General features: G+C 41.3%; 5 protein-coding genes across 7 annotated transcripts; 2 read left to right on the top strand and 3 right to left on the bottom strand.

The window, feature by feature from the left end:
• Positions 1 to 15,139: 15,139 nt before the first annotated feature.
• LOC114446868 (oligodendrocyte transcription factor 3-like) lies at positions 15,140 to 15,997 on the bottom strand. 2 transcript variants are annotated; one of them, XM_028422730.1, is made up of 2 exons: positions 15,466 to 15,997; positions 15,140 to 15,429 (listed from the first exon to the last, which is right to left on the bottom strand). In XM_028422730.1, exons 1-2 carry the CDS (start codon positions 15,995 to 15,997, stop codon positions 15,140 to 15,142), a joined length of 822 nt encoding a protein of 273 aa, XP_028278531.1. The 2 variants fall into 2 exon arrangements, with proteins under 2 accessions (XP_028278531.1, XP_028278530.1); XM_028422729.1 differs by having other exon boundaries at positions 15,140 to 15,997.
• A 10,900-nt stretch (positions 15,998 to 26,897) lies between these two features.
• LOC114446869 (uncharacterized) lies at positions 26,898 to 32,640 on the bottom strand. Its single transcript, XM_028422731.1, has 2 exons — positions 32,518 to 32,640; positions 26,898 to 29,531 (listed from the first exon to the last, which is right to left on the bottom strand). Exon 2 carries the CDS (start codon positions 29,462 to 29,464, stop codon positions 28,667 to 28,669), a length of 798 nt encoding a protein of 265 aa, XP_028278532.1. The 5' UTR covers positions 29,465 to 29,531; positions 32,518 to 32,640; the 3' UTR covers positions 26,898 to 28,666.
• Positions 32,641 to 33,449: 809 nt separating this feature from the next.
• On the top strand, positions 33,450 to 47,774 carry LOC114446867 (interferon gamma receptor 1-like). 2 transcript variants are annotated; one of them, XR_003671790.1, is made up of 9 exons: positions 33,450 to 33,673; positions 38,841 to 38,970; positions 39,268 to 39,449; positions 39,595 to 39,752; positions 39,855 to 40,023; positions 40,148 to 40,257; positions 40,345 to 40,891; positions 46,784 to 46,789; positions 47,763 to 47,774. XR_003671790.1 is itself a non-coding variant. In XM_028422728.1 (7 exons), the coding sequence occupies exons 1-7, from the start codon at positions 33,607 to 33,609 to the stop codon at positions 40,702 to 40,704; spliced, it is 1,176 nt and encodes a 391-aa protein (XP_028278529.1). In that variant the 5' UTR covers positions 33,450 to 33,606; the 3' UTR covers positions 40,705 to 42,408. The 2 variants fall into 2 exon arrangements, 1 of the variants encoding a protein (XP_028278529.1); XM_028422728.1 differs by lacking the exons at positions 46,784 to 46,789; positions 47,763 to 47,774 and having other exon boundaries at positions 40,345 to 42,408.
• Positions 44,798 to 48,974, top strand: LOC114446871 (interleukin-22 receptor subunit alpha-2-like). Its single transcript, XM_028422732.1, has 6 exons — positions 44,798 to 44,896; positions 46,152 to 46,272; positions 46,472 to 46,656; positions 47,000 to 47,142; positions 47,920 to 48,077; positions 48,556 to 48,974. The coding sequence occupies exons 1-5, from the start codon at positions 44,821 to 44,823 to the stop codon at positions 48,067 to 48,069; spliced, it is 675 nt and encodes a 224-aa protein (XP_028278533.1). The 5' UTR covers positions 44,798 to 44,820; the 3' UTR covers positions 48,070 to 48,077; positions 48,556 to 48,974.
• Positions 48,975 to 49,106: 132 nt separating this feature from the next.
• LOC114446860 (mitogen-activated protein kinase kinase kinase 21-like) lies at positions 49,107 to 69,374 on the bottom strand. Its single transcript, XM_028422717.1, is given in 12 exon segments — positions 49,107 to 51,789; positions 52,140 to 52,970; positions 53,050 to 53,144; positions 53,452 to 53,602; positions 54,186 to 54,281; positions 54,980 to 55,102; positions 55,488 to 55,728; positions 56,993 to 57,168; positions 57,463 to 57,611; positions 57,726 to 57,906; positions 68,572 to 68,826; positions 68,829 to 69,374. Coding segments are annotated over 12 exon segments (3,198 nt in total). The 5' UTR covers positions 69,364 to 69,374; the 3' UTR covers positions 49,107 to 51,424.
• Between the last annotated feature and the right edge of the window lie 2,125 nt (positions 69,375 to 71,499).

Raw genomic sequence — 71,499 nt, 5'->3', positions numbered from 1 at the left:
TTCCATTTCTGACCCAAATAATGGGATACAAAGACTTTGGGAAAGAGTGGGAATGGTGGGAAATCTAAGCTTGATGTGGGGGCATCCTTGTGAGGTATTTAAAGATAATATTACCTCATAAGCATCCTCAGACATTGACAATAAGATGAACTATGACTTGGTTTATATTTCGTGGTTTGTGCTTCTTCTGCACGTGCGTGCATGTAAGGTTGAAAGTGAGAAAACAGCACAGAGATAGTTAGTACAACAGAGAGGAGAGAGAACTTCCAGCAGAGAGAAAATGACAGAGCGATGCAGAAGCAGTGAGGCAGAGGCCGTGGCTTTTCTCAAAGATGAACATTAATAATATGACGAGACACAATAGAAGCACTGAGATCAGAGAGATCACCTCCATTGTCCCGCCATCTCCTACTGACATCGACCGCTCTGCTGAGGGAAGAATAAGAAGAATAGAGGAGCATAACCTGGCTGCTCACCATGCCGCTCTTTTTAAAACACATAATTACTCTTTTACTCTTTTAAACACCCGTGGTCCTGTGCTATGCCTTTTAAGAGTGTGTGCTGGGTGTTCAGATGCGATGTGCAGAGATGCTGAAGTGCAGAATAACATGTGGTGGGACTGTTTTATTAGAAACAGTTCTGTAGTTACTAATATTGTTAAGGCAGTGAGGCTTTCATCTATACTTTAGCAGATTTAAAGCCACTTTTTAAAGTTTATGTCTCAGTCTAAAGTCTGTTATCCATTTTGTAGTGCTGACTAGATGCATATTAATAATTGTTACACCCTATATAGTGCACTCAGTGTATCGTGTAAAACTGATGGTCATTAACATTATATACTGTTCTGCATTGTCCACAATATTTATCCAGCACTGATGCTGCATGTTTTAATAGTGCAACAGCAATAATGTGTTAAGACTCTCACAAAGGATGGGATGCGTGTCTGAAAGTGTGGTGAAGTGGGTGATTTTGGACACAGCGGCAGCACAAAAACAACACTCACCACATTTATAATGGACTGGTTTTCTAATAAGCTATTGTCAGATATTTAATCTGTTGATGTCTGTCTGATGATGCAGCCATCCACTGAAGGCTCAGCAAGGCCCTGAGGAGCTCTGCTATACAGTGAAAGGTGGAACAGTGTCAATGGAGCAGCGGTTCAATGGCTGACCAGGGGAATCCCTGCGGTCATTAATCATAGGACCGGACAGCCACAGACATGCTGCTCTGAAGTGGACAGGTGTGGGCTACTGGACTACAACATGTCCTTGACCTTATCTCTGCTTTTAGTAACAGGATTTCTTTCGCTTATCACTGTTTATATCACATTATCTTGCATCTTATTGCATAATAATGGATGAAACATGTTATGTTGATACACTTTGAATCATTGACTGATTGACAGCCCCTGATTAGCAGAGGCCAATGTCCCAATTTAGCTTTTGGGATGTTATTGGCCCCTAAATCACTGTGAGCCCTAAAGCAATGTTGTTCCAATATTGGGTCATGACCTCAAGGTGGGTCATGGGAAGATTATTATGGATTATTTTTTGGGGGATGTTTGCATCTGGAGCTACAACATAACACAACAAAAAAGGGGGTTGGATACAGCAGGGAGTCCAATAGTGACCAATGAGCCTCCCTTGTGTTTGTCCAGGTGTCTGGTTTTGCTCTTCCAGGAGTGTTTATTCAAAACCTGATGCACCTGAACGCCCCCACACTTGAAGTGTTAAAGCTCAGCCTGCCGTCTAAACATAAAGCCACTTTGGCAAATAAAGAAGATGAATGTGTATAAATCTGAAAGCAAACAGCCGAGATTGTCAGCACCACAGGAACACGATAGGGGCCAGGTGAATGATGATGTCGCTTAGCCTGCTGACAGATCGCTTAGTGGGCTTGCTTTTCAGGGTCTGCTCGTCTCCTCTCCTCCTCTTCCTCTCCAGGGATGGAGCCTTCGTCCAGAGCCATTTTTCAGCCAATTTATTTCTTGATGTGGTCTAACCTGGGGCATCTCCCGCTGGAGAGGCTTTATGTGGTGATTAATGACGGGTATTTAGCCCAGGTACCTGTGGGAGCTGGAGCCCATCTGCACTGAACACTGACAGGTACAACACTGCACTCCAGGACCAGACAGGACAGGACAGACCTGCAGCAGACCGAAGAGTGGCAGACTAGTGTGATGAGTGTCACTGTGCCACCAGCCAGCAATTACATTACTTTTGCCAAGTGGTGACTGTGTAGAATTAAAGCTTTGCAGAATCTTATAAATTCCTGATAGCTTTCCAAATAAAGTTTCAGAGCATCACATGAACCCATAAGGCTGAAGCCAGATGATTTAGACATCTATTATACGCTTGAACGCCTTGTCTTCTTCACTCCATCATGGGCCATCCCTCAGCAGAACAGGCCCAGATGCCAGAAGGACCCTAATGAGATTAGGCTGCGGACAGGTTGGTGGCCAGTAGCTGTCACAACTACTCTGTCTGTGTGAGAAGAGATGTGCGTATGTGGGCATTTGCATGAGCTCACATCACTGCATGTATGTGGAAACGCGAGTGTGTGCAAGCTGCCACGTTGATGGTGATTAATGAGCGAGGTAATCCATAGTCTCGTTCTGTCAGTGATAGACACATCAGCAGACCCCCAGAGCCTGATGAACACACTGTGCATATCCATCAGTCAAACAAAAGGACACAGGTAAACACAAATGAGGCTGTTAAACTGTTGTCTTCTTTGTGACAGTCTCTTGGTTGATTTCCAGTTTCTTCTTGGATCAGAAAAAAAATGAATTATAGCCGGATAATTGATGACTTATCTAGGCCGGCTGGTTTTACTTTTCTTCTTTGTCCTGCACAGCTCGGTGGACTCACACCTCAACACTAAGGGCCTGGGACTGTGCTGATACAATGATGACGATAGTCTATCCATAAAGCCGCAGTCTGCATGCACAATGCATGAAACCCTGTGGCCCCAGACTCCTTTGAAGCCCACTGAGATCAAAAAGCAAGACTCCATGGAGCACAGACTAGGTGAGGAATATGGGCAGACAAGAGACGAATGGTTGGAAGCAAAGAGGGAGGGAAACAGGACAATGCCTGCAGGACAGGGCTGCTGACTTCCGAAGATAAAATCATATTTTGAGGGCAGGCATCCAAAACTCCCCGTCTGCCTCCATCTCCCCTCCTTTCTCCTCTGAATATGGACAATGACTGTTTGCATTTACAGAACCATAAATCAGAGGTGCCCATTGCCACAGAGCAGCTGGCACGTTTGCCAATAATTATAATTATTAATCATGCCGATTTCACGGTCTTCAGCAGGACGGCGGGGGACTGCACGGGACAGGGTTCGGCTGGCGCCTCCGGGACCGCAAAGCAGGCTGGGAAGAGAAGGGTGGCCGGCAGGAGAAGGAGGAGGGTGGAATATCAGTGGAGAAGTGAACAAAAGCTGGGATTAAACTATAATTTTTCTAAAAATATTTACCCTGAATAATAAAATACATTTTAACATCTGACTAAGAAAACCAGAATGCATTGGTCTTCTTAAACAGAGTACCGTAGCTGTTTGTAATAAAGCACAGTCATTGTCACTCCCACAGTGTGTCCCATCAGTTTCAGCACTGGCTTTGTTTCTGTTCGGTCAGCACTCCCCTGTCTGTGTGAGGCCCAGAGTGTTCCTGTAACTTTAACCTATGAGGTGTGAGAGGAGCATGCAAAAAGTTCTGGAGTACAATCTGTAGTTTAAGACGCAGCTCACCCAGCGGACCTTTGCTGACAAATTAATGAGAAGCCCTAAGAGCAGGCTGCAAGGACAGAATGGAGATGTTCTTCATTTACAGTAAATAAACACATTCCCTAATGATGCTTCAAAATCAGCAGTTTCTCTTCAGTTGTACATCAAATCAGACATTAAATGTAGATTTTTCTGTCGTTAAATTTGTTGTTTTTTAAAACTGTATAAGTTGTTTACTCCCCCAGCTCTGCTTTTCATCTTATTTTCTTCATCGAGCGGCAACATAAAAAGCTTCAGGTGATCATTGCAAACATGGAGCCTCTGGAGGACGTGTGTTTAACTACTCACATTCATTCCAACAGCTGTTGCCAGCTCCCTCCTCCTACTCAGGCCCTCTGCTAACCAGCTGCCTCACAGGGCCCAGTAAAGCATGGTGAGGAAACTGCCAGCTTGTGTCATCTGCCTTTCACTTCTAAAATACTGTAAATACGAGGATGACTGTATAATTAGATGGTTAACTAGTGGAATATGGTGCATCCCTTGTTAAAATGCGTGTGTCTTGGGAAGCTGCCTGTGTGCGCTTCTAAACTTGAATTTGTTTGTGTGTATGAACATATGCGCTCCTGTGTGCTTTTGAGTGAGTGTCTGTTGTCGTATTGTACATATTCATCAGTCAGTGTGTGTGTGGTACAGTATGGCTCGCTTGACAGATGGTAGCTGTATGGGTGTGATCAACAGAGACCTGATTGACCTGATTGACAGTACAAACCCAACAAATACCTGGAGACCCACACGGTCCAGAGGTCAACACATGTCTGTGCTGGCACGAACACACACAGAGCAGATGTGTTGTTGACAAATATCAGTACAAAGATGCACTTTTTCACTTATTAAAGTAGTCACAGTGTTCAACAAGTAAACAAATACATTAATACATTATTATTGTGTTTGGAAATGTAAATTAATGACAAGGAGAACGCATTTGCAAAGGTCTAACTGTGTTAATTGCTTGTCTCTATCTTTAAATGATAAATATGGATCTGAGGAATCAGCACATAAGCCCTATTTAAAAGAACTGATTTGATTTAAATCTTTAAAAAACTACAGAGCTGAGACATGAAGCCTCAGCTCCACTCTTGCTACACCTCTTTGGCTGTATTTGGAGTTCAGGTGGACTGTGATGCTGCCAACATGACGACAGTTGGAGCCTCCCACAGAGACTTATAATGGCTCTTCAGGGTATAACACATTCTCTCACAACATTATACACATTTCATGAGTCCAACTTTTGGCTGCAAAGTTCCAATACAACACAGTCAAATGAGCACAGGAGGGTTCGAGGTTTGTAAACTCAGGTACATTTGAGTTTGGCAGAGACACATTTTTGTATCATCTTATGGGTTTTCTTGACAAAAGGTGTGATAATAGTAAAAGTTTCACCACCATCTTTACTGTTCTTCCCACGTATTTTTAACTCCTACCATTATTCATTAGATATGTTTGGTGATTGTTATCAAATCCTGTGTCAAATAAGAACCTAATTTAATTTAGCCAGTATTTAATCTTGCCTTCTCTCTATGTCTCTGCAGGGGGTGAGAAAATTGACAGCAGGTTTGATGGATGACCTCCAGTTAACTCTCTTTCTCCCTCTCCATCCTTCCTTCTCCTCCTCTCTCCGTCCCCTCTCCTCTGGCTCTCCTTATCCCGCTCCATGCATAACACAGCCTCCCCTGGGCAGCGCCGGACAGGGGGTTGGTCTGGGGAGGCTAGACCCAGAAACAAAGCCCTTTCTGCCATTCGAATGCCCTCCCCCCGGGCCCCTGCCCTCCAGAGAGAGTGCTCTCTGCTGGGCCGGGGTTTGTTAATAAGCTGCTAATGAGGAAACAGACCTCTATTCTCTGCTAACATCAAGACAGATGGATGCACACGACATGTTTGTTTTAAACTTCCTATTGATATGACAGATTAGAAGGAGAAAAGCTCTGATTGGGCCCAGTGTCTCGATTAGGAGGCTTGTAATGGTAGGGATTAAAACAAATAGAAAAAAAGATTAAAACACAAAAAAGGAAAGAAGTGAATGGAGAATAGAGAAATTGGTGAAAGTAGTAAAAGGAAACATCGTAAGTCAGTCAGATTTTGGCCTGTGATACTGAATCACTACATTTTTTTCCCTTGGCCCACTTGCTTGTTGGAGGAAGTTGCATGCTGTAAGCTCTGCAGGCCAGATGTGATCCAAAGAGACAACTGATGGCATTAAAGACACCAACGGGACTAGGAAGTGTGCCTTTTCAAACACGCCATTGTCTGCTCAGGTCCATCAGTGCAACAGGAGGACTGACAGGAGGTCCGCACTCAAGTGCCACGCTCGCATTGAAACCCCTCATCCTCTCTGTGTCTCGACAGGAGGCCTATGCAGTGCTGTCTGTGCCAGCCCGGCAGCCTGGCTGTGTCTAGCGGTTGGAGGCATAACAGACAGGTATTGATATGGATTTCTCTCCAGTAGGCCCCAGCAGAGAGCCCAGGGACTGTTAATAGGCCTCTAACGGGATGACCAGCCCGTGGACGGCCCCCACCAACCCCCCAGGCACTGCTGGAGAAGAGGAGATGATAACAGATGGAGGGAGCGAAAGGAACTCTTCCTGTTTGACAGACAGGCAGAGAAAGGGATGAACATGGGGGTGGAGTGTGAAGTGAGTGACAGCTCTTGGTGGGGCATCAGAAATCGATAGTGGTCATGTGTGGGTGTTTTTGATCAGGACTTTAAACCACTCTTTTTGGGCATGATACAGTGATTACAGTGGTGATATTCTACCAGCCAAAGACATTTGAAAAGCGGGTTGTCAGTTCCATTTGAAAGAATTCACTGTGTTTATAATGCCGATTATTACTGTCAGAAAGTTGAAAGTTTAAAAATGAAACTAATCTGAAGGTGTAAATACCAAAGAAGAAGAATTAACTGGATATCTGGCACTTCAGCCTCCTTCCAAATCTGTAACTCTTCATTCAGTCTGAACAGTAAACTGAAGTTCATACTCCACAAAACTGTCACACTGCGATCCGATCGTGGATGGGGGATGGTTGTGGATGGCTTGGCGTTTCTCCCTGGTGGTAGTGTCATGGTTACCAGCTGCTAGATTCCAGTGCAGCATCCAGTGGCTATTAGCACAGCATCTGCTGCTGCTGACATTTTCAATATAGCAAATCAGAGCACTGCTGCTTTCATGACATTATGGGCTTGAGAGAAAGATGGCTGCACAAAACGACACTGACTTCTGCATAAGGAGTTTTATCACATCTATTATACACATTGATCAAATTAATAGTCAAAAATTCAGGTAATTCTTTATGTGTTGCTATATACCTGCAAAGACTGCTGTGACAACTAAACAAACAGGCATTTACACAAACTAATTTTGAGAAAATTTTGCGAATGTGTTATCTCACTTTGGTTTAAGCACGTTATTTTTGCAAAACTTTGCTATGATGTGCAGTATAAATCTAGTCTTTCCTACAAAATATGCAGTACTCATGCATGAAATGAGTCTCTGGTAGCAGAAGGGTTCCTCTCTCTCCCTGTTACACATACACACAAACTCACACAGACAAAACAGTTTATCTGAAACTGCAGATTAACTAGTAACACAAAAGATTAAAATATTACAGATGTTCAACACGGTTTGCGGACATGTAGGAATTATAAGATCATTGTTTTGACAATACACACTTTCTACTGCAGCACGTGCACACACAGACACACAGTTCACACTCTGCTCCCCTGTGTATCACTGTGTCCTGTCTGATTGGGTGAGGTCTCAAGGGAGTCATTAAGCACAAAGCGTTAACATCTGCCAGACATTACTGAGCCAGAGCTGTTGTGATTTGTCCATATGATGACTCTGGCCCATACAGACATTGTGTGTGTGTGAGTGCCTCGCTGTCCACCAATGCTGTCACTTCTGGTTTCACACCCATGATAATGCCTGTTTATAATTAGAGCTGTGCCTTCCTCGTGCGTTTCCCTGATCTTGGCCCAGCCATGCCAAGATCAGCTGCTGTAGCTGTGTTCACTGTGAGATAATTGTGTACACACAGAAACAACTGAACACTATATAATAGCTTTACAATAAAAGCTCAGAAACATGTTGTGGTTTTAGGAGCTTTTACCAGGACTACACTGTGAAAGGGGGTTCATGCTAGAATTTAAACAAACAAGTAACCAGCTGATGCAATCCGTCCTTTAACATTAAACTGGATCATATCTGACTCCAGTTTAGATGCTATAGGAGGTTACTTAGCAACAGACTTCTGTTTCCATCCACCGTCAGCTCAGTTAATACTTATGGTGTTGTGTTTACATCAACTCTGAGCTTGTTTGTAGGTAATATGTGAATTGACCTCACAGCTCATTATTTGCTCTGTAAAACAGAAAATTGCTTGTTTTATGCATACCTGTTACTCTATTTGTAAATTGATTTAATTACCCTTTAAGCTGGCTAACACAAATATTGCAATTAAAGCACATCATGATAAAAGTAGCTTCACTCTCTTTGAGAGAGTTAACAAAAAAAACAGCATCCCCTCACACAGAAAATCACCTAGTTACAACTTGCACCTTTTAATAGCTACTACAGGCAAATTTCAGTTAAAGAGACAATCAAAGACTTCTGGAAACACACAAATTAGATGCACTGATGTGTCTGTCTTTGCCCCCTCCAAGAAGAAGAAGAAGAGCTTCATCCAGGACATCAGAATGTGTTGATGCATTATTTACATGTTTGTTTGCTCTCCAACAAGCTGCCTGTGTGTTGTTAACGTTGATATTGATCAAAATCACCAACTGTGACGAGTGTCCGCCTGGCAGCACCGTCAATGAGGTCCGAGTGTGCCAGCTGAATCCAGGCCAGAGGGAGGAGGCTAATGTCTGCTTTAACATCACCGCCAGCTCACAGAGAGAGGGTTAGGAAGCGGGCTAACGCCTGGGTTAACGACGCTGCCAGATCACACAGTCAGAGACAGACCTGAGGAAATGTAATGAAAAGGTTTGAAACCTTCAGAGAGAGCTTAACAGTCTCAGTCTCAGATTCACCTCATATCTATTCAGTGAGAGTGGAGAGGTGTAATGTATATGCTACTTCTGCTGCCAACTGATAGAGAGGTCAGACTGTCTGTAGGGTGTAAATGTGGGCCTAAGCCAAGCCACGTACGTCGAGTTGGAGGGGTGTAATGTGTGCCTTTACAATGCTGCCAACAACAGAGATGTTAGAGAAATTCCCAAAGGCCTGTTTGGATCCCTGTTCTTTCAGAAAAAAAGAAAGCGTATTGTTTTTTGTACATGAATTTTAAAAAAAATATTTTATGATGAAATAGACAATACATATTTTAGCTTCTACTTAAATTTCCTGAAATGCTGTTTACATTCCAAAAAAAAACAAAAAAAAAAACGTATGGGCTTAAAAAAGGACAAAAAAAATGCATCATGGGAAGGTGCTGAAATCCTGTAAAAATAACATGCCTCCCTCCTTCCCTGCATGTACTCCACACTCACAGTGCACCTGCCTGGCCTAAACAAAATTGCCTTAGTCATATTTGGTTTTAAACCGTTTCTCACAGACCCATTCACTGAGGTCCTCCACCACATATAAACCTGTTTCCACACCAAACAGAACTCAGGGAGCTGCTTAGATGAGCAGCGAAACGTCTTCAAGAAAATCCAACAAGTCCAGTTGCCTCGCTTCAACCTTCTGAATGAAAATGACCTGGATGAACATCATTTTAAACTGTTATGGCAGCATGGATGAAGGAGAATTTGGAGGTCAAAGGTCAATCTCCTGATCACTGTCAACAAGAATATTTTTTTCTGCCGCTTGGCTAAACTTACTAGGCAGGCCCCAGGCAGTTTGAATGTGTCCACATTGGAAGTGATTTCATGGCAGACAAAGTGAGAACTGTCATCTTTAACCATGAGAAACAACTCAAAACATTCGCAGAAGGACATCATGTGGCCTTCAAAGTCGTTAAAAAAATGTAAACTCATTTTTAAACTTTTTCTGCCCCTTGTTTTTATTTTGTTTTCAGCGGAGGAACATTATCAAACACATTTTTATTTCATTTTGGACTGGGCTGTACAAAGAGGTAGTCTGATCTCTCTATTTGTTGTTGTCTGTTCTTGGCTTCAGTCGTGGCTCGCTCTCTTCACGACCATGTTTCACTTTGTCGCCCGACTCTCCCCGCTGAGAGGGGACTGTCACCCAGCACTGTGCCAGGCCCAGAGCTGGCACACACACTCACACACACACACAAATGACTCCTATATTTTAGACAAAAAAAAACCTCCTGCTCTGTTTCCCTGTGTCGTCGTGCTGAGAGACTCGTTCCTCTGGGCAGATTTGAAGCATGTGGTGGCCAGAGATTTAGATAGATATATTTCTCCCATTAACATCTGCTCCCCTGGCCTGCTCCGCTCTTCTTTCCAGAAGGCCATTGCATACACACCCGCCCACACTTACATATATATACACACACACACACACGCGCTGCGGTTCATCCATGGTTGACAATCAAGGACAGTTGGTTTTGAGCAGTGTCAGGACAGTTAGACTCTCACGGGGAGTCTCCAAACTACAGGCGACTGGCACGCAGACAAACACTCAGAGAGCACATTTACGGCCAAACACTGAACGCCATCTGTCAGTCACTGTAGGAGGATATTACTACTGACACACACAGGCACACACACACACACACTTTCTGTCTGGCTGAATCTGTATTTATCACACAAAATTCACACCAAAACAGGCTGGTGTGTGGACAAGTGAACGTGTGTGTGTGTGTGTGTGTGTGTGTAAACACAGCATGTGCAATGTTAAGTAGATTTTTTTTGATTGTGTTCTAACAATTGATAATATTGATAACGATTACAAGATTATTTACTAGACTTATGTAAACTTAGCCACAGCACATGAACATGAACTGCTGCTCTTTACAGTGAGCACAATAGTTCTGACAGCGTTGTAATGTTACTTCCATCTGTTTTAATTTTTCTGGATTCTTCACTCTCATAAAATAATTTACAGTTAAGTTATATTATATTATATCATTAGGCTGTTACTGACATTTACGCCGTATTTAAACATAGAGGTCAACTGTGAGTTTGAGCTGCTTTATTTCAGTATTTCTAAAATATTTTATATAAATACAGCACTGCCCAAAAAGTGTCGAACACATAAGCTGATAACTTAGCTTTAAAAACTAAGTGACATTTCAGAGAGAGCAAACTGTAGTTTGCTCTCTCTGCGGTGCTGATCCCATAGGATGGTGGAGGTTGGTGTTACGGGCCCAATGCAGTGTCAACAACCAGTGTAAGGAACCCAAGTTCTCCACTTCTTCCAAGGAAGCTCTGTTAGAGCCCATTGTGATTTAAACAGCACACCTTGGTGGGTCACTTGTCATTAAATTTATAGGTAACAAAAGACTAAAAAAAACAGAAATCCAGCAGAAGCAATAAAATGGTCAGCACAACAACAAGGGAGAAGAGATGGAAAGTAAAACAGCCCGACAATGAAGCTGAGCTAAGACATATATTATTTACTTTCACAATATGAGTACATGTTGTTTTTGATTTTCACATATAGGAGAACTTTTCAGTATAATGAACACCAACTGAATTTATCTTACACTGTGTTTGACTGTCCTCTAACAGATGACACAACCAGCCTGAAACAATAACACACAGATATCACTCTGCAGCTCCATCCTCTCACTTTCCTGCACCCTGCACGGACAAAGGAAAGTGTCAACACCGCTCCTCTAACTGCACAATTAACATGCAAATGAGCTGAGTCGCTAATGGCGATGGCAGAGCGCTCTTATGATGGAAATATGCTTTCTGTTTTGGCAGTATGGGTTAAACATTAGTCTGCAGAATCAACTGAGGACATGAGGGCAGAGGGCCCTCAGGGCTTCCCCCAGGGCAGAGAGAGAGAGAGAGAGAGGTAGACTCAGAGAGGGAATGGCCTTTGCACCTGCTTCACTGACTATGACGATCACACACTCATAGAGCATGACCAGGCGGTTATAATCAGCCTCGTTCAGGCTGTCAGCCCGGTCAATAACTTATCCCCACAACTGCTTTTGTTCTAGCAGCAGCTCGGCTGATGCGGCTGCTGCCCCTTATTCAACTGAAATTTATTTTCAATTGCTGCCCTCCGGCTCTGGCCCTGCAGCCGCTCATTGACAGAGGGTAAACAAACCAGCAGATCACTTCACCATTCACACACTTCCACACAAGCAGGACCTGCACAGTCCTGAGTGGCCCTTTAAGCACCACAATGCAAGTGCCATTTCCTTCTACTTCATCTATACTTGGAGAGAACACTGACATCTTCAGAACTCACACCAAAACAAAACAGAGAGGTAAATAAAACAAACATCCTGACTGCTTCCATATATGGAACAGGGATGTATAACAGTAGCAGCTGTGAGTGTGTTTTAATATCATAAATGGAAATTTAACTTTGCAGACTTGAAGTTTTTTTTTGGTCACTGGGGCGATCAAAGTTGCCTTGTTAGCATTTGTGTCCAAGAGTGGACAAAACAAAACAAGGCCTGTCAGTGTGTCACACAATGCAGTTAGTAAGTGATAAACCTCGAGTGGCTCAGTAACAGGTGTGTGCTCTGTGGAGGAGCAGCCGTTTGTCAAACAGCATGAAAAGAGGTGTCAGCGGCCGGCCTGCCAACCAAACACAGTATTTCTGTAGACATTACACGTCCGTTCACATATAGAAACACACATGTGATGTAGGATGTTTTTGATCATCTAAGGGTTTGAGTTTCTGTTTCTTTGTTCTCAATACTTTTCACAGCAAAAATGTTTTCTAATATCTACAATATTTTTTGGGATATTTAACACCTGTGCTGCACAAGTTCTGCAGCTTTTTTGACACTTTATTTTTTACTCAAAACTTTATTGATTTCACAGCTCTCTGCCTCACTTTTCTTCACCTGCTTCTTTATTTCAATTTCAACATATTAAAATGTTATGTCCTTCTATACTGTCTCTCTTGGCCTGCCTCAGAATCTCAGAGTCTGATGAGGATCATGATGGTGAACCCTGCCTGGAGGAAAAACACTGAAAGAAAACCTGTATTTCACTTTTTATTTACAGGATTTAAAAAAATCTCAGAGGCCTGTGGCATTTACAAATAAAAACAGTGCTTTACATTCATCTATTTAACATTCAGCTAGATGATTTGCATCTGTCTTGTGCATTATTTTTTGTGTCTTACTTACAAATGATCTCCCTCTATAAGCCTGGTAGCGGCAGCAGTTGTCTCAGCTTTACTCAGCTCCTAATTAGCCAGAATTAAGAAGTATTTCTCGGCCCATTGAAGAGTCCATTTCCTTTGAAACCACAGCATAATAAACCTTAAGTAATTACCCCAACTCATGACTATTAACTCGCAAACCGCCAGCTTCCCTTGACAACATCCTCCTCAGTGTTGTGTGGTTAAAAGGCCATTGCAGCTACCCAGCTATTTACATCCCATCTGGCAGCGTGCGAGGGACACACAGGCTAGACTCATTCCTAAAGACAAAGAAGAAGAAGTGTAAAATGAACTCTTTCACTCTTTCTCAACTTAGCTACGGAACTTGTGTTTTCTTCCCTCCAAATAAGCTACAAAAGGGGGCTTCTTCTCTCCTTTTTCTCCGTCTTTATTTTATTTTTAATCCACAAACTCATTTGCATGCGCGGTGGCCGCGGAGGGGGTCTGAATGTATAATCTTCTACATTTAGCAGCCTGTAATCCCGACTCCTTTCTGTGATGTGATTTTCTCCTCTTGGTCCCCCATGAACAATTAACTTGTAATCTCCACAAACATACATTCTGTCGCTGCAAAGATGAGACGGAGGAAAACACCCAAGGGACCCCGGGCGGACAAACCGCTCTGCGCTCCCCGAGGCGGATCACCTTCTGAGCTGCTACCGGGATCAATTCAGCTGGGCTCCATTAGGCTGCAGCCCCGTCCCTCATTTCAGCCTCCTCTCCTGCTTTTTAAACGTGTGTGTGTGTGTGTGTGTGTGTTAGCTGCTCGTGTTTGCTGAATAATATCTGTGTCATGAGGGGATGTTTTAGTGAAACATGAGGCCTGTAAAAGCAGAGGACGCAATTTAATAACATATGTGAACTTGGTGACGAAGAAGCTTTGAGTTTCATATTAGAACTGATCAAACATGTTGTTTTTAAAATGCACAACACTTTAAATGTTTAAAATTGTATTTTTAATTAACTGGCTGTTTTTTTTTGTTAAAATTAAACATGTCAATTTATAATATTTGAGCAATTCTTGGGTTAATTATATCTGCACTTTCTTTCCTTTCATTTAAAATAATAATAATAAAAATGACCCAGAAACGTGTTTATGTAAATGCGTCCAGGTGTTTTAACTGAGGCCTGGCTTTACTTTTGAAGCATTACGCAAAAAAATGCTTAAAAAAAATTTATAATAAAATAATAAATTAAATACTTAAATAGGTGAAATGTGTGAGAATGACATTTGTCTTGAATGGAACGTTAGAATGGTTTAATTCTATGAAAATAAAAGCTTAAAATGCACAATTAATCTAATGAAAATGTTTTAAACTTGACAGGACAGAAAACTAAAACTGACATAGTAAATTGTTTCAGAGTTTCCAGTGAATATTTTAAAAAAGGAAGAGAAAGACTGTGCATGTTATTTATAATTCCAGTTTTATTGAAATTTCATCCAGGGACGCTGGGTGATAATAAATATTTTTTTATCAGTCATCAACAATGTACAAAAATAAAGACACAGGGGTCTCTGGGCATAACAAATTGAGCTCAGCAAAAACAACCATGCTGTGACCGTTATACTTTCATGCAAAAATAAAAAAAGAAAGAACTTCAGAGCACAATAGACATACAAAGAGCCACACAGTGATAAAAGTCAAATGATTCAAAATAAATCTGCACTGTGGCAGATTCCTTTAAGCCAAACACACACATATTGTCAACGTTTTCATTTAGAACTCAAGTTTTTTTTAATCCTTGGTACAAGGCACAAAGAGCATTCTTCGTTTTCACAAAATGATTTGAAAAAGTTTAAAATTAAATCAAAATGTTCATGCAGCCTCCTTCACCTTTCGCACTGTAAAGACAAACACGGGAGGAACGTGGCATCTTGTTGCATGACACAACTTTTTTTTTACCTTCAAATGGCAAAATTAACTTCTTTAAAAGTCCTTGTTACAAGGAGGGAAATAACGTTTTTCTCATACAGCAATCAAGAAAACAGACTACACAAAAACATGCATCAATGAGGCCAATTCACCCTCATGCCCTGAATTCTCTATTTACAAACATCATCACAGTCTGTCGGACACCGGGCATCATTTCATCCCGTCCTTCCCCTCCCCTGAGAGTCTCGTTAGGCCGGTGGAGGTGATGGGAATGTGTGGAGGAGGAGGCACCTGGCAGATGGTGCAGGGACACGGCAGTCCGGCCCAGTGCTGGAAGCCGGAACCCAGCTGCAAGGCCGGGGGCGCAGACGGGGAACCCTTCATCAGGGAGTGGGGAGCTCTGATGGACGTGAGCCCTGGCAGCGCGCTCGACAATGTGGAGGACGTGGAGGAGGACAGCGCGCTCCCGAGGAGAGGGTGCACCTGGTGCGCGGCGGCGGCTGCTGCTGCGGCAGCGGCTGCAGCAGCGGGACCACCGGAGTGTCCACCGGGGCCAGCAGCGTGCGCCACGGTGCCGCAGTGGAATGCCGAGTGCTGCCCTCCATAAATCTCTCCCACCAGCCGCTTCATCTCGTCCAAGGAGCTGGTGAGCATCAGGATGTAGTTCCTGGCTAGAAGCAGCGTGGCGATCTTGGACAACTTCCGCACCGAGGGGCCGTGTGCGTAAGGCATCACCTCGCGCAGGCCGTCCATGGCCAGGTTGAGGTCGTGCATGCGCTTCCGCTCCCGGCCGTTAATCTTCAGACGGAGCTGGTACATTTCCTCCTCGGTGACTTGCTTCTTCATCTTGTACTTGTTGCTGCTGCTGCTTCCCACAGACATTGCCTTGGGGTCACCAGAGCGCAGGTGATCACCGCCGCTTATCTTCTGGCCGCTCTGCGTGGAGGAGGACACGGAGGAGCCGACGTGGTGGTGGTGATGATGGTGGTGCACGTTGTGGTCTCGAAGAAACATGCTGTCCATGTCCGGGGAGGAGGCTCTGCTGCTCGGGCTGGAGTCTGAATTCATTTTATGGGTTTGCTTCCGAGGTTGTTGGGTAGGAGGTCGCTGCTGGCTTCCTCCCTCTCTCTCACTTTCACTCTCTCTCCTACGCTCTGCCTCTTTCCGGAGCTTTTAGTCACTCTGGTCACCTGATGTTGCCTGGATCCCTCCTGTCCCGCGCTTCTGTCCTTCTAATCACATCGGTGACCACTTTCTCTCTCCGTGTGTCTCTGTGACTCTGCGGTGAGGAGGACACTGATAGTGGGTATTTATACATGCGGACAGACAAAAGCGGCTTTCCTATTCATAACGCCTAGTTAGGAGGATGACGTGCCAGTTAGAAAGGGGGCGGTATGCTTTGACTGTCCCAGTGACCGCGGTGCGCATCCATTCACTGCCATTGTCAGGACGCTGTTGGGGGGCACAGCGCGCCTCTGCTCTCCTCTGTCCTCCTCTGGTAGATCAAAAGTTGTTGTTCTCTGACACAAAAATTGCATATTTTATGCGTTTTTTTAAAAAACAAAATAGTAATCATATGGGGGAAGTTGTTTTTCCAAATTAGGCTATGACGTGCACTGTGTGCTGCGTAGTTTACGCATCAAAAATCTTTCTTTATAATAACGTGAAAACTATTCAAAATTTGATTAACCAGATGTTTGATCGAAGAGAAGAAGCTGGACCGCGTTCTCTTAAAAAACTTCACGCTGCACTCACTCTCGGTCAAATTTTAAACCAAAGGCGGTGGTTGCCTGTGGAAATGAGGAGGAAGGATTCCCCACTCAGCGGCTCCTGCAGCGGCTGCAGGGGAGACGGGCCTCCGCTGGGAGAGAGGACGCTCGGCATTCTGCTGGCCATATGGCAGCATGTGGGCGTCGGAGTCTAACGAAATATTACTGGATAATAATAATAACCATCATCGTTATTATTTTTATTATCGTTATTATTCCAAATTATTTTATTTAAATATTTTTTCAGTTTCAAAAACAAGTTTCCGTTTTCATGTAATTTTGGACTAAATTCAATTTTAAACTCAGAATAGTGACACACTGCATTCATGTTCCACCATAATCACAGTTATTTAAAGGGCAAAAAGAAGATGGAAAAAAAAGATATAGAGTACAGCTAATCAAGAACTGTAACACAAATACCTAACCTTTGGAACAAAAACATACATTTACTCAAGACACAACAACTGGCTAATCTTTAAAAGTATATTAAATCTGTATTTAAATATCATTGTGAATGCTCCAGATTGAGTCAGCATTGTGTACATTGAGCTGCTGAGAGCACTCTCTCCACTCTGAAGAGTCTACTCCAGATCTGTTTTGTCGAGGTGGAGTGGAGGAACACCAACAATAACATGTGGAAGTACTCTTCCTCTGACCACCACCACCACCACCACCACCACCACCTCTCATCCCTCCATCCATCCATCTGTCTGTCTGCCTGCCTACATGTCCGTGTGCACCCTCACCGAGCCACCCAGCCAGCCAGCACTTCAAACCCGGATAATAAAGTCTGTCTCAAACTCTGCTCGGTGCTCTGTGAGATAGATCCCCCTGGTAGAACAGTAAAAATGTGTATTCACAGCTTCATTGTTGGCCCAGCAAAAGAGCCCTTCTCATAAAGGTGCTGCCAATGCAAAGAAAAGCGCTGGTCGGCTTTGCTCTCTCTTGGTGGCATTTGAAAGTGTAAAGCTTTGAATACCAATTGCTTGAACTGGACATATGTGAATCCGCTGTAAGCCTACTAATCCTGTCCCCAAGTGTTTCTTTGTGTGTGGGGCAGCCTCGCACACCCAAGAGAAAGTGTTCCTAATCCGGCCAATGTGGAGAAATGTGTGAATGAGAGGGACAGAGGAGTGAGTGTGTGTGTGTGTGTGTCAGGTATCAATTTGTGCAGGAACACATGCGTTTCAAAGGGCTTTCTATTGATTATGTATTTTGGTGTATTTGAGTGTGTGTGTCCACCGGAGGCCTCCAGCTCCACACCACCAGGACACTGGCCTAAATGGAGGCAGTTATTCACCATTCCCCCTCACTACTGTCGCAGCAGGTCGCCCATAATGTGCTCTTTTCACTGCGTAAGCTCCTCGCTCTCCTTTCATTCCTCTGTTAGTATCTTTTTTATCTCTCCTGCTCTCACACTCTCTCTGGTTGCTGGCTCTGCTTGTTTGTCTCTTTTTTTGTCTTCCTCTCTCTCACAAACGTCTCCCTGTCCTCTCACATCAGTTTTCCTGGCAGCAAAAGAACAGTTACAAAACAAAAATCACCGGGTCAAAACTTGATTGTAATCATCAACTTCTTTTCAGCATCTGTGAATCCTTGACAGTTTTTAGAGTAACACATGCATTATTTTTAGACCAGTACTGCGTGTGTGTGTTTTTATCTTTTTGTGCTCAAATGTTTGCACTTTCACCCAAAAGACCACAGCAGACAACAAATCTACCATCAATCTGTGCAATCAGATGATACATTTCTAACTATGGTTTATGGGTTGAAAAGCAGTTCTAGAGTTCAACAAATGACAGATTATTGCTGACTTTTGCCAGTAAATTAACAGGGAGCTCTGGAGCCACACTGCAAGAACCTGCAAAGTTATCAAATCTTTGAGGAGTAAGACAACCTAATACTAGCAGACTGTTTTATTTTTGTAATTTAGAGCAGTGTTCTGCAGTTTGTTAACTCATTCAACCTTAAATCTTTGGACTCATTTTTGATGTTAACTTTTATAATGACATTCAAATTACAAGCAAAGCTCCTCAAACTGTCATATAGCAGCAGTATTTAAACAAAATCTTTTAACACTTTTCAAAACACAAAACACTTTTTGCCATCTAAAAGCATGTAAATAAAAGGATTTTCTTCATTAGGAGCATTTTTGCAAAACACTGTCAGTGATGTTGACTTTTTAGACATGAAATGTTGTATCTGAATCATTTTTACCTAAATTTAATCAGAATCAGCAGATGTAAGTCCGAGGCTACAGTGACTGTCCACCACCAAACTCATCAGTAGTAGAAATTATAATATACTGAAGGAGAACAACTCATGCAGCTGCAGCTGCCACACAGATAGGCTTTAACATTGTTCAAAATTTCACAGCCTCAAAAACAATCACCCATAGGTTTGAAGTTGAAATACATCGGAGGACGCCTCTCCCTCTTGGATGGTGTAACCATGTAAGAGCAGTAAAAAGTGAATGGACGCTTTGCTCCAGCAGGTTGTGAAGTCAGCACCAGAGACTAAAACACAACGGTGTCAGCTGAATGTGTCTGAGATTAAAGGTGGGGGCCTTAAGGTCAGGGTCAGAGGTGAAGGTTGCTTTTAAAGAGTAACAAAACAATAAAATTAGCATTATTATTACCTATTACTATTCACACATAATAAAATTCTTCCTTTTTGATCATTAAAGGTTATTTGCCTTTAATGATTAAGTGCCTTCCTTTTCTCCTTATCTTGAATATGAGGACTTAAAATGGCAACTTCTTGGCCAAAGAAACACAGTGGCAAAAACTGCAGTTCCCTCAATGACCACTTGATAGCTCCAAAAATTCCTCTATATTCATATTTTGATTTAACGTTTAAGTTCTGTTATTTTTGGTTTAAAAAACACTACAAAAGGAAACATAAAGGCACAATTACCTGATAAAATTGTTGTTCAACAAATATTTGAAGAGCTTGAGGCAGCAAGATCCAGGGATGTGGATCAGAAGCACATGGTTTAAGTTGCTAACCTAGCATCGTGTCAAGTCTTTCTGCACATGTAGGTGTTTGCTCCACTCCATGTTCTCACCAGTTTGAAGGTCCAGATTGTCAAACAGGAAGTGAGCGATTCCATTGTGTTTAGTAGTAAGGGGTGTCAGACCGTACCATGATGGATAGAGAGTGGGGGGGGGGGGTCCTGTTTTCCACTGGTGTATCATTCTGTTAACAATCAGTACTGTTGACATTTATTATTAGTAACAATAAGAATACATGTTAGAGCTGTTCACTTTTTTAGCAGTACAACACAATTGGTACAAAATGGTTTCTCTCATAGGAGGCGCTTCAGGTGTAATAGTCCTGGGACATACAGTGTCAATTGACAAGGATGGAATCAGTGCTAAGAGTCAGCCTGACATGACTCCTTATTTTCCTTCAACCTATAAATACGTTTTTTAAACTTTACCATCTAAGTTTTGTCTATGCCCAAATATTGTTTTTTTTTTTTTTACTTTTTTTTTACTTGAATATTTCAGCTCTGATTTCTCTTCGAGCTATTCAGTCACTTGGATGAGTATGTGAAGCCAAGTGCTTGTGTAACTGTCCTTTCATTGTACCCATCAAAGACACCATCAAACCACAGTTTGAAGTTTCACAGAAAGATCTCACAAACTCTGGAGCATTCCAACGGCAGATGGAAGACAGCAACACGAGGATTCAGGATCTCAGAGTGAAGCGTACATCAAAGGTACATCCGAGAAAACAAAAATTTGTAAAATGAAAGATGTCCTGCACCTCAACAAACTTTTAAAAGCCTGTTTTTTCTTCACTTTCTCATTTTTCTGTGGTTAAATTCCAAGTTAAAGCAAATATCAAGATTTCTGTTTTGTGAAAAGTAAACAAACCTTCAAATTGGAGAAAGCCTTTAATTAAGGAGCTGATCAAACGATTAAAATCTCGTTAATTACAGACCTCACAACCATCTCCGCCGACATGAATATTGAGGTCCTAATTATTATTTGTGGGGCTGTTTTGTTCTGGGAAGACACTGGCGTTAATTAGGCAAAAACAAGTCAAATTAACATTTCAGTAATGAAGAAACATACCTTCATCTTCTTATTTCTCTCTGTCTGAACACACTCTGATACAGATTTGGCATCTCAAAGCTCTCTGAAGCATGTTGATGATGAGTTTTATCAAACACAAGCAATAATGTTTTCTGCCACTCAGTTTTCATCCCAGTGCACAACTGATCAAGATGTTTTTTTCTAAGAACAGGAACATTTTGCTGCTGTGTGAAAAGTCATGATTTGGTTTTGTTCCTCGCTTTGCTACTAAAGCACAAGATTTCTGTCATAGTTACACTGAACTATAACTCATGCTCAGCAAATGCCAACTGCACATTTAGATATGCTAGGTGTCAGGTTACTACAGTTGTTTGTTTCTTTCTTCTGATGCTATGTCTTATTATCTGTGTTCACTTTTGGCTTGAAGTCTCTAAAATGTTACAGTTCCCCCCTCTATTGTGGATGAGAACTGTCTCCATACCAGCAGGTGGTAGTGAATCCAGGAAGTGTCAAGTCCAAAATGTCACATGAGGTCAATATTTAGGGACTGGAACATATGTAGGTCTCTATGTGTTCATGGAGGAGGGGACTTGTCCTGATAGGGACCACATGACAGGAGTGGTTATCTATGTAACATGTGTTTTATGTTAGAAATTTGTGTATTTTGACATAATCTTAACCCTATCTTACACTGTTTTAATGCCTAACCTTGTAGTTTTTATGTCAATTTCAACATTTCAACAGAGATCAAGAACCAAGGACAAAAATGAAACTTAACATGGGGTGAAAACAGAACAGCTCATAGTGTTAGGGGGTCTTGAATCCCGAATTCCTGAATGACAGTTGGTTGTGTTGCATGTAGCCCCACCATCCCACAAACTACTTTAATAAACTGACTTTTGCAGCTGCATCAGCATTATCAGGAGGATATATTATTGACTAAATGCATTATTTACTTATTTAATTTTTGTTGCCTTGTCTATTCTGCTCTGCTCTCCAATGTAGTAAAGTTAGCCTCGTGCTATCTGTAGCCTGAACAGACTGATTCAAGTCATATCACACACATTGCAAACTGTTAAACTATTCCTTTAACCTTTTTAATCATTCTCTCCAGTATCATCTTCCCATCGGTCATCAGTCATTGTCCCCCTCCTCATTAGACTCACACAAACACACACACTCACAGAATTACACACACACACACCACCAGCACTTAACCAGCCTCCAGCCCGGCCCACCAGCTTTTGCAACAAGGTTCTCCTTTTAACTGTCCCTTTCAGCTCAGGACAATCAGACACCTCCTATTGCCTCCTTTCAGGCTGCGGCTCCAGCCTCGCCTCCTCTCCGCCCCATTCTGCTTCCCTGTGTCACTTTGTGTCCGCTTCGCCCCCTCGCAATAGGTGCACATGACCAGAAAATGAAGCAGGGGTCTCTGCAAGCGGGGAATGAAAGCGAGTATGTTTGTGTGCGTTTGAGAGAAAGAGGGAGAGAAGCAGAGATTAACATGTGGAATTTAAGCTGGCTGAGGGTGGGTGAGTTGGCTTACATGTAAGGAGGAGAGTTCCAGGTCTGTCTTGTGCATGACAGACATCCATCTCAAGACAGCTGCCTAATTATAAAGGGGATCCAAACAGGGTTGTAAAAATGCAGATTCACACACATGAAAACAAGACCACAGCAATGTGTAAGGTCTGCTTACTGTTAATTATTTCATCATTAACTCCTAATGAAGAACCAATTCAGACAGCTGCCCTCCTGCAGTCAGTGCTTGTTTTTACAGTCTGAGACGTTCTAGTCAAAAGTAAAATATCAGTGTGTCAAAAAGGAGGAGATGGAAACATTTAAAGACTGCAGTAGTATCCCATCAACTGTTGCTAAAAAGATAAAGCACAAATGTTCATTGTTTGTTAAGAGTTTGCTTCTGATTACTGAGGTTGTTCAACATCAAATAGACTAGTTATAATAACCATCATGAACTAGGCAGAAGAAAGTGGATGCTCTAAATTGAAGGATTCTCATTGCTCTTCCATGTTTCCATTAAAATTAGTTTGAATGACTGGGGTCAAAGGTCAACAGACTTCTGAGGCCCACTCATGAATCACCAGCAGGCCTTCTGACCACAACAGATACAGTCCCCTCAGACTCTTCATCAGTCTGAAATCATAGCATCTCGTCTTCAGTGTAATGAATCTCCTGCATATTTAAATGCTCAGCTTCATCTGTCCTGTGACATCAGTTTGCTCCCATGTACAGCAGTTTTATAGCTGTGTGTCAGCCCACACATACTTTTCTGTGCATGTTCGAAGGCACGTGTGACAAGGGTAGTATGTGTGTTTTGACTGCACACACTAATAATAATAATAAAAAACACACACACCAGCGCAGGCCACATTTTCAAGTTTGTTTGACGCATTTAAAATGCTAATAACCAGTTTATTATGTGCTACATCAAATGCAAATGTTCTGTTTTACTGCCACCAAGTTCAGTCGACGTTAGCATTTGCATATCTTATGTCTGTCTCCTTAGCATGCACGGAAGAACTGGATAGCAGGCAGACTCCCAATAAATAACATTAACAGGCACATTAGATAAACAAGCTCCGATGATGCTGCTATTAGGGAATGCAGAGCCATAGCCTGTTTAAATGTAGGTGTTTGACACAGCAGCATATGGTGTGCAAATTCCCCCAAATCAACCCAACGCCTGCGTTATCTGGAAATGTCAGGGAGAGCAGACGGATTGAAAAAACATCGCTTTAACGGCAGACGCTTTACGATGTTGAGAAAATGCTGCAGAGGAATTTGCCTCTTTAAGACCAACTGGCAGTTGTTGTTTTCTGTGTGTGTGTGTGTGTGTATGTGAATGAGCGAGACAGCCGTTAAAGACCATAGTTCAAACTTTAATTGTAAATGAGAAAGTTTGTGTGGTTTAATGTTTGGTTCACTTTGTGTGTCTTAATCACCATCAGGCTCCATTCAGACACACACTGAGATGTGAAGTAAACTGAAAATCCATAAAGGAAGTCATATATTCCAGTTAAAGCATCTCCGACTGTCATGGCAGTAATTCATTATGAATGTTAGATGGGACATGATGACACTTTAACGCTGTGATTTTGCAACTTTTTTTACAGTCTCTTGGTGAGGTGGCATGTTGACAGGTGTGTCTCTAACACACAGATAAAACTGTGGTATGTTGTCATTATTCCCCAAAGCAAATATGATTATGATGCATTATTGACTTGTGAATTTGATGTTATTTTATTGTTATTCTCATCATGTCTGTCTTTCTATATTTGCCAGACTTCCCTCTTTCTCCTGATTTCCCCAATAGAATTTATGCAATTATAACTGCATTAGGACAGTCTCTCTTTAACCCATCGTCTCCTCTCTTCTCTCTTCTAAAGACCACTTGTCATGAATTGCCAGCGTTCACTTGTTCTTCCATTTGTACTCACTGTGCACGCGGGCACACACCACAAAACAAATGCTTGGAGTGGAGATGCTAATGCTCTGAGGTTGTGGTTCCCTCCTTCTTCCTCCACCCAGCCTGCCCAGTAATCTCTCCTCTCCTTCTCTCTACTCCTAATCCGCTCCACAGCCGTGAAAACTCTCCATGAGAGAGAGATGACCCGTTCTAATGAGTGGAGGCAACCACCCACATACACACACACACCCGCGGAGGGTCCGACCACAACACACACACACAGCAGACCTTGCTAGGCTTACTTGGCTTAGTTTCCCAAATGAGAAAATGCACTGAGCCAAGATCACAAATGAGTTAGGATATTGGAAACTTTGCCCTGCTGTCACTTGAAGGTTTTTTACACCTTACACCTTAAATTATTACATCATAAAGGCAAATCTGTGGCTCCACTCCAAATACCTGTCAATCAAACATCTTATTTCAACAAAATAACACTGATTTTCAGCTATTTTAAATATCTCTGTTTACACAAGTGAATCGCTGAGCACTCTGATCTCCAGATCAAGAAAACCATCGTACCAGCGTTTATCAGACCAGCTGTTTTGGTGAGCTGAGTGTATGCAGGTGTTCGGGAGCTCTCTGTGGGATCATTCAACCATTTTCCTGCCGGCTCTGGACACTTGTTTATCGGACTGGTTAAAGTCCGTGCAGCTGCTTTTGTAAGTTGTTAGCCAGTTGGGTACACATTATTGCGCCTTCATCTGTCTTTAAATTGGGACTTAAGATATGTTGTTCAGTGTGTCAGTTTCCAGAGCTGGTGACTGAACAGACCCATTTTTGAACTTTTTATTAACTTGTATTTTTTTACAGTGCCTAATTTGTTTTTTTTTGTGTGTGTGTTCCAAACATGAGGCTGTGGTCTTTATTTACAGCATTAGCTTGTAATATTGGAACAAAAACAGCTGTATTACATTTTCTATTAGCACCGAGAATGTTTTTTTGGGTCACATTAATTACATTTAACACATTATATCATAAAATATAATATCAACTGTGGTAAAAACAGCATTATTAATATCTTAATTTTTCACAGGAAAACATGTCGTCTGACATTTCTCACCATGTGCAAAAAGTTGCAAACATCATTTTCTTTCATATTAATTTAATTTGTACATTTTTTATAATATTATTATACTTCCTTTATTGTCAGCCATATGACAATAATCCCCCAAAACTAAACATTCATATTCTTTTCTTTTTTTTTGGTCAAATACATAAGAGACCTGCTACACTTTCTGACACACAACCTACAGCTAACCCAGGCTGCTACACACAGAGAGAGAGCAACACTAGAGTAGCATTTCCTGTAGACCAGCTCCTCTGGCCTTGCTTCAACAGATGGCCTGACAGATCCCTGGACAGGCTTGTAAGGTGGAGGAGAGAGAGAGAGAGAGAGAGAGAGTGGGGTAGGGGTGGGGGAGATTGTGGGAGAAAGGGGGACTGTGAGGTTGGCACTGACAGGGGGTGCAGGGTGGGTGAGGGAGGAAGGAGACATATGTCCACAGTCCTGGCCCCTGCTGACAGACTGTCTCTGCTGGCTGCTCAGTGGCTGGCCTGGTCTCTCTCTCTCTCTCCCACACACACACACACACAAGAATGAAGCAGTTTTTGCCACTAAAGATAACTGCATGTCAATCCTGTGGCCAAACACCAAATCTTAACCCTGCTCTCCCCGTATGGGAGGAGAGTCCACGTGATGTGACTAAGTGAACAAACTGTTGTCCCCATAATGTGAGTCTTACACACACACACAAACTTCCTCACAGTCTCCCTCTCCATCTGCAGCTAAAAGACCCACGCGCCCCGACAATGAGGTGACCATGTCACTGCCTGAGCCAAAGCAGAGAGAGGGAGATACAAGAAGAGGGGGGGAGTGAGGGAGAGAGGAGAGGGAGGGGACGAGGGAGGGACACATTAACAAGCTATAATCTCAACTGCCTTATCCATAATGCATTGTGTGGGCCAATTTACATGGTGCTGGTCCCTCTGGGAGAAAGGAGATCATCCATCACATTACTTTATTAGCTCCCTCACACTCTCTCACAGATGTGTGCGCACACACAGACACACACACACATCATTATTTGTCTCTCCCTCTGTTTTGTGGTCCTGTTTTGTCATGGTTGTTGTTTCAAACTGCTGCTGCCTCTATAAAACAACTCCAAACTGAGTCGTGTTGTGCACTGTGACAAGCAGGGAGTCTGTTTTTATTTTAAAATACACCGGCAGAATGTATTAAAAGTGGCACAGCACCCAGTATCAGTCAGAGGATTCAGGTAAATGACCCAAATTAAGATGACCACACAAGAACAAACAACAACAAAACAAGCAGAATATTATTTTAGACCTAACATGCAGCAAGTCGAATTGAAGAGCTTATGGATATGTTTAGGCACATCAGCGATGGCATGTAAAACTTTGACATAATTATCTGTTCATATCAAAACACTGATTATTCCTCTTTCATAACACTGTTTAAATTCAGTTTGTAATCATTTTATAGAACTATAGGCTAATAAAATTATAGTGAATATGAAAAACATTTCTTATTGCCTTCTCTGAATGAACAAATATATAGTGTTTTGTGGCACAAACTGAAATTCCTATTATAACTTATATTACACTATTATAGGCTACTATATATACTTAATCTAAATTTAGGAGGGAAAGAAATAAGTTTGATTTACAGGTCATTTTGTGTGTGTGTAGTCTGTTTCTCCATGCATGTGTCAGGGAAATTAATTGTTGGCACTTTAGCCACACACACACACAGACTACAGATCCATCAGATCCCGCAGTCCTGTGAATAAAAAGAGCTGTAATTGCAATCATATATGTGGAGCTCGGGCTCTGCGCGCCATACCGTACCATTAGTATCACAAATAAGTAATAATTTGCTAATGACAACATTATGTTGAGTCAGTTTAGGGGCAATTAAAGTGAGTGATATTTACATATGCCTAATGAATCACCGAGCGTGGCAGTTCGGGCGCGCTCTAATGAATATTCATCCAGGCAGTTCTCCCCTGCGCGCCGCAGTTTATAAACTGAATTATGGCTGATTTGCCCTTTTAAAAAATGAACATGGGCGCATCTCCCACAAGGAGGCGGCGAACAATAACGTCTGATTATAAAAATGTTTTACTGCTGAACTGCCGGTGAGGAGACGGCGGCAGCGTGGTTCGGTTGGAGGGAGACAGCACCCAAAAATCAATCCAGTTTAGTCTCGGACCGTCCAGCTTTTCTTTTTTGACACCAATATTTACAGTGAGCATTCAGAGCATGAGTGTCACGCTTAACTTGGAGATGATTTGTGTTTTACTGGAGGTGTTTTATCTGAAGTGGTGGAGATGATGCGCTGCGAGTCTTCCGCTAATGGTCCCCCCGTGTGCGCGCCGCTGACCTCTCAGGTGCGGGATCAACAGGCGGCATCAGTTTGTATTCACAGGCCGCTTAACAAGATGGGCCGCGCGTTTATCATGCAAATCAGCGGCTCTCTAGCAGGTGTCAGCGCGCACTGGCACACGTGTATGCGCACACACAGCGTCTTTAAGCGGGACTGTCTGCAGTCATTATCACATTACCAATGTAACCATACACATGCGGCTCCAGTGTGGAGGCTGACATGCAGCTGTGCTTCATAATGACCAGAGAGACATCCACCCAGAGACAAAGAGGAAAATCTAATGACCACATTAACACAACCTTTACCCTGACTTTAAAACGTACAGTATATTGTAACATTTAGTCCAGTATAAGCAAAGATTTATTCTATTTTTACACACATTTCTTGCAATGTCTTTTCCTGACATTTTGATTAAAGTTGAACAAATACAGAAACCAATTTGTCAGTATTTAAACTCATAAGCCACAAATGATGTGTAAATAAATGTGTTTATTATTCCTTTCTTAAACAAATAAATAGTCTCTTAATTAATAGAGTCTATTTACACAATAAACATCACACAAACCAAAGACTTTTGTTGAGTGTGTTAAATTTAAGGATTACTTCAGAAAACTTGTTTGCTCCAGCTCTCCCTCTGTGACTCAAATATATCTGCTGCCATCTTGTGGTTCAGTTTTAAAACTACACGTGGTGTTAAAAGGAAAAGTCAATAGTTAATTTTTTCACAGCTTTTTAACATCTTTAACATGAAACTAAGAAGTTCTGATTTAATACTGACTGAAAAGATACTAACGTGTTTTGGAATCAGTGTTGGTCAGTTATAAATAGGTTTAGGATTATAATAATTTAGCAAATGTTTTTTGTTTTCCCCTTCAAATAATCTGAGCCAGTCTTTAAAGTCAACATAATCTGTAAACTAATGACAACTTTCTCCCATTTTATTAGGATAAAGGGATTATCCTTAAGGTAAAATGTAAATCAGAAGTCATACTATTAAAATGCCTGAACAGTGAGGAAGTTCGTCCTCCTGTGTCAGTACACGAAGCTGACGTATATGACAGATGTCTCTGGTAACTTTGGCAGGTGGAGATCGGGGAAGGGCAGGGTTCCATCGCTGTCTATGTGTGTTTGGACTGTGTACGCTTTGACCTCTGACCCCCACTCCAGCACAGAGCTGTGGATGATGCCCAGTCTGGCCTGTTCGTAATAAGCTGCTCCAAGCTCTCTGCCCAGGAAGATGTCCTGCACCTGGGATGAGGACAAAGGCAAGGGATCTCTCTTTATATCTGGGATCAGGTCCAGATTTGTGTCTCTGTCCCTGTTGTATCTGTTGATGTCCAAGTGAGCACCGTTCTCTAAGTCTGAGTTCTTTGCTTTGTTGGCATCTGGACAGGAATAGGACGGCCTCTGCGGCAGGTTAATCAATGTTAGCCTCTCCAGGTGCTGCACTGCGAAATGTCCATCTGGGGACAAAGACGATGTCCCTTTCGATCCTCCGGGGCCGCAGTGGATCAGCGTGAGTTGCCTCACTTCTGAGTTGTTAAGCAGACGAGCTGTGTTTGACGGCGACGTGAACCAAATGGTCAAACGTCTCATCCTGAAGACAGGAGACGAGTGCGACTGAGGGCGGTGCAGCGCGGAGAGCTGGATGTCCTTGCACCTGCAGTCTGCAAGTGAGGAGGTGCTGCAGGGCTGCGGGTCCTGGCTGCATGAGTAGTAGAAAAAGCTGTTGTGGGTCACATAGGCCAGCCGCAAGTCAGAGCGCTGCAGCGCCACTGACACACACAGCAGCACACAGAGGAAAGGAGCGGGAGAGCTGAAGGCAGGCATCGCTGCTGGAGGACAGGGTCAGGGCTACATATTGACTGACGGTGCGTTCAGGTGTGTGTATCTGAGCCTGTAAAAGAGGTCAGACAGTTGAGTATTTGCACAGCAAGAAAATACTTTTAAGTTAGTACTATTACTATTTTGAAGATTTATTCTCACCATTACCATTTTTTGAGCCCCAAAATTTAATCAGTTCATCTTTGAGCCTAAGATTGTACTGAACTTCTGTCAACATATCATGTACACAAAAGCATGGCAGATGGAGAAGCTGAAAACAGTAAAACTGTGTTCTAAGTGGTACAAAGGGAACTAGCTCTCCAGTTACAAGTGCAGTATTTTGACTAAATACTGCCAAAGTCTTCACTATTATTTGAAGGATTATACAGAGCTGAATGATGGGCAAGAAAGCAAAAGCAAAAAGTGAAATGAAGAAATAACAGGAAATGTTTTATTATGACAGCCTGCAGCTGCATATACAAAAGCACACTTCGTGTGTGGCTGAATTAATGAGAAGATAGGATTGTAGACATGTTTTGAATATGACTCTTAACTTGTGTTTTTGCAGTCACAGCCCCTTTCAGTCCTGTTTGAGCTCTGACAGAACGAGATCGGAATTTGCCCATTTGAGTGACTTTTTTTTTTTTTGGCAGCTTCTTAAGTCTGTGGCAGGATTATAAAGAGCCTTGTTTTATTTGAGCCAAAATCTTCAGCTCCATAAGAGACACTGACACAGTGCCTGCAGTGGTACAAATAAGTAGATTTGGTCATCATTAGTTCAGACTGCCTGTTGTGATGTGAAGCTGTCTGATGAATGTCACTTAGGCTTGTAAAACAATGGAATAACATCTCAAACATAACATTTATGCACATGATTTTGGATCAGTTTTAATGTTTTGATTGTTTTGTTGTCTCTGGTTTTCTAGAGAATCTACTTCTCATCAGGTCCAAGGAACTTGGTGACCCAGTGATCGGACACCTTCCTGGGAGATAGTCAGCTTTGTGACAATGTCAAGATCACGTCATGGATCATGCCCCTTGGTGTGGTGACAGTGACTGGCCTTTGAGGACAGGTGTCATCTCCCAGGCCGTCTCTGCCATGTTTGAATCCAGAAGACATCTTTCTCACCATGACATAAGAAGGAGCACCACAGATGTCCATGTCGACTGAGGCAGAAGATGACCGCACAAAGGCCATCGTCTCAGACACACAAAGAGCTGAACTACACAAAGAGCTCTAAGACTCTCCCTCTACTTTACCCCAAGAACCTATTATGCTCATGCATCAATACAGACAGTCATAATACAATTAGCCTGAGATTGTGTTACATTCTTAGCGCTTTTGTAGCAATAGTTCACTACTCCAGTATGTTCGAGTGTATAAATGAAAACAAAACACTCTGGTTATGTACGTAAATAAACCTCTTTCAGTTCAGGTCAGCTTTTATACAGGCGCCCTTGTTCTCGGAGTCTGCTGTAAGGCACTCTGAGGTCATTCCCCTGGGTCTGTCTCATCCATTAAATATTTTCTTACTGCAACATGATGAGTTGGGATGCAAACGCTCTTACAGCTGTTTTGGATCATGACTTTGTCTGTCTCACACACACTGTCCGTGAAGGGCGTGTTCTTCCTGAACTACATTGTTTGGCACTGGGAGCCCACATTAAATTTCACAAACACACACATTAAGAAAATTATAACTGTGCAGATTGCCTTGAGATTCCAGAGAAAACACAGTTTTGAAATCTTGGCTTTCACAGAGGTCTGGGTAGATTTTCTGGTTTGGCAATAATATCAGAGCAGGAAACAAAACCTTCTGCCTCAATCTGAACCCTTGGACTGAGCTGACCGCTACATTCTTCCTTTGGCCCAGAGTTACATTAAAAATAAAGAGAATCATCATCCACAGAATACTTTTGATGGAAAATTTCTTTGTTGTCTTTTGGGGTTTAACATTCCAATAGAAGAATAATGAATTATCCAGATTTTTATGTCTAAATGATTCCAACAATACAAAGTTTGTACAAGTTTTTAGTTTGCTGATAAAACATTTTTGTTTAAGTCACATAAAATACTGTGGGAGACGTTTTTTTTTTCTACAATGAACCTGTATGCATAAAAAATGTAGATTGAAATTACTAGATCCTATGACACATTGAGACCTCAAGCTATAGAAATAGTAAGAAGTTGTCTTTCATCTAGCTGACCACAATTTAATCTGATCTGATAAAGCCTAATGTTAGTCATTCAGATAAAGTGGCTCCAAAAATGCAATACAGGCATCAGGATATTCCCAAAACTACTGACAAGTTCATGAAATCACACTAAGCTGGTAACATAACTGCTAATTGTCACTTCAGAAAGTTGCTGTTAAACCCTAACAAATAGCCCAGCTCTTGTGTAATGGCCAGTCAAACCAAAGCTTTAATCCCCTGTTTCCAGTGTGAATGCTACGCCTAATAGCTGTCAGTAGATTCCCTGTAGACAGGTATTGATCTCCCTCAAGAAAGCAGGGAGACATATTTGGCCAATGACTGCAGTAATTACCATAAAATGTTAAATAATGTATGCATAAAAGCTGCCTTGTGGTTTTTTTAAACTGACCTCTACATGAACTGCTGCAGCACAACACTGCTTTAAATTACCAAGGTCAGTACAGAGTTTCCACCCACTGAGTTAAAAGTAAGCCGGTGTCTGACCACAGCTTCTTTAGCAATGAAATTCTGAGTTGATACGCCCCAGACCTCAAACATCTCAGTCATTCTGTGGGTCTGAGTTTGTCTGTTTTAAGAGTATACATGTAATCCCTGTGAATCAGTCCTTCTGTAAAAGTTATCTATACAATGAGTCCAACACCTCAGTTTCCCATCTGAGCAGAGTTACATAACCCAGAACCAAGCTATGAGATCATACAGCAGGCTTAACTTTCTGACTCTTTCACACACTTACTAACAACTAACTTAACAGGACAACAACACATGGCTGATGAAGTATACTACATGTTCATCTGTGCTACTACACATAGCCTACTGCCCAATACGTTTCACAGTTTTCTTACCTTTAACTGCTGCTGTGGAACTCATATGTGACTGCGTTGATCTGAGGCTGGGATGGGGAGGAAAACCCACACATCCAGCTGACGTCAAGATGTGGGAAGTACAGGGAGCACAAGGAAAGCTGTGACTCACTTCAAGGGAGTTCACTTCCAAGAGAAGACCCGAACCAAGAAGGAAGCAGATAATTTAATGTTTTTCTGAGTGGCACAGATAGTCAAATAGCCACTTTGAGTGTAGCTTTCATAACATTGTTTTGATTGACAACATTACATGTTTTCTCCTCTTTTTCCCCTTGTTGGTTTTTTTTACACATGTGCACATGCGCGGAGTCTTGCCATGCGTTCCATGGGCTTTTGTCTTGTTTGCTGTGTGGAAGTCAGATTTACCGTAAAATGTTTTTAAATTTAAAAAATGTACAAATTGATCCTTCAGTAAAGTGAACACATCAATGTCCTTGGCAGCCTGAGTTTTTTTGTTTGTTTTTCCCTGCTGGGAAGATAGGTAGTTTCCGGAGAGGGTGCCGCATTCACGTACAGTCGGACATATCTTTACATGGACATGCGCTGGAGTGAATAATGAACAATAGGCCGTTGTAAATTCATTATTTGGGCATGCACAGCAACTACTAGGTAACTGCTATTAGTAATTTTCTATTTTCTTTGTTTATCATTCAGAACTAAATGGCTACATGTGCAACATATATCGCACTGGTCAGGTCATGTTTGTCTATCAGAAATAATAAATAGGGTATTTCATATACTTTCTACATTATTGAACAGTGGGTTGAATCATTAAAACTACAAAACTTTTAATATATGTGGAAAACATAAAATTAAAGAATGAGTTATTGAAAACCCGTTGTTCCATCAGCGACGTACATGAACGTTCAATTCCGGAGCACCTAAAGGCAGCACGCAAGCTCGACTGCGGAAAAGTCTCCTGTTCGCCCCCAGCCGCTTGATTCTGGGATACGTATCAGCCCAAGGAGCAGGCTACGGCTGAACCACACCGAAACCTGCAGTCAGTCAGTGTGTCCGATGATTCAGGGTTTGTGAAAAAACTGCGAGCAGCGTGTTGCCATCGGAACAGATATGTATTCAGCTGCTCTGTATCCACTTTTCTTTATTCTGGTCGGGATTTCGGTCGTGGCCGCCCATGGTAAGTAGCTAAACTATGTTGGCTAGTCATCCGTGCTGATACTGTAATGTTAGCATGTTCACAATCATCCAAAATGTATATATGTCAATCTATTTGACAAACTTGAAGCTAGCAGGATACATTTTATTTAGCTGCTTGATCATGAGAGGGCGTAAACAGACGCTGCTCGATAACAGCTAGCGTGCTACCAGGGAGTTAAGTTATATACATTACTGCATATTTTTTTGTGTAGTGACGTTAAAATTATATTTACAATACAGCAATATGTAATCTGGATCTAAACGTATATAGCTGGACCAGTGTGGATTAGATCAACTTGTATTTGCCCTCACAATATGCAACACAACATGATCACAGGCTGGGCTCTGAGAAGGTATGCATTTAGGCCTATTTTAGGATTTTCCGTATTTCCTCTTTTAAAGTTTTCAGTATTACCCAACCCTTCTGCTTGCCTTGCTAAATCCTGTGGAAGACAAATGTGTGTAAATCAGTGTTTACAGCTTGATGTGTTGCTGTGACTTCATTGTGCTGCAGTAGTAGACAGTAGATTTTAATGCTCTGGTCAGTATCAAATTTTAAATGTAATGGTCTGTCTATCCTGGCCTGAAATATTAATGATAGCCATTAAAACAGAGGGACAGGGACAAAGGAGGCACCATGTAAATATGATTTGGTCCAGAGCATTCAGACAGCACTGATGGTAACATGGGTCTTCAGGGAACAGATGCATGCAAAATGTCTACACTTCTTTATTCATCAGTCTGTAAACATAGATATAGCTATCTGCTATATTTTAAACTTCTGTTACTATTGACATATATAGGATTTCTCAGTACCGATACCTACAACAAAGATAATTATAATTTACCTGAGAGCTGCTGGAAAAAACTTGGTTTATTTACTATGGTTTCCTTGTTGTTTATATTTTAAATGTCTGGGTATTTCCTAGTTATTTTATACATCTTTTTTTGTTATTACTATTTTTTTCATTCAGCCTAGCATTAATAAACACTTTATATAAACACTAGACTGGTCAAAACACAATTAGAAATACAAATAAACATGTATATTATCTTTTATAAATGATAAAATTATCTTAATTTACCCTTTTGTTATTGCCCCTTAATGAACATTTCTGAAATGAAATGTCTGCCACAGTTGTCTTCTTAAAACCAGCGTTTTGTTTTTTATTCTCATTGATTATTATTGTTCACAGAATTAGTTTTTTACTGAACTGAAACAACAACTTTGAGAGTGAAGTGACTCACCACTCCAATTTAGTTTACATTTAGTTTTTTTTAACAGTGAATGGTGTTTTAATTTAGACTTGATAACATTGATCCTGACCAATCTCATAACAACAATGTAACTGAAACCACAGTGTGGTGAATTGCAAAGGTGTGAAGTCATGTTGAGAGGGGTGGGATGACAAGTGTGTGATCACATGCTTTGTGGGTTTGTTGTTGCCACTGTGGCTTTTTACAGTTCTACATGTGTTCAGTGAAGAAAGCTGTTAATGGTTAAAAAGAGGCCGGGTCGAGACGGCCTGTGAATTCTCATATGACATGCGAGACATGTCGAGAGTGTTTCTACTATTCTTCGTTGTATACATAATTGTGTTGAGTCACTGCAACAGTTATGACACCATGATTGGGACTTCCCTAGAAATACACACAAAAGTCATGTATGAGAATGGATTTTCCCACATGAAGTGTAGTTTTTGTAGTAGAGACAGTTTATAAGAAGTCACTTGGACAGTAAGTTTTGACCACTATTCAAATGTGTGCTTACTTTTGTTACTGCTTTTCAGTTTGCAAGTTTGTATTTCAATTCAAAGCATCCACAGACATATTCAATTCAGGATGACATTTGTGTTAACATATGAAGCTTATGAGGGCTGGGCATTGGGAAATCAGGTGAAAATCAACATTAGTGGTCAATATGAGTGCTGATGATGTCGATTGTCTCAGACAGTGCTGACATGTGAGTTTCCATTACCCAAAACAGAAATGTTAGTGACAGCAAAACTTTCTGCCTTTCTATCTCTACTAATCTGTCTCTACTTGTCTTTCGTCAATCTGCCAAAGAGGCCCAGTAGTCATAATTTATGCACAGAGAGTCCTAAACAACATTCACTACTGCAGGCAAGAAAAAGAACATTAGACTGAGCATGCACTAGGCTTGTGCAAAATCGTGTCGTGTGCAATTAATCGTCTGAAAAACTGTCATCGATTAATATTTGCCACTTATCGATTACGGCGATTAGTGCCTCGTCATGATGGCGCATTTTTGTGTGCGGCGTACTCTCACCATCACCCGCGCACATGTGAGCCCACAATAACAATAATGGCGGAAGGCAGTGGTATTCAGTTAAATGATGCGGAGCAGCACGTTCCTAACATAAATTCAACGTCTGTCACCATAAGCCGGAGCATGAAGAAAGCCGAAGAAAACGCCGGCTACAGCTGTATATAATGCCGCGATATGCATTAGATGAAGCGTGTAGCGTTGGTTGTTGCCATAGTAACTGGATTTTTGCTCGTATCAAAAGAATTAACTCCGATCTTTATTTACGGACTCCACAGCAACATAGGAAACATTACAACAGCGAAGTCTCCTCCAGCAGATATTGGAAAGAATTCCACTCAGCCGAGAATCCGCGATACGTTTAGTCATGTCAATGTTGACATGCACTGCTTTGTGACCTTAAGATAACATTTGAAGGACGTTACTTTAAATGTTTGCTTCATTATTATTTTGAAGCAGTTTGTGCATCTGTTATCAATACATATTTCCATGGCTGGTTTGTGCCTAATCACTACTCACCAGCTTAACCTGTTAGAATGAAGTAGTTAACTTGACTGATGATTTGTCGGTATCATGCTAGAACACTGTGCCAATTTAGAGTCAAAAACATGTAAATGCAATTGTCATCAATTAATCGTTATAGGCTAAATGCCACAATTAATCGTGATTAATTTTTTTGCCAATATCGCCCAACCCTAGCATGCACAAAAGATCTTTAATCTAGCAGTGATTAAGATTAAGATTAAGAAAACCTTTATTAGTCCCACAATGGGGAAATTGCATTGACAGGAAGACCTTATGATCTTGAAAATGGCCTGCCGGATGGCCTGCCTATTTTTTGTGCAGCTTGTATCAAAGTTATCATGCAGTCCATCTTCTCTGTTCACTTCTCGTTTTACGCCTCATGTAAAGCTATTTGATGTCATCAGTCGGCGGCTGTGGTTAAGATGAGGTTCTTTTTGCAAGTTTTAAGCCAACTGTGGTGATTGTATTGAATGTACAGTTTCAACGTCAGCTGTGAAATTGACAGGAGTATAAAAATGCCATTTGTAATTTGCATTATTGAGGAAAAACTAGCAAATCTTGAGTATCTATGGCTATCCCATGCTGTTATCAACAAATACATATCAGAATGCTATGCCGAGTTAAATAGTGTTTATCAGTAAAAAATAAATTTTCATGAACCATGTGCTTGTTTTTGTGAATTAGCTATTATAATCTTGAAGGTGTTTTGCATTCTGCAAGACTTTCAGTCAGTTTGTTCATTGCAAGTAACCTACTTTTGTCTGATAGCATCTGCTTTCTCTTCCTGATTCTGTTAGATGCTTTTGCTTTGTTGGCACAAATTTGCCTGCTGCTACTGTTTCTTCATTTATTATCACAACTACATAACTTCTATGCTTCCTCAGCTGAGGCACTTTGAAACTTATTCTCAGAACTGACATACTGACCTTATTGTAACTCTTGCTTTATATCACTGCTCCAGTTTGAATTTGTAGAAGTACATTTTATGTTTTGCATTATTCAGTTGCAGTCTGCAGTGGCAATACGACTAACATGTAGCCAGTAAAAGCACTTGTAACAAGTTGAGTATTAATTTCACTCAAATGTTAAAGTGCTACTGCAGTTTCAGATTGTGCGTGTGAATATGAGAAATGCTAACTTGTGGTGACACCCCTCAGCAACCAACTTTACTGTTGTGGTTATCACTTCTTTACAGTGTGTATGCTGCCATCTGTGATTTCTCTTTCACTCTTCATACCTCTGAGTTTTTGTGGGGGAGGACATTAACACGTGTATGTAAATGTTAGGTCACAGAGGAAATGAAACCTTTTTTTTTGCATAGTGAGATTATATGTAGTTGGTTTAGCTCCTTCTGATCCAAACTCTTCTTTTGTTTTTGACTTTAACTTTTTCCATTAGTGTTTTTCTAGAAAATACAAGCTGACCTATAGTGATTTTAATTAAACTACTTTAGCTTCTCTTAGTTTAAACCACTTTAGCTTTTTTTAGTTGTGTGTACACACATGCATTATTGCATTATGTGTACCCACAGAATAAATGTGGAAAGGCTCCGTGTCAATAACTTCCTGTAACTGAAGAAAAAGTCCCAGAGTTCTGTTTGTCCAAAGTGTTGAACAGACCAGCTGTTTAAATGTTTTTGTGTGTGCTCTCCTTTCCTACTGCATATCTGAGGAAGCGTGTCCGCTAAGAAGTCTATTTTGTTTTTCTTACGTAAATAAAAAGCTCAAAGGCATCAAGGGTGTGGTTTATAAGTGTTGTATTGTGTTGAGTATTGTGGGAAATGATCCTGCAGATTATTCATTGTTTGTTCCCAGAGACCACAGCTCTGTGCTTTGTCTTTGTATCATGCATTTCCTGACACCGAGGAAAAAACTTTCTGAAAGTGCCTTTATCAGAAATGTATTGTGCAACTGCAACACTTCATTCACTGCACCATCTAGTGGGGTGTTTCTGCTACTGCAGAGTCAAACTTATTGAAACAAAAACTCTTCCTCTGTAAAGGCTGGCATGTGATTTGATGGCCCTAATGTTCCCTCAGAATTTGAGTTGGCGAATGATAAACCTGTAAACCAACCTTGGAGATAGAGGTCATATTATGCACATTGTTCACAACAGACTAGTGACTAAATGACACTCAAAGGGCTTTTTAGTCTTCATCCAAGGATTCACCTAATCGTAACAAAACAAGCATCTATCTGATGCATTAACAATGAGCTTTGGGCAACTATTCTGCTGAGAATGCCATTCTTGAAAAGGGAGGTCTACTAGTGAGTATTAACTTAACTTGGTTTTGATTGGGATTCAGACTCTGACACACATGTCCCTCCTTCCACAGTGGAGCCCCCAGCAAATGTGACTTTTCACTGTGGCAACAGGAAGAACATCCTTGAGTGGGAGTACACCAACCTCATGGCTCAGGGGCTTCGTTTCCGAGTTGATATACTGTCATATCAACGTTTAAAAGGGTACAGGTTACTTTTTGTATATTACTAGTTGTTATATTACATGTTGCCTATATAAAGCCATATTTTACATTAAACTATATACACAGGACACAGCCATCTGTCATATCCCATTTTGCTAGATATTACATCACTAAGTTAAGCTTAGCCAGCTTGCTGTAACTTAGCTGCAGCGTATAACCAACACTGTAACTTTTAGACCTATATCCAGGCAGAGTAAAGGCACTCTGGTATTTGTTTTCTACACTATAGCTTTTCAAACTAAAGCTAACAAATCTTTTTGTGTCTTTTTTTAACCAGGGTTCCCAGTGAGATTTGGGTAGACTCACCATCTCTACAAGCTGATTTGTCATTCCTTCCACCACTAGATCAAGAATATTTACTCTCTGTGACGGCTAAAATTGGAGAGGAGGAGTCTACGTCCTCTCCAGAGGGTGGCATAACTTTCAGCTACTTCCAGCACTCTTTGGCAGACAAGAAATGTGAGTAGCGATGCAAGCATTCACTGAGCTTAGGATAAGATTTAGAGAATAGTTCCGTTGATTTGGGGGTTAACAGGGTTAAACAGGAACGCTGTTAAGTTAAACAACATGGAAGAACTAACAGTTAAACCATGTTCATTTACAGGTCCTCTTGACTTCCCATCAATTACCGTCATTGCCCAACCAAATGACGAGTTGCAGCTCAGCTTCGAGCATCCATGGCAGATATATGTTGATGAAAACGACCATGATGAAAATATGCCACTACCTCCTTTTAAGTATAATGTTAAAATCGTCAACCAGGTGAGGCTGCACATAGTTTCACATCACCCGCACAACAATGTTCAGCAGTGTGTCTGTGTTACTCTATCGTATTTTTAAAAACAAGCTTTTTTATGTTTGTAGTCTGGAGACCACACCTTCATGTGTGAGGAGAAAGAGTGTGTAGAAACGGTGGCAGTGAAACATGCCCAGGAGGAATACTGTGTAGATGTCTCAGGTGAGGTCGAGAAAATCGCAGTTAAAGGCAAAGAAGAATACTGTGTCCCCTACAGAATAAAGAAAGCATCTTACGGTGAGTTTGATTTATTCATTGTTAATGATATCAGAATCAGTAAAGAAATGTGTTGGCACTGCTACGAAAAAAAAAAAAGTTTATTATCACTTTTTTTATACACAATGGTGTTTTTTTTTCCTAGATTACATCTACATATTTATCGGCCTGCTGGCTGTGATTGTGTCGGCATTGCTCACCTACATGGTGTACCACAAAGTGACCAATCCCCATACTGCTTTACCCTCTTCCATGGTATGCTTATCCAAAAAATAATCCAAATAATAATTTAGAAGAATACATCCCTATGTTTTTAAAACATTTCTGCTTCATATCTTACAGACATTCAATGGCCCATTGAGCAGCACATTCAGCCCCCAGGTGAACCAGGTAACTGTCGAACAAGGGACTATCCTGGAAGTGGAGCCAAACTCGCCAACACCTTTACTGACTGCCATATCAGAGGAAAATTCCTCTACTACTCATTTTTCTGACTATGACGAGAGGAAGCGTTTCGGACTGCCGTCTGAGGATGAAGGCGTGTCTGATGTAGAGGTGCAGCAACAAAGGGAATGCCCCGACTATATGCATGGAAACGACTTTGAGGATGATGACGGGCTGGCCTCTACCACTGGTTATGAGCGACGTGAGGTGCTGGTTACCTTAGATCCCAATGAACAGACACAGGGTTACCGTGGCTGATCAGATTAGATAACATTTTTCTTGTCTTGACTGTTTTTCTTTTCTCTCTATGACAGCGAGAATAATGTAAGGAGATGTTGCGCTATATTATAATGACTTTTCAGCATTAAGTCAAGCACAAAGTAATAATCCACATCAAAGAACTTGCACTATAATTAGCCAACAAGTTCATTTTACGAATTATAGGGTCTGTGGCCTTGATCCAATTAAAAGAATTTAAAGAATTATTAGTCCCTTGAATTGCATACGACGAAACAGTGGCAGAAAAGGAGAGGTGTTAGTAGTGAAGTGCTTGTACACACAGCTCTGTGTATACCATTTGCCACCCACCTGCAGTCAGGATATGCTGTCGTTAGTGGTTGGACTCATCACTGTGTTGTAAAGACAGACTTTGTTTTCTATTTACACATTTCAGGTGCCAGTGTAAACCTAGTGTAATATGGTGACGTCCTATATAGCATTTGCTTCATGTTCATACGCACTATCTTGCTAATCAGAGTAGTGAAAATAATGTATTTACTGAAAAATCATTTAAATTGCTTGTGTTTTGTGATTTTGATGCTTTAGTGTGTAATTAGGCATGTAAGCACCTTAAAGTTGCAGTTAAATGGATTATCGAGTACCTGAACTTTAGTAACGTTTCTGCAAGAAATACGTGCATTAAAAAGTCCTTCAAATTTGATTAGATTTCATCTTAAGCTTTCGTAGTGCAGGATGGGGTGTACAGAATGATGATGAGACAAAATATGATGTGATAAGAGTGTTTCCTTGTGTTTAGTTAATGGTCAGTGGGTGTTTATACTTGTTTTATTGTGTGTGTTTCTTGTACATATGTTGATATATTTTTGTTATTTTATGTTTACATGGACATGCTGCTGAATGTAACAACACTGTTTTTGGTCCACACATGTGAAAAAAAAAACAGACTTGATTGAACCCCAGAGTTTAAAATCAAGGCAATGGGCCAGTTTTAAACTTGTTTATATAACATGGATGTAACATAATCTGGATTAATTAGCCTTCACAGACTCGCTGAATTTATGTTTGAATGTGTCGCTCAAAAATGTTTAGATCTGTATGACATTTATGCACTTTTTTGCGTTAATACATTTCAAAGCAAATTGATAAAATAGATAAAAGTTTTGTTAAAAATACCTGTTGTATTTTGAAATGTTAGCATGATAGCCTGTGCTAGCCCTTGCCCCTTCTAGCTTATATGGACACATGGGCTGTATATAACTGGACAGACCATGATGTCACCCATACATTTCTGAAGAGCCTTTTAAAATATATATGGGAGGTGCAATCACCATAGTCTGTCTAAATTGCCAATGAATCCAAAGATATGGAGAACAAGTGGAGCTGAGACAGATGCTGTCAATTGTCTGTCACTCAAAGCAGGAAACGCGAAAGAATTATGCATTGTTTTAGTACTTTCTTACAATTGTTACAAAAAGTGAACATTTACAGCCTGGTGCAAGATGTTTTTTTTATTTTCACTCTAAATCTGGCCATTGTAACTCAATAAGAATTGACTGACTTTTGGAGCCAGCACCTAGAGGCTACAAAGGGAAATGCAGTTCATGACACCAAGACTTTACTGAGTTTTTTAACACACCACAAGGACTTGTGCCATGGCAAGAGGGCATTATACAGAGAGGGTGCCTGCAACAGCGTGAGATGTCCGGTGATGAGCTGTGAAGATGCGACATTAAAAGTAACAATAGCAAAGATATACAGACATTGTTAACAAGCCTATTATGCCCGGGTATGTAGGAGTATATAGAATGGTAACAGTCACCATCTGGTATGTGTGAATGGCTGTCTGGAGTTATTGGTGACAAATCACCCTTACTTGCCTTTCTTTTATTGCTCATCATGCAAAACCAGTATGGTCTTATCTAAATCTGTTGAATCAGTGCTGTTTATACACCTACCTATATACCTGGAGAGGCTCTTGCGCTTCTCCACTTTCATCACGCCCACAATAAATTCTGACCAATCACAGCATGGTTGCCGCACAACCTTGAAAGACAAAGTTCGGCCCGGACCCTGTGCACAGGAGTGCGGATCAGCGGGCGGTCAGAGACAAAAAATGATGTCATTTTGTGGGCGTAACGTCTGCAGGGGGGAAAAATGTCTTTGTCTCGCGGAGTATGGATCCAGCTTTAGTGTGGGCTGCATTTCAGCAATTCTGCAGCAAAACCTTAAGACGGTTTATAATGTTACAGACTCTTAGTAGGTTATCTGCGTTAGCCTTAGTGTGTGTTGTACAGTTTCAGTCATATATGTGACTGTGCTGCTTAAAGAACTCCCCATCCTGCCATCTGCCAGACATTTTAAGTAAATCTAGCAAGCCATAATTTTACTTTTTTACTGTAGCTAATAGGAACATAAATAGTGATCTAGACATTCCAAAGAAATTTTCATCAACACATAGTCACCATAGCTACAACATAACAGACTGACACTACACTTTAAAAATAATGTGTCCAGATGGGGTTTGTTCATGTTGTGCATTTACTTGTTAAGATGTGGATACACTATATTGTGCCTCTTAAGATGTGGATGTTCGATTGTAATCTTCCAAATTGCCCATGCAAATCTTTCACCCAATTCTTGCCTTATGTACATGTTTGCCACTATAAAGCTATAAAGTATTTTTCGTCCTAATGATGATCATCCTAATAATTCCAATTGTGCATCTTTTTGTTTTTATCATGTGTTATTGATTGCTGTCATGTGATACATTAACCGAAGTGAATACTGAACATGCTGCTAATATTTCTGTCTCAAATCTAATGCTGTACTCAATGTTACTGTGTGTTAAATGCTACCTATTAATGAAGGGAAGTTGACATTTCAGTGCAGCTGAACTGTGGGACCTGTGCTATTTAAATCATTACATCATGTTCAGTCATTTATGTGAGGGAAGAAGCACACATGTCATGATGGTTTGTGACATTTGAGCAATCCACGCTGTTCCTTCCTCAGAAAGGGAGGACTTCTTCTGTGCGTGTTTATTTTCCTTCCTCTTGACTGCATGTGTGGGGGAGTAGGAGACCTTCTATGCTTAACGGCTGATAACAAACATATTTACCTGGCTGTGTGACCATTGATTCCAATTTGGTGTGCATGTTGTGCATGTTCAGGGTTTCTAGTAACGTGTTGCTGTTCTTTCCAGCCTCGCTTTGCTTGATGTACACTCAAAGGCCTCTAATATCACCTTGCATATTGAAAAAAAATCATTTTTTTGATTGTATGTAAAACTCATTTTTTTCTGTACACAGCTCATTGATTGTGTGTTGTGGTCTGGACTCCATTTGTGTTTTTACTTGTTATGCGCAGCTCATTCTGTCAACTCATACTCATACTCATGACATGTTACTCTCATTTAACAAATTCAACCTCTCTAATGTTTTGGATGTCAAATTAACTGTCTGCAATAAATTCACCTATTCGTAACAGTTCATCAGTTTCTTCACAGTCGCATTATTTTGCCCCTGTCTTAAATTTTAATTTGTGCATTTAATGAAGTGCAGTCTGTCTGCTGTGATATAAATACATAATTGCTTTGTCATGCTTTTTATGCAATCTTTAACAATATAAATATGAATTAACACATGTGGGAAGAGACAACTCCCTTTTACTGGAAGCTACTTGTTGGACTGTTACTCATTATGCAACACATTTCCAGTAACCTGTTGGTTAGGACAGTTAAATGTTTAATAACAGATATTTGTAATTGGGTCACCCTTAAATCAGGACTGAGATTTAACCTAAAAAAAACTGATGTTATTTATGTGAAAGCGGAAGTTTTTTTTGTTTTTGTCCATCAGGAGTTGCAACATCAGCAGTTTACACACAATATATAGTAAAGCTGAAACACAATATTATAACTGGAACATTGGTAAGGCAATCCGTCTTTGTAATGTGAGCTGTCATAAATTGTACTCACTGTCCTCATTGTGTCAAAAATTCCATACAAGGCCCTTGCTTTGTGATCTTTTCTTTTTTTATAAAAAAGAGAGAGGAAGAGGAAGTGGTCGACAGGTTAAAGGGAGTGGCGGCACTACTGATAGCATCAGAGACTTGTTGTGATTTTCATCTAGCATCATGGCCTGTCTGCTGCTCGGAGCCGTGCTGGTGCTGCTGCTGCTGGGGACCCTCAGCGTCTGTGTCCCCACACAAAGTAAGCCCTTCATATGTTTCCATTCATTTATTTTTATGTTGTGGTTTCATTTTAAATTTAAAGAGCCGAGAGGAAAGTCAGATGTATTCATGCTATGATATTAAAAGTGTAAATTCATTGAACTCTTAAAAACAAGCTGATCAATAACAGAATTGACATCAACTTGATCAATTAGGTGTTATGTTTGGACTGTAACATGGACCGGTGTAAGGTTAGAAATCAAAATAAACAGTTACGGTGCTGACAACTGTAAACGAAAACACATCACTTTTAATAAGGAACTGGTTTAATGCTCCTGAATTTTTTTATTTATTTATTTGAGCTCAAAGGTTAATGTGCTATAATTATTATTTAACAGTCTAACACAGCCATAGCTAGTTAAAGTTAAAGTTACAGTCCCATTCACTCTCTCTCTGTTAGTAGAATGACTGGACGCACAATGATGATCTGAACTGGTATCATGTAGCTACACTGGATCCTGAATAAAACAATAAACAGCAGCACAGTTTTACAGAGGCCAGACAGCATGGCTGCCGTCCTTTAAACAGATTATAAACTGGGGCTTACCTTTTTAAAAAGAAGCTCACTCCGACGGTCATGGCAGGCAGAGGCAAAGATGTTAATGTCCGTGGCATTAAAGTCTGGTGTTCTGATGACTCCTGCTCGATAGAGCGCATAGCAAGTCTTATTTACTTCGTAGAAAACTTAACTTCTAATTTTTCCTCACAGGACGTTTTTCTTCTTCTTCTTTTAAGAATTTTTCCTCATAGGAAATTGAAGGAAATTGGAGATTAGTAAAATGATGCACCTCATGCACGTTAGCGCCCGCCATTTTTCTTCTTCTTCTTCTTCTACGGTGTTGGGCTAAATGAAATCAGCCCAAATGACAAGTAAATCACGGGGGCGTTACACGACACCTGTCAATCATTTACCCGGCGCCAGCCCGCTGCTGATTGGTCAGAGCCGATCGGCCTGTGGGCTAAATTAAGTTAGCCCAAATGGTCAGTAAACGTAAAGATGATACCTGTCAATCAATCGGAAAACAGGTAAAAGCAGATGTGATGCGCTGGGGCTGCACACAGATTAGCTAATTTAGAGATATCCTTATTATTTTAACTATTTGTTGCTGTTCCCACCGTTTAGTTTTCTTTTGTATGTTATTTAGACAATAATTTTCTCATACTTATTGTAGCGTAGGGAGGGCTTAGTCCCACTAGCCCATTTATACCATGGTTACATGTATTCATGTCTTCAGTTCCAGCAATGCTTGCTCCACCCACCCAGGTGAGGTTCAAATCTATGGACTATACAAACATCCTGCACTGGACTTCACCCACCAACAGCTCCTCATTGCAGTACTACGTTCAGTGGAAGATGTAAGGCACCACACATTCACACACACATATGTATGTATTAGCAGTGCAGCATGAATGATTACATGTCATCCATTGAAAGTTTAGTTGGTGATAATGGCCTCAGTGTTTTGTGTGTTTTGTTGCCTCAGGCTGAGATGGAGGCATCATTAGACAAACTAGAAAACTCATTTTTACCGTCCTCTGTGTGTGTCTGCCTCAGCTATGGTGAGCTCAACTGGCTGGATGTGGATGACTGTCAGGGAATCGTGAAGCATCAGTGTGACCTCAGCAGCGTGACCTCTGACACTAGAGAGTGGTACTACGCCAGAGTGCGTGCCACCTCTCTGTCGACAAGCAGCAAATCAGCCTGGGTTCTCTCCCCCAGATTCAGCCCCCGCTGGGACAGTGAGTGTTTACACAACCGCTCATTATTGTCTGCGTCTTCTTCCCTTTGTGCTTTCGCTTCCTCAAAACTGATGGAGCAACACACTCGGAAGAACGCGCAATCTGAAGCCCACGCTAATGAAGCTAGAACTTTGTTTACAATCACCAGGAGAGGAAACACATTATGTTATAATACATGTTTTGGTTGTTCAGACTAAAGGTCACATAAATAGGACTAAACATTTGTGACCTTTTTTCAGCTTCCTTTTTTAAGCTTAAACTAAATAATAACCTTCTCTGCTTCCTCTGTCTGTGTGTTGACCTACACACAGACACAAACTTAACAACATGTGTGTCTCTGCAGCTGAAATCAGCGCTCCTGCACTGAAGCTGAACTTCACCCTGCAAGGCATCGTGGTCCGGGTTAAGCCTCCCCGTGTGCTGGTCCGGAAGATGCACAGCAGTCTGCACCACCAGATCTTTGTCATAAATAACAGTGGAGAAGAGGTACACACACACTCACACACACACTAACACATTTTTTGTTAGTGACAGTCTGAATATATGAAAAAAACTTGTAAAGATACTTAATTTAATTAATTAGTAAAGTTAATCTTAATCTTAATGTTAATATGACATGTGGCCCCTCAACCTGGAGTGTTTGCACAGTATGTCAGCTAAACATAATATAATATATAATATACAAAAGAAATATATTGGAGTGAGGTTCATGATTAGCAGTAGCTGTTTCCAGGAAGCTTTCTTAAAATTGCCGGACTACTTGTTGGTTTGTTTACAATAGTTCAATAAAGCTGAGATATTTTATGTAGGAGGGAAAAGTGATATAAAGAAAAAAATTGCGAAAAAAGTTGATAAACAGCATTTCTTTGTTCTTTACAACATTTGATTTGTTTATAATTTCTTATTTGTATAATGATTAGTACATTATTTTAAACAATATTAAAATAAACCACTGATTTATTCCTCTATAGCAAAAAATAAAGTGTCCAATAGAAACAAACAAACATTGTCACCACGTGTCCTTTAAATTGAGTTGTTAAATATAATAAGTGGACATTTTTTTTATCAAAAATAATAATTGCACTAAAACTTACACCTGTACTCAGAGAGTCTGTGGCTACAGTGACAGTATGCATATGTGCACAGATGTGTGACATTTGTAGCTACTCAGGCATGTTTTGTATTTTTTTGTTCAGTGTAAAAAAGATGTGTCCTGCATGTTACCATGTGTGGGGTTTGACGATTCCACTGTCTGCTCTTTAGGAAGTGTTTGAGATGGCGTGCTGCTCCAACAAGCTGACTCTGAAGAAGCTGATCCACAATGCAAAGTACTGCCTAGAAGCTCAGACCATCATCTTCCCGCAGGCCAAGACCAGCGCTCGCAGCTCCGCCAAATGTTTCACCATGCTCTGATCACACAGGTACACACTTAACACACACCTGCACTCATCTGTCATTATTGGCTGTTTGTTTACAGCTAGAGTACGAACTCAGAATCCTGCAAAACGCCACTATATCCGTGAGAACCTGCAACAAGTGTCTGTTTGGTGTGGCTGTGTCTGCTGCACACAGACGGCCTGGATAGTTTCACTAGCGAGGGAAAGGTAACCTCTCAGTTGTGACAAAAGATTACCAAATGAGAAGTCACGTATCGGCTGTCACATAACAATCGCCCGAGGCTGTGAAACAGAAAGAGGGAGGGAAAATGAAACTCCTGGAGGAGAAATGTAAGCGGGAGAGGTTTCTCTACAATGACTCTAATTACCTCTCACTCCACCCTCTGCACTATTTTTAGCTGTGAGATGGATGCACAGGAGGGCCGTAATTTAATTCTGAACAGTTATTCCTTTGTACCATTCAATCATTTGTGTCTTTTTGTGTTCTCACTCTTTGCTGCAGATAACACTGAAAGACTGGACTCATCCATCATTTCAACATTAACCCTCCATGGCTACCTCAACGGCTGCAGCCACACGTGCTAATAACAGTGATGCACTTTATAATCTGGCAGGAAACACTTAGTTTCCAGCACATTTCCACATTTTGTAGAGCCATTACAATATAAATCTATCTGTATGACTCCTAAAATGAATCAAAACTTTCCTTGATTTTTGTAACTTACAGTAACATAGGATCAGAGATGTTTACTTGTCTTGTTTACTTGCTCCAGATAGACAATATGTGCTATTTGTGTAAAAATATAAATAAAAGCCACTAACACTGAGGCAGCGCGCTGTCTCTGCCTAACATCCCACACTGACTCTTTTACAGTTGTAGTGCTACTGTATTGTATTATGTGGATTATTGTAAAAATAAAAAGTCACGTTATCTAGTGGAAACTATTGTCCCATCAGTTTACATAGGATTTGGTTGTTTATGGATGAGAGGAGTTTTCTTGTGAAAACGTGATTTGTGGTATTATCACACGATAAAACAAAGAAAAAGGCCACTTTAGTCTTGATTTAGACTTTATTCAAGATGTAGATAAACTTGATACTCTTGATCAATCAGGCATGAAATAAACCAATACTGTAATGATAAAACACCATTCACTGAAACAGATACTCAAAAGCTAAAATCATGTCATGTTCAGTGTGACATGGTGTAAAGGAAGCATTTAACATGAAGTCATTTGATCGAAAGGTGATTATGGGCCTCTGAGGTTCCTTTTGTGTGGAGTCCCTTTCTTTCTAGGAACTCCTCTCTAGCAGCTAGTTCACTTAATGGTTTTGGTCCTGAAGTCAAAGGGGCCTCGATGCTGGTACTCTTCAATTTGGTCCCATCACTGGTTTCACGAATACCATTGCAGCGGTTTGTTCAGTGTAGTGGAATGTTTGTTTGGAAAAGTTGAGTCATCTTTAGCCAAAACAAAAGTGGCTGATGAACAGCTGAGGGGGAGAACAGTACCAGTGCGTGGTATGTACAGATACCCTTAACTCATTGTAAACTGCACTGTTAACAGTTTCATGATTAGTAAGGCCTTTACAGTGTTGGACCGTAGGTCATAAAACACAGAACATACGGGATAATTCACATTCTAAATCATTATAAAATGCCACAGTGATACACATCAGGAATCATTGTTATATTTACACCATTTGGAAATTCATGTTTTCGTAAATGTAAAAAAAAGGGAATACCTTTCTAACAGTGGGACAGTAAGGATATGCTGAGGGATTGTTAAATCAAAATTAAGAATTCATTTTTAGCCTGGAACTACGTCCGGTACGAATCCTGCATAGTCAGATCTCGAAAAAACAATCTGCCAACAAAGGAGGATGCTGAGCCCTTAGTGGATCCTGAGGAAAACATTCAACTGGCTGGAAAAGGCAAACTGTGCTGTCTTAATGAGATGGATATTTGGCTGAACAGAGAAGCCTTGCACTTTTTTACTAAAACAAAATCTGACTTGGCTAAATAGTAAATGTAACAGTATAATGATGCCATTAATATTTTTAAACTCAGGTCATGCTGCTTTACAGGTGGGATTACCTCCTTTTTCCCACTGCCAGCCAAATCTGAACAAACTACTGCCTTTACTATTCAGGTTTACAGACTGGAGGCAGCGTGGCTGAGATTGTGGTAGTACAGAAGTCATTTAACCTGGGAACGAATGCAAATTACACCATTTGCCACTGCAGACAAAAGCTGCATTATCAGTGGGTTTTACATGTCAATCTTTAAAAAGAGACTTGAAGGCACAGGAGATCTGTCCAGTTTACAGTACAGGTTTTGCAATTTTAGCTCTAAACACCCCTGTATGCATGTTTGTTATTAAAGTTTCCCCCTCTTCTTCAGGGAGACTCAATGCTTTAATGTGGGGCAGATTTTCCTGATGTGAACATCAATGGCTGAAAGAGTCCCTCATTTATTCACTTTTCTATAAATACTCTTAGAAAAATCCTTATTAGCATCACATGACCACAACTTTTACATGAGCAGAGGACTTCCAGTGTTTTTCTACCCGCATCTCTAAAAAAAAATAAATCTTCAGGGCATTCTGGGAAGAAACATACATGCATCTCTACTATGATCCAGTATGTAGCTTTTCCCTAAAAGACAAAATGTACTGCAGCATTGCTGAATTTTTTTTTTTAAACAGTCATAAAACAGCATATATGCAATACAAAACAACTGCCAGCATCCGGCTGATAATGGAATAAAAGAAATATTTACAAACAAGGCATAAGGATTTTTGTTTAACATTTTAGGGTACATGCATGCATGATTCTCAAGTTGAAAACATCTAAAAGCGCGATCACACAACTTTGTAACTGACATGGAATGTATGTCCTGCTGGTTGCTAAGGTAAGGTCGAGTCTCTTCATATTAAATTACCTATAAAAATATATATATAAATAAAAAGGTGAGGGTATTGTGTTGCAAAAGCTGCAGCAGCGGTCAACGTTTAGCTGCACTGACAGAACAAGAAAAGAGAAGGGTGATATAAGGGGGGAGAGACAGAAAGAGAGAGCACCTGGTGGCACCCGAGTGATCAGAGGACTCTGCTGAATGCCTCTGAAATGTTCTGCTCAGGTTTAAGACCTGTGTTTGTATGTATTCTAGAGTGAGACAAGGCAGTGTGTGAGGGCGCACGTTCTCCTGTGTGCTCTCACACTTGGTTCTGCTCTAGAACACTGATGTCACTGTTCTAAAACTAAGACAAAACTCTAAGGAAGCCTGGATGTTAACCCTCCAGGAGGAGGCCTGTATGTTCAGGAACGCTCGAGTGTGTGTGTGGGATGAGCCACAACCACAGTGATCACATCTAAGAGAGGAACTCTTTCTCCAGCTCGAAGACAGAGGGCCGTCCCGGCGAGCTCTGGATGCGGCAGAGTGGCACGGTGCAGTCACGTTTCTGGCCCTCTGTGTCCATGTCCAGCAGGGAGCAGCCCACCCCGACCTCCGATGTCAGCACCATGTTTAAGTTTTGTGCCGCCTTCTCTCCGGAGTAGTGGCCCAGGGAATAACTCTTGTTGCGACCTCGCAGCAGGGCCCAGGCATGAGGTTTTGCCCGGAATGACACTGGCCTTGGTCTGGACAGAGCCTCTCCTCCAGAGGGGCTTTCTGACACTCCATCCTTCTCCTGCTTCTTCTGAGCAGCTGGAGGAGGCAGAGTGGGTGGACCGTTAGCTGTAATTAAACAGGAGAGAGACACAAATATGTTTTAAACCCTCCAACCTTTCAAAAATTAAACAATTATTTATTTATCATAATCAAAAATAATAAATAAAAAGAACTCTGATGCAACTTTACTAACAATACTTGAATTTATCATCTGTAACCAACAGCAAGCTTAAAATCACATTTAAAAAAAAAATCTAGTATCGATGTAGTATATAAAATATATACTGCATCAAAAAAGTCTTTGCTGTTTGCACTACCAATATTCTGCAAAAAAATCAGAAAAAATATGCAGTCCTTAGCTTAACTACAAATGTATTTCTGACCCCCACACTACCTTAACGCTTTGTGTTACTCACTGTTGTGGTTTGTGGTGTATTTCTTTCTGCGAAGACGTGTTCCTGTGTTGTGGTTGCTCTGCTCTGGTGGTTGGTTTTGGGTTTGCACTAGCGTCTGTGTTTTAGCTGCTGTTTTGATATTCTGGCCTTCTGTAGAAGCTGCTGTGCTGGGTTTGTGTGATTCTGTGTGATGATTGACAGCCACATGTTCGGCTTTCCCAGGGCTGGACTCCGACACCTCCGCCTCTGACTGTAAGAGGCACTTGGTGGAGTTGCATTCCATGATGGCTGACATGGAGATGAGATTGACAGGCTGAGCAGAGGTATGGTTCGATGATGACTCATCCTTGCGGGAGCGACTACTTGGTGGTGAGGTGCTGCGGCGAAACCGGGTAGCACGCTGAAAAAGACCCTCCTTCTTCTTCTTCTCTTTCTCCTCTCGCTGCGGTTCGCCATCTTCTGCAGGGGCAGAGTTTTTCAGAGCCTCCCTAATGTCATAACCAAGGACAACTGAAGCCAGCAGCGACCCACAGCCATACAGCACAGAGTCTGTCTTACGACGAGCTGATGTCCTTTTCAGGCTGTTGGTGGGAGTGAGCTGTGGGGTGGTGGAGGTGGAAGAGGTGGATGTAGTGGTGTAAGGGTCATCTGGGGTCTCCGGTGAGCCGCCCTGACCTGCTGCACTGACCCCAGTATCTCCTGGCCCACAGTTCCCAGCGGGGCTTTGAGGCTGCTGCTCGTCCCTCCTCAGAGGTAGATCGATGTACACCTGGTTGGGGAACTTGAGCTGCTTTGGTTTGGAGCTAGCGTCAGCACATTCCTGGGAGAATGCCTCTTCTTTTCCTGCACCCGCTGAAGGAATGGAAATCACATATTACAAGGACATTGAAAATTTCAAAGTGCACAGCATCACAGTGGGTTTTCAGCGCACCTTGTGCGGCAAACAAGTCAGCGAGAGGAACAGACTTCTGAGACTTCACCAGGCTGGTGGACCAGGGGTTACTGCCGTCTGACAGAGGACGTACTCTGAAAATAATACAGAGGTGGACATGATAAACATCAACATGTAGAATGTCTTTAAGGTGGTAACATGGGTTTTGCACATTATTTGCAAAGGTTTTTTTAAGTAATATAAAAGGGTAATAAAGCCACTTCAAAACTGTCAAAGGCATGCAAATGACTATGTTTGTATAATTTTTAAGGTATAAGGTTGTCAGACACGGAGAAGAGAATAATACTTTCACAAGAAAATGTATGTTTTCCATGAACAAACTGATCAAATAACACTGCTTTTTACTCCATATATTCCTGTGTGTGTGTGAATAAATTGTACCTCTCAGCAGCAGCAGGCCTTTCCTTGCTCTGAACTGAATTGGGGCCCCATGTTCTTCCTTTCTTCTTGATTCCTTTTTTCACATCATCAAACTCCTCTGGCCTGAAGAGGGAGCTGCGACCCCATGTACGGTTGCTCTCATCTTGAGTAACTGTTAATACAGTGATAACACAGTGTTACTGCAGACTCAAAACAATGTTGTTAGAAAAACCACAGCCCTGTCAGAGAAATTAGAATAGATGTAGAAAGTTGAGGGATTTTCATTGGGACAAACTGAGCTTTTCATAGTGGGAAATATCAGCAGCAAGCAAATATGTATGACTGCATTAAGGCCACTTCAAAAAGAGCACAAAGTGAGACCCAAAACGTTGTCATTTAAGCCATTTACAGGTGTTAGCTAGTTGTTATTAAGGTGTGAGGGAAGGCAGATTTTTATCAAATATGTCACAGCAACAGAAAAGGGCCAAAGACAAATCAAGCCATAAAATATATTGAAAAAACAGAGCGGACTGACCCACAGCTGTGGCAGGACCCACATCATTTCTCGTTTGATTTTCAGGTTAAATACCAGCAACAAACACCACACACCAAGTAAACACTTCATTGAGCACATACAATCCCCTCAGATGGGACGCTGTTAGGCACCAAACCCTTTTAACTGTCCAACCGAGTTAAAACGCCACATGCAGCGCTGGGTGCTAACAGCCACTGCATGTGCGTAGCCAATGGCTTGCCTTTCCTCCTGAAGCCGGAGTAGGCTGTGAGCTCGCTGGTCAGATCAACATCTTGTTGGTAAACATACAAACTTTCTCTCCGCATGCTGGATGTCACTGAAGAGGGAAAAATACAAGTTACCTCCAAACAAATAAAGTTGTTAAAGCTGAGTCACCATATTACAGAAACCTTGTAACATTTGTTTTGTTTCAGTAGTAGTGGTGGTAGTACTGGTAGCAGGACAGCATGTGATAAATAATTGTTTTTTAAGACATCCTAACCTAACCTGTAATACCAAGTTGGGAAAAATACAATACATTTTTTTAAACCTCAGTCGCAGAACAGCAGACAACAGTTGAAATGCATTAATTTTTGTATGTTATGTTGTATGTTAACTATTTTACATAAGCATCTAATTTATGCAGAAATAGATTCTGAAAATGTTTTTCAGTTTTGCAAACCTTTGACCTAACATAATCAATTCTCTCAATCAGAACAAAATCTGAGCAACAATCTGTACTCTTAGAATCACCATCTACTATAAATGCACAAGAGGAATTTGTTATTACATGGGCGTTGGTGCACGACTAACCTCTTTATCAAACTGTTCAAACAACTGGCTGACTGCTTATGGCTGTGCGGCTTTTGTTCACATGGCTCTTCTCATAGTGAGCGACACTGTTCCGAGTTCCCATAAAACTCTTAGTGAGCTGTTTTGATTTCTTCAGTTAAGCTGAAGATAATCAATACAGGTCAGGAAAAACACCAGAAAACAAACTGAAACAATCAGACTTCAGGGACAAACTGAACTTACGCTGAATGGCTCGTAGCCGGGGAATGAGTGTGGGACTGCTGGGAGGAGAGGAGCTGGTGCTATGAAGGCTCCGCCTCTTGTCCATGGAGGGCGACGCCTGCACGGTGATCTTATGTTGGAAGTCTGTTATATGAAACATGCAATAAACAAGCACACCATAAACTGTAATTTAATGTTATGCGAGGCCTTTCCAATACAGAAGTAAAAATGTTTGGATCAATTTTGCTAATTTGGCTTTCTTTTGATCAAGTAAAAGACATTTTTTGAATAAAATGGTCATTAAACTGGAAAATGGACACACTTCTGTCAAATCAAAGTCATTCCCCTTCCCTGTAAGAAAACAATCTTGTTTGTGATCAAAGTCCTGTTATATACTTTCTATATTAAGAATAGGATTAACGTAAACTATATGTGTCAAGTGATGACTCTGAAATCAGAATCTCACAAATTTTACATTCACTGGTTATAATTTTATCTAGAAGTCAAGTCAGGACATCCGTTTGCTCACCTGAGGGCAGGCTGATGCGGTTTCCATCCTTCAGCTTAAGACGGGAACGCTTGAATTTGCCCTTCCTCTTCTTCACGTTGGGCTTGTCCTTATTGAGCTGGAAAATGAGGATGTTGAGCTCTCTTTCCAACACATTAATCTCCCGCTCTGCCAGCTGCTGTTCCCGACGTTTCAGCAGCTCCTCCTGAGACTTCTGCTGCAGGGCAGCCCGCGTCAGTTCCTCTTCCCTGGAACGCAGCTCCTGGAGGTATTAAGATGCATTATAGTTAAAAGTAGCAGACAGGTTTCTATTGTGGTAATCTCCCGAGAATTCTAATAGTGCCTGAGAGATGACAAATGAGCAACATGGACAGCAAAGTTCACCATCTCTATGCAGAATAGGTAACAAAAAAGTAAAACAGGACAGTTCACAGACACCTTCAAGAAAAAAATGTTCAGGGTAAGTTTTGCACATCATTGTCTTGTTATAGATGTTGTCTGTTCCAGCTACGCTGCAGGATCCTCTAACTGTCATGAGTAAATAGAAACATGTTGCAGCACAACAAACACTGCTCTTGCAGACATTGTGTATTAGGTAACTCCATCAATAACTGGTTGGCTTCAAGAGATTACTGCCTGCTGTTTCAGACTATGTCTCCTCCCACGGCTTACCCTCTCTTTATTCCTTCTATTCTCTCTTTAATTGCCCTCAGCTCAGTAATAATAATCCTTACTGGATGACTTCAATAAAGCAGCTTTACAGTCAAAACTCTTCAACCACCCACCTAGAAACAGATTACTAGAGATGTTTACAGGAAATCTGCTGATGAAGGGGATAAATCTGTAAGTAATCTTATGAAATGTGTGATGGGAAAATGTTAATGTAATGCTTCAAACTATTTTTTTTGCCCTTCAGGCATTAAAGCTTTACATATTGGGCAGACTTGATGAGGTGTAGTGAGGCAACATGAATTATCAGTTAAGATTTTAGTATTAAATCTGGGATACTATAAATTACATAACACAAAGGTTCACGTCTTAGCATAACTGGTGAATCTAAACAAAGCTGAATACTGCAATCCAAAAACGTCTCGACCTAAAATGCTTTCAATTTCAAATGTCTACATCATTCAGCTCAGCATCCGTTAATGGAGCAGTGCCGTGTGCTGATCCAGCCATTTCTCTAAACACTAATTAACCCCCCACTTTAGACCAGCAACGGTAGACTTGTACAGAAAGCAGATTAAGGTCTTAACGAGGGGAAGTACGCTAAAGCACCTCAGTATTAATGACTCGTTTTGTTAAATGTGCGAGTAGCTTATCCACTGAAAGTAACCAATTAAACCCTTTTCACTCCATAAAAGCTGTCCAGGGCTGTTCATCAAGCGTAGAATTAAAGATAGATTAATATACAAAGATCACAGGAACTAAAAAAAAAGTATAAAATGTCTTCTAGCTTTTCACCACCACCTGCAAGTGTTAATATAGTATATCTAATATAATGATTGTCAGAAATTTGCCTCTACCTTCTCTTTGGTCCTGAGCTCATCAAACATCTCCTGGATCTCAACACGCCAGTCATCCTGCATGCTGTGGAAGGAATCCTGGGGCATGGTGGCCATCACCGCCTCTTCAATGGCTGACAACTGCTCAAGGATGCAGGCGAAAGAGGGACGCACATGTGGGTCCTGGTCCCAGCACTCTGGACACATACAATGTAGTATACACATTTACACATAAGCAAACAAATGTGTTTTTTATACATTGTCTACAACAACAAGCCTCACATACGCACAATTGACTTTGGTCAATAGGTGCATGTACACAAATTTAGGCGACAAATATAGTACTCATATGTACCTTGGTAATTCACCCATGCAAGGGTAACTACCACATACACAAAGATAATAAATGGTTGTCTGCTCTGCAGTGTAATTTGAATGTCTCAATCCACGTGATTAAACTATATTTTAAGACAAGATTTGGTCTCAGTTACCTTCCATGAGCTTAGCAAAAGGTTCGGGGCAGGTGGAGGGGATTGGTAGAGTTAACTTATTGACTGCCACACCATAAGCAACAGCCAAGCCATCAATTCCACGGTAAGGCACCTCCCCTGTTAACAGCTCCCACAACAAGACACCATAACTGTTGGATGGAGCACATACAAAGGATATAAAACAATACAGAGTACATAAAAACACATGAATGAGGAATAAAGAGTAGGGATTTTAATCTGGTGGAGTGTGTTGTTTATCATACCTCCAGACATCACTGCCTTTGGAGAAGAGAGAAGACTTGATGACCTCAGGGGCCATCCAGGAGTAGGTGCCTGCGGCTGACATTTTTGTGGTTTTGTGCCACTCCCTGGCAAGCCCGAAATCTGTGATCTTTAAGGTCTTTCTCCCGATGTCGTCATTCTCAATCTTTTCAAGTAATAAAACTGAAAAAGGAGAGGATGGGAATGCAACACATTAGAGTGCGACTAAGGCAAAAGGAGGATAAAAAAGAACATAATGAGTGATGTGTGATTGAGAAAAAAGTAAAAGTGGAAAGACAGGACTGGGATGAAAGTGACAGATGGGAGGGTGGAAGAGAAAGAAGAATGAAAGAAAAGGATACAAAGAGTGGGGGACAGAAAAAAAAAGGACAACTGTGCAGGTGAGGAGATGATAGTCGATATTCAACAACGGTATGCAGGTCATTTATTACTGTAGTAACAGAAGGTTGACAGCACCACAAAGCACCTGTCCTCCGGTCCTAAAACTGTTTAACACATTAAAGACGTCCGGAACCCTCCAAACCTGCCGGTAACATTACACCTGGCCTGAGAGCTCTGCCACAGTAAACACACAACCCACTGACGTCTGAAGCTAAGACCCTCTGTGCCAATCAGGTATCAGGACTTACACGCACATACATTAACAAGTTTTGCTTTGTGAATCTGATTTTGGACTTTGTTTTTAAGAGGAGGATGTACATATCAAAACTAATGAGAAAAAAATCTGTATTTTTCCCCTGTTTGTTACGATTGTAAATTTTTTTTTATTAAAACTCAATCACTGTAATTATATTAAGGTGTACAGTTATGCATACTTAGGGGCACGACTGCTCTGAGGGAGCAGTAAAAACGTCCTATTAAAACAACAACAAACATCCTCTATGTTTTGAAGCCTAAATTAAATAATGATGTGCCAACAGAAGAAAACTGTTCTCTATACTACGTGCTTAACTACATGCAGAAGCCTCAGGAAAAAAATTACAAAAAAAATCCCCAGTCAGGTGATAACTCGAGAGTATCAACATTTATCTAATATCCAATGTTTCCCATCAACCAGAACAAGCCTCCTCTGTATACAGCAACACCAACAGCTTCTTGTTATTCCTTTAATAAATATGTAGAAACAGCCTTTTTCCATGAAGTGGCATTTTAACAGCCAAAACTGCCTCTTTGATCCTTTGATTCTCTTGGTATTATTTTCCTCGTTTGTTTTTGCCACTGCCAGGATCTCCTCACGTTACAAACTTCCCCATTTCATTATTTACACGCAGACCTATCACTGCAGGTCAAATTGAACACAACCTATCTGCTGTGTTGATTCTACAGAACATATACAGCAGAGAGGATAAAACCTAGAAGTTTAAATAATCCTACAATTAAATCATAACAGTAAACATTAAAAAGCAGCCAGGTGTATTGTTACTGTAGTAATATCCCTAGGGTAAAGGGGTCATTAACGTAAAAATACATAATGTGTTGGAGGAGTGTGAGTGGAAGAAACTGGGCCTGCTATATCACATTGTACACTTGAACTTAGACAGATTAAAGGCTAATTGTTAACGAGTTTCAACAATGGTTTTTTAAGTTCTGTGTGCAAGTGTTGCACTGTGTTCAATATTATCGCTCCATGACCTTGGACTTACAACTCCACATCAGTACAAAACTAAGACGTGCCAAAACACACACCAGCCTGTCTTGCATTCCTCAAACTGTCACACACTGTTTTATACATATGTATAAAACAGTGTGTGACACCTCCTTAGCCTCCTTAAGGCTTATAACACGTATACGTGTTATAAGCCTTAAGGAGGGTTACATCAGTCCTAGTTAGGAATTCATTGTTATACTTTGAACCAGATCTGTTGAAAGAGTGGTGCAAAAAGCAGAGCTGCTAACTTGAAGGACAGATGCGGTGTGAAATTGGCTCAGAGACCTGGTTGACGTGCAGTAGATGAACACTTAAAAGTAGGGATGCACCGATTGTGAAATTCTGGGCCGATACCGATACCGATGTTTAACATAACAACTTGGCCGATTCCGATGCCGATTCCGATGTTTTTTCTTTTTGTTATTTATTCCTTCTTTTGTGCACAGAAACATACAAGTCTTTCAACTCTTCATCATACTATCCTTGAATGAGCACAAATTTAGACAAATTTATGAAACAACCTTTAATGTCACTTTTTAATTGACATTTAAGATTAAGATTAACCTTAATTCACATGTAAATTCTTTTCTTAAAAATTATTTTCAAAAACCCTCTTGGACTGCTACCTAATCATTGAATAAATTGTACTTGAATTGCCCAACAAAATGTGGTTTTAGCCTGATAAACAAAAACTTACTCAATAAGAAGATTTTTTTATGGCCCAATAAAAATATTTTTGCAAAAAATAAAAACACATCAAGTGTAAATAAAAATACAAAAAAATAAGTGGGAAATAAAATAAATTATGTTCCTCATGCAATACAAAATACAAATATAAATAGGGCTACCTTTCACCTTGTGTGCTTCTCATATTAAAACATTACAGTGTTTCAGAACTCACAGGCTGGAACGTGGGGCATCTTTACAAAACAAAAAAAAAACAGTCCCATACAGCGGACTTCCTTTTCTGAACATTAATGATACATAAGTCACCTGCTGTGTCTTTCGCCTACTTTTTAGTAAGATGCATGTTTTTCTTTACAAAGATACGCATCTCTGCCTTGTCGCAGCAAAGTCTATTTCTCTTTTCATCCAAGACATGAGACACAGAGCGGAATAACCGCTCACTTTCCGTGCTGGTGCATGGCGCACAAAGGTATTTGCGTGCCATTTGTGCCACTTCTGGAAAGCGCAGGTGGTTATTTCTCCAATAGCCGAGTGCAGTCTCGCTTCTGGGAATAGGGGTCTCTGCCAAGAAAATATCCAGTTGTTGGAATACAGAAGTACTTGGCCTCTCTGGTCCGTTTTCCTCCAGAATCTCTTCAAACATACCATGCAGGGATGCCCCTCCGTCGGCTCGTTGCCTCTTGAGCTGTGGGTGATATGCGCTCTCTCCATCGCGTGTGCCATCCTCGGCACCGGCAGCAGGCAACAGGTGCGCGTCAAGTATTGCTTGTGCGCGTTGTTTAACGTCCTCATCAAAGTAACGATCCTTGTATCTGGGATCCAATAAGGTAGCAATGCAGAACATGGGATCATTCTCGATTTGATCGAAGCGTTTATTTACAGCATCTAATAATGAGGCCTTTGTTGTTTTAACGCTGTCAGCCTGCTTACTCAGAAGACGTCTCAGGGCGGTCACAGAGGGGATAACATCGGCAGCTGATGCCTCTGATGAGCTAACTTCTCTTGTCAATTGTTCAAACGGGGAGAGGAGTGTTATAAAGTTTTCAATTAATTGCCACTGATGCGCACTGAGAGTGGCCGGGAGGTCGTAGTATATAAACATCGGCCACTGCCATCGGCAATTGTCATCTTTATTTGCCGATGGCCGATGGCAGTTAACGAGGCAAACATCGGCCGATACCGATGTTTAGCCGATGCATCGGTGCATCCCTACTTAAAAGCCTTTATTTTTATCCTATATAGTGTTTTCTACTAATTATCTATACTGTAGTGACCAGCCATAGTCTAAGCTGTGGATGCAGTTGTTGATTTGTGTCTTTTGTTGGCTTTGTATTTAACTAAAGATAAATGTGAAAAAAATATTGTGTAACATCTCAGCTTGGATGCTGACATCCCCCACACTCACAGTAGGTCACATTGTGACTGTTCCTTGAAAAAAAAACACTTGACAGTTTGTAGGAATACATGAAATTTAGAAACAAGATGCAGTGTACATACCAAGCAACTTAATCTAGCCTACAACTGTGGCCTAATGTAAGTGAAAACCCCCAATTGTAAAACAACACTGCCATCACCGTGGTGTCACACCATATCCCCTGAGTAATGCTGAGGACAGCTCTACTTACTTGCTCTGCCATATAACTAATATAATGAACAAATATTTTCCATACATACTCACATAAGATCTAAATTTGCTCAGCCCCTTTAGTTGCTTGCTCTTTTAATCACATTGATACAGAGAGTCTACTCTCCATGCACAATCTGAATCAAAACATGATCAACAAGCATGGCTGCCCACATTGCTATTCAGAATTGATAAAGGATCACTTAAACTGCTTTACACTCATTGAGGCTACAGGATAGGAGACAGTGGTGGTGAAGAAGCAATAACATGCATTTTTAAATGTGTCAGAAATAATTTCAAGCAGCATTTAAACTGTAGTGAGACTCGTATGGGTCTCTGCTAATAACAGAGGTAATGGTGCCATTTCTAGCCTGGGGCACAGAGGGGATCCTCTACCCATGCTGCAACAATAGGAATTCCATTACAAACAGGTTTCACTAGACTAATGATATACTTCTACTTCCTGTTGTCAAGACCTCTCTCAGTGATTCCATAGATTCCTCCCAGCTGGCTCTGTAGGTTTATAATGACTTATGATGGGTTAGTTACACAACCTAGAAGAACAGTGGTTTTAGAATAAACCTGTCTGTGCTGATTGGCCTATAGAATATCATTCCAAATACTTTCTTTGTGCCTCCATGATACTTCAATGTCAGCCCTCTAGAAATTTCTGATAAAAGACCTAGCTCCTGTCAACATGACTCCATGCTGACGTTATGCCACAAAAAGCACCTTTAAAACCCTGCCTGCCATTTTGTCTGGCTGCAAACACAAAAAATATAAATTCTATCTATCTTTATGGAAAATGTAGCTATAAATTAGCACCAAATAAGCCACAGCTATAAACAGGTGAAGTCCTATCACTTTTAGTGTACTACATAGAATATATTCTTTGTTGTTTGTACATCAACAATACAACAAATGAGAAGTTATCAAAAAATACACAATAAACCGAATACTAAAAGGAATACTGTGTGGAACAAAAAACAATGTATATCTTATTATACATGGCTATCATATTAGTACCATTATGCAATTTTAAAAGAAGGTAAATGAGAATTGCTCATGGTTCCTGACTAATGGCTCACATGCCCCAAACCCTTCATGGAAGCCCACCTCCATAATAATCCATAATATTTCTGTAAGGTTAATCCCTTAGGTCTAAAGAAGCTTGCCTTGCTTTGTAATATAACTTACTTTCAATTTTAAAACTGGTTTTAGAGAAAAGTGTATTTACATATACCAAAATTAATCATAGCACTAATCAATACAATTTTGAGAAGAAAGAGATGCTATGACTGATCTATTTTAAGGGTCATGCTAAAAGATAACAACAGGCAAAACTTCACCCAGTCAAGTGTAAAAGTTAAACAAGTAAATCCTGTTATGTCTGAGAATCCTGAATGCGGTTTTGTGCATGTGCCATGTTGAGGTCTACTTTGGTTTTATTATCAAGGGGAGGTGGAGCAATGTTAGCTTAACGGTGCTCAAAAACCTCTTGTCTAAACAGTATCTATTCATTTTAAGACTGATTTACTATCTGCAAATTTGTTATCACCCTCACAACCATCCTATTATCTTTACACTCACAATCCTAAAAATGTCCCATCTAAAAAGGTAAGGAAACACAGGCTGTTTTGTATGTCTGTATTTTCTCACTCTTTTGAAAAGAAAATGTTCTGAAGATGACAACAGCTCAGCGCAATTGGAGATGGATATGCCTTGAAGGCAGACCCCACCCTCAGTCCCAACCCCCATTTAATTCCCCTTTCCAATAGCGGATCTTGAGGCAGACCCATCTTTCAAGGTGCAACAGTGGGAAGATCAGAAGCAGAGCTGTTCTCTTCAAAGCAGGTCCCACGCTTCTTCCCATTGCCTTCTTCCCCTCAAGGTAAAGAGGGAAAAAAAAACACTTTTTAGGGGCAAACGAGAATTTCTTCTCTCTTGTGCTCTCAATTCTGCAACAGGAGGAAAGTTAGCTTTAGTTTGGAGGTCAACTTGCCACACCGATTTGTCACACAATTTATCTAGATATCTCATGCTCTGTGTCAATGTGACACACATTCTGTGCCCCTCATCTGCCTGTGAGGACAGGGTGGCTGCAGCACAGTGAGGAGATTATGTTTATTTACTACCTTTGTAAGACTCAGGTGCGTATCCCAAATGTTCCATCACAGTGTCTGACACACACGGACAGGAAAAATGCTAATGTTTTCGTGTGAAATGCATTATTTTGTTAATATATAGTTACACTAGTGAATATGTGACACAAAAGTTCATTTTAAAATACTGACTGGTAAAAATGATGGGCAAGTGGATATTTTTCCATTCCCTGCTTGGACATTTTGGGCATTTTCAGTAATATTCCATAATTTTACATTGTGTTAATGTGTGTATACAACACACACAAGAAGCAATACCATTACCAATACAAGAAGTCCTTTTTGAAACAATGCAGTTACAACTATTGTCTTCTAATTCACTCCATTGAAAAGATCAACAATAACAGCTGTCCTTGGATCCTATACAAATTCAGATTGCATCTTGACATGGCAATATTTTGGTAATTGTTCCACCTGATATTGCATAATGTAACAGTGCTTCCCGTAGTAAGCAGAAACAAGGCTGCTGAACATTCAGAGACCTATCCTGGTTGAAATGACAGTGCCCCCAGGCATTCTGTGTAATGGGAAAAGGATCAGGGCTAATGGTCAGCTAAATCCATCTATCATGATCACATATCTCAAAGCCACTTCTTCTTTGTCTGCCCTCTTCCTCTTCTAGTTTGGGTCTGTAATAGCTTGAATGAAGCTGTACCTGGGCTATTTAAATTGATCAAAGGTTAAAAAGGTGTGCAACTAGTGCCTTTTTGCTGTGTTAGCATCTATCAATGTGCTGGTGTGAGTAGGGGAATGGAGGGGATTGGTTGAATTGGAAGGCAGTTCTTCTCAGCTGTGGGCCCTTTTCCTTTTCACCCAGCCCTGCAACAATAGGTGCAGTCAGGGAGAGGTCATAAAAAACACAGTGAAAGCATCTCAACTCCTCCTCTCTCTCCTCTGCCCATTCTCTCATCAGAGAAAAGACAGGCAGTAACTGTCTGTGTGTCACCAGGGGTAATTGTAGGAAGCCAGAGAAAAGTTGCCCTGCAACAACTAGTCAAGCTTTGGTAACATTTCCTCTTAGATTCTACTACTTCGAGAAGTGGAGTAAGACAACAGGGACACTTCTTCAAAGCTACTTTAAGCCTTTCTCTGCTGTGGAGGGACTCGTTATGACCTAGTAATGAAAAACAGGGTTTAAGAGAAGCTCTTTTGCAGAAGAGGGTGTTTGAGAGGGACAGAGTGGAAAGTTAAAAACCCCTCTATTCTCTCAATTTGATTTGAAGGACTAAAATGTGTCTTATTACTAATAAATACAAAAAGGTTTTGTTATATTACCATTATTAGGCGTGAAATAGTGAATTATAATTAGAAACTTTGTTGCTTCCCACAAAAACACTACTCTAATTTAAAGACTTCAGTCTGGACAGTTCTTATCACCTGGTAGAACATTTTAATCATTCAGTTATGACTGGGATAGGTGAGTGGTTAGCTTCATCACTCTTCTATTAGTAAATAAGATACAAAAAAATGCAACTCCATCAGTTTCAGCAGTGGCATTGAAGCATGCATTCCTAGCATACTATCGGTCACACCAAGATGTGAAACTCCAAAGTTAATGTGGGTTATGAGTGCTGGCTTGGGGCCAAGTTTCAGTGTGGCTTCTTTCACTTATCTGCAGGTCTGTGGAAAGCTAAAGATTGGAAAAAAGGGCTGGATAATAAAAGCATGTAATAACGTTTAATAACATCAGGTATACTTATTCTACAAACATGTTATTTCTGCATCACTACTTAATATAATTGTGCATCTGCATTAACAATTTATACCAAACGAACTGTATTTATGGTACAACTTTACAAACTTCTAAAAACTCTGACCTTGCCTAGAGACAAAGACATGGACTATTTTCCAGAAATAGTTTCACAGTAAATAACATTCTATGAATGTTATTTTAGTGAATAATTATGGCACTTCAACAGTATTAACAATAATATTATAATGTTATTGATTAGCTTTCAGATAACTATGAAGCTGTAATAAACACTATGCATGCAAAGCTCTTCAAAGTCTAAAAAACGATTGGCCAAAAGTAGACATAAAAAATATAAGCAGCATCTGGGAACAGAATGGAACAAGGGGAGGAAGGAGAAAAATAACGAAGAAGGGGAAACCCCCTCAGTTTGTGGCAATAAAAGAGTACCGCTGCTCTCTGGGAGATTAAATATGAACGGAACAAAACAAAACGAGGGCTTTGAGACCCTCCGAGTCCTAGCCATTCTTCTGGCCACAGTAGCCTAGCAACCGCTGCTTGACCAGTCCATTGTGTAAACGTATGTTAAGCTTTTATCCCTCATTAGCAACATTCCTCCCTGCAGGCTGGGATTTTACAGATTAGGTTGAAAAACACAAAAGAGATTGGACAAATCTTGCTGACTTCCAACATATACTTTACAGGCTAATCATTGATCAAATAGCTGCATGTTTGCCTGTGTGGAGGATGTGTACACTGCAACTTGATAAATGAAAGGTAGAGTAATCATGTGAAGTTTTATTGTTCTTCCTCTGTACGTACCTGTCTACATACAGTAGTATAAAAAGATACATCCATGCTAAACAATTTTCTGATTAAGAAATAACAGATTTTTGAGTAACAACCACTAACTGGAATGTTTCCATTTTATTTTTTACCCCCTGTGTAGATAATTCTACCTCCTTTTATCCTTTTGGACTGACCAACCCACACATAATGCCAAGACAAACTGATAACAGACCCATACTAACAGATGCAACAGATTCTAAGCTACTAAGCTGCAGTGTTCTTCTTTCACTGGGAAAACAACCCAACACACCACAGGGTGCCATTTGTGTGTTTGTGTGTAGGAGAGACTCTTGTGTGAACTCACTGCCCTGGTTCTAGGCAAACACACACAGCTACTTTCATTCTGTCTCTATTTAGATAACACTGTATATTGACTACAGATGTTCAGATTTCCAACCCTGGGACCTTCAACTGCATACTAAATATAAAATTCAGTGCCTTTCTAAATCTCATGTTGTGAACTCCAGTTCTTTAATCCGATGAAAATGTTGCGTACTGCTGCAATAGATCACAAATGATCTCTTATTATTTCAAAACACAACCCCCTTTAATTAAAGCTTATTCTGCCCAGGTCACAGTGAAGTGGCAGGACAAACACAATGACTCGTGGTAGCAGCACTGGACCTGGCCTGTACAGGGGGGGGTGTTTGTGTATGTTCACCAAACATCCGATTAACAGTCTAAACAGCAATTAAATCCTTTCTCTCCATCTGCCCTATAATTAACACAAATCTTTATCTTCTTGTAGGGTTGGGCTCTTCTACACTGTCTGTGAAACTAACAATAGAATTCTGGAACTCTACAATGAGCCTTAAGGGATATTACAAATATATATGTATTTTTACTACTATTTTTTCCCTAAGTATAACTGAATGTAGAATAATGTAGAATAACTGTGTGTAGCAGTCCTGTCTGGAGGTTAGAAATCTTATGACTGTATGCATAGCCACAGTCTGCTAAGAGCTGTCCACATCTGCACCACACTATTTTTAAGGGGGGGGGTCCACCCCAAGCTGTGTACACTTCACATGTTTTGTCCCTACATTCACACTGAGCCGGAGATAAACAGACACCATTAAAACCAGAGCTGCTCCCCACATGGCCCCAGGTTGATAAGAGTCTCTGGTCACAAAAGGGAGAAATAGTGTTTGGGGGTCATATTACACACATAAACACACACCCGAAGTGAGTAGCCTGTGTCAGTGGGTATATGAGTCAGACCCTTTTTTCTTATCAAGCCTTGTCCATTCATTATTCAGTCCTGGGAAACTAAAGTTTGTCAGCATGTTGCCAATTACAAGTCCATGGAGGAATTACAGTACAATTGGCCTGAATGCACTGAAACAACTACATATGCCTGCTCTCAAAAGATAGCACAACAAATATTCTCTCACTACAAACATTGTCTGTTTTTCCCAAACATTAACATCTCAACAGTTGTGAAACTGATCAAACATCCCGTGCTGAATAAGCAACTGCCTCTGCATTTCAGACAGTCTTCAACAAATATTGTCTTTGTTATTAATTTGCACTCCTCTGTCTGGGGTTTTTGTCTCCTATGAACTCTGATATTGGTTATGGTTGGTGAAGCACATGGCCCTATAGTGTGGCTGGAGTGCGTGTTTGGTAAATCACTGATTTTATTTGAACAACATTTCAGCATTATTCAGGGAGAGGGGGGTAAGAAGGTCTGAGTGTGTGTTAGAAGATGGCCCAGCTGCGCAAACTCTGACTTTATTTCACATCCTCTTGATGGCATCACCCCCTCCACAGACTTCTTACACTGCTTCAAAACCATGCTGACTACAGGGCAGTGACAAAGTAAACACACAATGATTATAGGCTAATAGCACAACCTTAGTTCATGCTGCAAAGAAAACTGTGTTTTCCTAATACTATATATGGATAGGGTAAACATTTCCCAATTCCAGTAATCGATAACATACTAAGAAAGGCAGAGGTGGAGTTTTCCACCTTAATGTAATGATTGTCTGGGATGCAGAAACAGATATATGACATATACCTAACATTATGAAAGGGAGGTAAAGGGAAATCAAACGGTGCTGTATGTGCAACAGGTGCATGGTCATCCAGCATGGTCATCCTTTAAAGATATCTTTACCTCTAATTCGCTGCACACACACAAAGACACACAATTCAAGCTTACTGTTGCTAGACTTCAGGTCACGGTGGATGATGGGTACCACTGCCTCCTCGTGTAGATACTGCATCCCGCGTGCAATCTGCACGGCCCAGTTGACCAGGATATGTGGAGGAATGCGCCTTCCGGTCAGTACTCGGTTCAGCGTCCCGCCTCGGGCGTACTCCATAACCAGGCAGAGGTTGGGCTCCTCCAAACACACCCCTTCCAGTTTGATAATGTTGGGGTGCTGCAGCATGGAGAAAAGCTTCGCCTCTTGTTAACACTGCCGGCGGTGGCCGTTATGTCCTCATCTGGATCTTGCCGAGCTGCCTTCACGGCGACCTCCTGATCTTTCCATGTGCCCCGGTAAACTTTACCAAAACCACCCACGCCTATAATCTCCTCTAATACAAGTTCACTGAAGGGTATCTGGACAGGCGAGCTCGGGACCCGCTCTCGTACCCCCACCGACCCGCTGGTAGATGGGATACGGTAAATAGCAGGCTGGTAGGTGACATAGTTAGACGGGAAAATCCCGACCCGATGGTTGATTTTGCCTGTCCACCATCCCTCGTCCCCAGAGATAGCAGCATCCTTGGACAGGACCTCTACTACATCCCCACGTCTGAGGCTGAGCTCGTCCTCGCCACTTGCCTCGTAGTCATACGCGGCAGTCCATAGAGATCGAGTCGGGCACAGCGGGGCAGAGTGAGCCCACGCCCGAACTGTGGGGGACTCTGTCCAGGCATGCTCCCCGGTCCCACCGCCGCCCGGCCGCCCTTCACCGTTTGGGAAAGCGGCCTGCGAGACATCCATTTCTCGGTGGCCGTAGCGGGCACCATAGGGTGCAAAGCTATTTTACAAAATTAAAACTTTAAAACTGTGAAACGTAACCTTTTGAAACCATCATGCTGGTCACATATACGAGGCTTTCCGGCAAGAACAGAGGGGATTTCCCTGCGCAGCGCACGGCCGAGTTAAAAAAAAAAAAAAAACTCCTGTGGGACCGAGAGCGTCTCTGACCCTGTATCCACGTCGCCACTCCGGTAAAGTGTGAGGGTCAGTTTCTAGCTAGCGAGCTTGCTGGCTAAGTTAGCTGAAGTAGGCTTAGCTAGTGCCTCAACTTTATGAGCCCACGCTTAATCGCAATATAAAGTTGGAAATCAACAATTCCTAGATGGTTTTAACTATGAGAGCACACTATTCCACGACATGTATTCTTTTGCTTAATGCTAACGCGAACAAGCTAAAGTTAGCTCTCTACCGATGGAGCTAGGTTATCAAGTTTTCGCAGGTGCCGCAGGAGGTGCACCTGCAACCGTCCGCTCCGACCAAAGAGGCTCCGTAGGGAAGGTTCACTATGAAAGCCACCTGTAAATCTCATATAGCCACCGAGTCGCGAAACAAAAAGTTCCCCATCTAGTTTTTGGACTTTAAACAGGGGTTTCAACTGCATTCCATAGTTTTGGCTAGCAAGTTAGCTTAGCATAGGTCAGCCCGTTGACGAGTCCAAGCAGTTAGAAAAGTTGCTCCTCTTAAGATCAGTTATTCCAAAGTTGGATCTTTCTCCGGGGGCGTGAAGAACAATCAACAGTGAAACACTTGGAAATCGTAACATACATCCTGGACAGCTATACGGTAACAAGAAAAAACACTGGAAAAGAGTCCGTCAACTTAACCAAAACAAGCTCCCCGCCGCCGCCGCTGTCGCCAAGCGGAGAGTCGGACCCAGCAGTGGATGCAGCGAGGAGCTGAGGACGCTGCTGCTGCTCTAGCGGCTGGTTGTGGGGTGCTGTGATTGGTGCACGGCGGGACACGTGGTCGCCGCAGCAATAGGGGGTGGAGAGGGAGGAGCAACTGGAGGAATGTGTGAGGAGAGCGCGCCTTCAGGGAAATTATGGGAATAGTGGACCATGTAATGACACGCACAGGCGTACATACTAATATATATATACATATATAATTTAATTGTACAGGGAAACCTGTTTCCTTACTGTGCATAGGACAATACACGCTTTGAATCTTTGAATCTTGAATACACACACACAAACAGACCATACTGTATATATTACTGCATATGCAGGCATAGGCTTAGCTATAAGCAACGCGTGTGTGCACCTAAACACTGGAGGTGGGACTCATAATAGGAAAGGATGGATAAGCAGAGTGGGAAGGGGAGGGGGCGGTCAGAGCTGCGCATCTGTACAGGCAATAGAGGGGAGGAGAGGAGAGGAAGGAAGGATAGAGAGAGACGAACAGGACAAGATGAGGACCGCGGCAGCAGCGATGCAGGAACCGACAGTGGGGCAAGAAAAGGCAGAGAGCACCGAGGAAGACCGATGAGGCACAAGAGAGAAGGCTCAGGAGACGCGCTGTATAAGGGCTTCAACAGTGAGGCGTAGCGGGAGTAGCATGCATTAGGCTAGAGGAGCCCGTTTCATTGTAGCCTAGCAGCAGCATCAGCAGCATCATCATCATCCACGCCGTCCAACCTGAGCGGAGAGGAGGAGGAGAGGAGGAGAGAGATAGGGAGACATGGCTCCCAGGTTGTGCAGACCCTGCGTCAGGGAGTCTGGGCATCTCTGACCGGGGGCTGGTACCACGACCCTGACCAGAACAATTCAACAACGCATGTCACCTTTATCTGTGGGTATTCCTCCTGATGTTGCCCCTGTCTCTCCATCTGGTGAGTCTTTTTTTTTTATTGGGGAACATGACGTTCAAGGCCGCGTGAGGGTGTGAGGTGTATTGGCAGGCTACATTTCATGCAGATAAACACCAGCAGAATGCAAGAATCTCACATGATTGTTGCTGTGAGAAAGAATAGGCAGAAAGACAGGGCACTGTCGCGTATATCGCAGTGACGAACGCATGCTGCTCCTGGACTTGACAGTGGTGGACCAGAAGCATGGAACTGTGGTTCAGTTATAATTTTATGGCTTTCATGGCTTT

The sequence above is a fragment of the Parambassis ranga genome, chromosome 15 (genome assembly GCF_900634625.1).
Source record: "Parambassis ranga chromosome 15, fParRan2.1, whole genome shotgun sequence".
NCBI lineage: Eukaryota > Metazoa > Chordata > Actinopteri > Ambassidae > Parambassis > Parambassis ranga.
Note: the sequence above shows the minus strand (reverse complement) of the source record. Positions and strands in the feature narration are given on the sequence as shown.

Excerpts from the sequence above, each read along its gene's own strand:
- LOC114446871 (XM_028422732.1), top strand. The coding sequence starts at position 44,821 with ATGGCCTGTCTGCTGCTCGGAGCCGTGCTGGTGCTGCTGCTGCTGGGG. Across the intron at positions 46,273-46,471 it reads TACTACGTTCAGTGGAAGAT|CTATGGTGAGCTCAACTGGC; the intron begins GTAAGGCACCAC and ends TGTCTGCCTCAG. Across the intron at positions 47,143-47,919 it reads TAAATAACAGTGGAGAAGAG|GAAGTGTTTGAGATGGCGTG; the intron begins GTACACACACAC and ends TCTGCTCTTTAG.
- LOC114446869 (XM_028422731.1), bottom strand. The coding sequence starts at position 29,464 with ATGCCTGCCTTCAGCTCTCCCGCTCCTTTCCTCTGTGTGCTGCTGTGT.
- LOC114446867 (XM_028422728.1), top strand. The coding sequence starts at position 33,607 with ATGTATTCAGCTGCTCTGTATCCACTTTTCTTTATTCTGGTCGGGATT. Across the intron at positions 38,971-39,267 it reads TCATATCAACGTTTAAAAGG|GGTTCCCAGTGAGATTTGGG; the intron begins GTACAGGTTACT and ends TTTTTTAACCAG. Across the intron at positions 40,258-40,344 it reads CTGCTTTACCCTCTTCCATG|ACATTCAATGGCCCATTGAG; the intron begins GTATGCTTATCC and ends CATATCTTACAG.
- LOC114446868 (XM_028422729.1), bottom strand. The coding sequence starts at position 15,997 with ATGAATTCAGACTCCAGCCCGAGCAGCAGAGCCTCCTCCCCGGACATG.